This window comes from Drosophila teissieri, chromosome 2R (genome assembly GCF_016746235.2).
Source record: "Drosophila teissieri strain GT53w chromosome 2R, Prin_Dtei_1.1, whole genome shotgun sequence".
Classification (NCBI taxonomy): domain Eukaryota; kingdom Metazoa; phylum Arthropoda; class Insecta; order Diptera; family Drosophilidae; genus Drosophila; species Drosophila teissieri.
The window spans coordinates 18,496,156-18,568,244 of NC_053030.1; the positions used below are offsets into that span (position 1 = coordinate 18,496,156).

Sequence of the window (72,089 nt, forward strand, 5' to 3'; positions counted from 1 at the left end):
CCCCAAAACACGGTAATTACCTGAGTCCTTTGCACGCACACAACCATAACGTATATCCTGTGGGCGAGTCCGATGCAGAAGTTGAAGTTGAAGTTGAAGGTGAGGCATTCCCACTAGCGGCGCTGTCTGGCAAACTTTTCCTTTATCATTATTATCGGAGCAACATGCATATGAATATGGCTCTGCCCCGGAGTCATGTCTGCCTTGCCAGCCCATCCTGAGTCCTGTGTCCTCAGTCCTGAGTCCTGTGCGGAATCCTGTGCGGAGGTGTTATGGCCGGCTTCCGAGAGGACTTAACCGCTTTTGTAATGCATAATTTTGTGGCCTCGCAACCCCACACATATATATGCATAAATAATTTGAGTATTTTCGTCGTTGGGTTTTTTCCTTTCCATTTTTTTTTTTTTTGTTCGCTTTTCCCGCCAGGTTAGCATGCGGAAAAATTTGTCTGCTGGCTTATTTTAAGCAAATTATGTGTAATTATTCACAAATTAACGAGCGAACAAGCGAGAGAAGAGGTGGAAGTCATATTAATGTTTATTAAATGAACAGGCTGCTGTGGTGTCAGTTTATTGACTTCGCTTAGATCGCTTTTTTGTTAGCCAGCCGAGAGCATTTATAATAATTTCGTCATTTCCACAAACAATTTTGCAACAATTTAGTTAATTTATAGTCAGGCCTGCGTTTGCCTTAGCCTTCGAATAGCCGTTAAATGCACAAAGGACACGCAACACGACAGACAGACACAAAAAGCCCTTCTCCAGCAGCCACTCCTTTGGAGTCCCCCTCTAAAAATCCCCACGAAGTCGAAGCAATCCAAATCCGGTCCCATCCAGGTCGACGGACGACGGCAATCAGACGATAAACTTATAAATGTTGCAGACGCCGCAGAAGCCGGCGCAGCCATACATATAGTAATTATGGCCATGGGCCATATTTTCCAACCAAACTCGGTGAGTTTGAGCCGAGTTCCCTGGGTTCCCTGGCTTCCCCTGGTTCCCTGGCATAACAAAAACCAGAAAGTTTAAGCGCAGTTTGTCGTTGCCAAAGGACAACTAGAGCAGTTGATGAAGAAGTAAGCCGAAAGGGTTCAGTCTGCAACCGTTTATTAACCCAGACAATAAGCAGCTCTTCTCGTATCCACAAATTAACGGAAGCTTAATCAAGTTAGGAATCCTTTGGCGCGATTTGGTTTTAGAAAAAGTCGAAGGGAAGGTGGTATAGAAATATTCCGAGGAAAAAGATTTTGGCATAACAAATATCTTATTAAATGCTCAAACTTAAATTGGGATGATAACATATAATTACTCGTTAGATAAGATAGCATAATTGGTTAGCTGTTAAAAAGGAAAGAAATAAAAGGCTTTTACTCGTAAGAACATATAAGGTTTAGTGGCACTTTATATATCCTTAAAGATTTTTGAAATATTACCAAAGTCATGATGGCAATTCCAGCCAAAATAATCCATCTATTAATCTTCACGGTCGTATTAAATCATTATTTAATTGCCCACAACGAAGATTGGCCAATTTCAAGGGGCATTCCACTCGGTTGGCAACCGCATCTCATCAGAAAGTTCGATTTGGCAATATATCATCACCGAAGCCGCAAGTGACGAATACCGGAAAGCTCTTAAATAAATGACTATGCGGTCGAAATGGAAATGGAAATGAATTATGAAATATTTGCAGAGCCAACTAATGAGCCGCAGTCGAGTAAAAGTAGCTGTCACATTAGCACCTTGCGCGATGTAGACCCGAGATAAGCTAACGACGGGTCACCAGACCTCGATGACCCTAAAAACTGCCCAAGGGCCGCCCGGGCACACTTTTATTTTTCACAAATGGCATACAAAAAGCAAAAAACATTGACAGGTATCGGGGAAAATGATGTGATAACAAGAATATATACATTCGCATTCGCCATTCACGATGCGATTCCTAGCAAGCCAAAAAAAAGGTCAAAAGTGCCCGAGGACATCATAAACGAGAAGGTTCTGCGCCAACCCAAGACGGCAAAACAATAACTGTAGGCAATTTGGCCGTTCGCAACTGTTTATTTGTCAAACATTTTTCTCTTTTTGACATCTCGACTTCCAGCGGCGACGCCGTAGCCGAAGTCCAAGGAATCGAAACACGCGCCATCATCTTGCTGCGAGTCCACCCACTTTTTTTGGGGCTAAGTCCGGCTCGAAATGGGCAACCAACTGCGACAAGTTGGGATTCCCTTTTTCGGGACAGAGACGTCCGAAAATTGTTATCGATGTTTTTGTCATGTTTGCCTCAAATTAAAATCCCCAATAAACGGTCCAAACTGACAGTTGGACTCACTGATATATTATTGTCCTGCCGCTGCATGCTAAGCAGTTCGGTGTTCTCTGTTCTGTGTTCTGTGTCCTGTGGCCGCTTTTTAATTGGCTCTCGTGCTGCTGGCCTGGAAAATTGAAGATCAAACGTAAGCCAGCACAAATCCAAGGACTGTTTGTGTGTAATAAATATAAATGCAAAACAAAACCCATCAAATGTAGTTAAATTTGATGTAGCGACCATATTTGATATGTGTTAGGTATTGATACTCTATTCTACTTAACAAATAATGGTGAATAATATTATAAAGTGGAAAAAGAAAAATTAGCAATGGAATCCCAATAGAGTTTACAATTTAATTAAAATCCAGCAAAGCGACTTACCATTTCCATTAACCTTCCGATTGTATTTTCCGTTAATTTATTTTGTGTTCTGGAAAAAAACAAAGAGATTATCCCCTTTGCAATCCAATGAATGATTCATCTCGCTCGCTTGGCCGAACCCGAGATACGGCCACCAATTTGATTATGGCCATAAGTAGACAAGAAGGAAACTTTGGTAGCTCCAACTCCATAACACTGACAATCTTGACAGAGACAGACACAGAACCGAACAAGAAAAAACAAAAAAAATATATAAATGGCCTTTGAGATTGCAGCTTCATTTGCTAATTTCACTGGCTATCTGCTAATCGAGCGCAAAATAAGCAAAAACAAAACGGAGGACGTCTGGAAAATGGCAAGGGCCATATCGGGTTGCCAAGAGCTTTCCCTCGAAACTTGGGACGTTAATTATACGAGCCAAGTTCTGTCTACGCACTTGTAACAAAATCGGGCGGCGATGCACATTAATTAGTTTTTATGATTATTGGCGGGCATTGAAATACAATGCGCGGCGTCTTTTCGGGGTGAATTTACATAAGTCACATAAGTTACATAAGGAGGATGATGGGAGGATGCTAGTTGAATTTGTCAATTTCTAATGCCGGTTTATCGCACAAGGCTTATTTACGAGCTCCAAAGGATGTGGGCCGTGATGGCGACAGTTGGCTGTTTCCCACACATACATACACTTTCCAGATTAGGGGATCCAACTTCAGTGTGGAGCCATAAATATGCAGTAGCTTCTTGTTGTGCTGGCAAATCCATTTGGCTAAATAAATGCCATGGCTGACATAAATAAAAGACAATTAAATTAAGATAATCGTTCTGACTTTGTTGGCTCTGTTTTGCTTGATGATGCCAAAATGAATTGGTAGCATGCTCCCGGCATTCCGCCCCCTGAATAGTTGGGGATCCCACACTTAATGCGCTTTCACATAAACATCAAATCCAGCCAACGGCTTTAAATGCTCCACGAATTAATGGCAATCTTCCAGTCCGTCTCCCATCCCGGCCAAATCCCGCATCATCCATGTTTAAGCCCCATTCTGCGACAATTGCCATGCACTTTGATTTGGCTTTGATTTTTGCTTAATTGCTCTGCCAACTCTCGTTCGTTTCTGTTTATGGCCTCGCCGTTTGGCTTTGATAGAAAATTAAGCAGAACACGAGAATAAAACTCTCAATTGACGGCGACCGCAGAGAAAAAGTCTGAAATAACCGACATAAAATCTAATTACGTCAGACTCGAGATTAATGTTTTGCTTCCGCCAAGATTAAATTTGATTTACACTTTTCTCTGTGCTCGTTCAAGGAGCTCTTTGCCATTAGGGCAACTTTATCTTTTGTATTTCGAAGAGAATGCTAATAACTTGGGGGTCAGCTTTTACTGCAGTCATTTTCCCATGCTTGAAAACCCAACCAAAGAAATTTAATCGTAGAGTAAAAATAAAAACCAAATCAACATCACTATTTTCGATTTTAAAGTGAAATGTTATCATTCAGCTTCTTCGAATGTCGAGATTGGAAAGTGAAAAATATTCAAATAATTTTCACTTTATTTATTGGAAAACAAAACATCGACCAGCATCGAAAACGCTGTCGGTCGTCGATTGGGTGAAAAACTCAATCGGCATTTTGGGCTCACACAAAATGAAAACATAATTCAGCTAATAGATTTGCATAAAACATGTCGTTGCAGTCACATAAATTTTCTCTAACCCGCCGAAGCCGAGAAAAGATAACTCTGTTATTTATTTGCTTAACAAATGTAGATACAACGGCTGTTTATGTTTGAGGTAATTAATAAAATCCGTGTTTTGTGTCGCACTTTGTTCGATTTTACTGCTTTTCCACACTGCAACTGCAACTGCAACTGAGCTGCAATTGAACTGGCATTTGGCGAATCATGATTTGGCAATCCGTGTGTGGACTTTGGGTGCAACACCTCCGGATTCTGGTCGCTGAACTTTCGAATCTGACGTGCCGCATTGCCACAAAAATGTCCGACACCTAAACGATCTAGCAAACAAGCAATATACCAATACAAATTTATTCACAGAGAAAAAGAGCTGGTAATTAAATTTGAAATGTGTACTTTTTGTTTTCAAATCATATATATTATTAACGACTTTTCGCAATGGGAAGCATTTTATGTTTGTTGATACATATTTATTTTAAGACTTTGGTTTCTGCTAACATTTATTTCTGTGTAAGACTATGTGTGTTTGGGTCACCAGTTCTGCATATGATTTGGTTTGGGGGCAACTGGTTTGGTTTGGACTCGGATTTTGGATTTCTTTTGGGGCACCGTGCAGTCGCAGTCGCAGTCGCCAGTTATCTACATAATTAATGCATGTCTCGGGCCACACGAAACATGCAAACAACTGGCATATTGACCCAATATCTAGGCAAAGGGCTTGACATTTGTGGAAACCCAGCTGGAAAACGACTAAAAAAAAAAAACAGAAACAAACAAAAAAAACAGAAATATAGAAACCAAAAACGAAGTCGGCTAAAAGCCAGGCAACATCGCGTGCCAAAAAGCCACAGAGCTTTATTGGAATATTTATGCCTCTGCAAGTCAGGCAAATAATTAAAACGAAGCAATGCCGCAGAGGAGAAAAATCCAAATAATTATGAACGAAGACCTGGGAATGACACAAAACGCAGAGAGACAGCAAAATACTTTCGGGCTGTGATTGATGATGGGTCGTGCGGATTCGAACAGAAATATATTTGTTTTAAATTTGTTATTCATTTATGTCAGGGCGGGCGCGGAAAATGCTCGGCGCTGGACGTGGATGGCACCTATCGGGTTTCATCAGTCGAGTTTGCCCCAAAGGAAGGCTTCGTCGATCACGAGCGCCTCCCACTTGGGTACCCAATAGAATTACGAAAGCCAAACTTGAACCCAAATCCAAAGGTATTCGGGAATCAGCTAGCTAGGTATCATAAATAAAGTGGTTTATTATATTCAAGAATTTATGGCACTTGCTGAGGAACACAATTGATAATTGCTGTCGTCTGCTTTTCTTCCCGTTTCTTCGCTTTTCATTTCTTCACCCAACTGGAGAGCAATTAAAACTGTTCAGAACGCTGTTTTTTACAATTCTTTTATGCTGTTGATGACGATTTCGGCGCCTCATCGAACGACTCGCAGGGGGCAGAGTGCTCCATAAAAATAAACCATAACCATATTCCGAAGGGTCTGAAAACTCAATTCCAATCCGGATTCAATTTTTCAACAGAGTTGTTGGCCCTGCTTTGTGACACCTCAATAAAATCAAAAATGCTGCTCTCTGCCCACCGGGGAGGAAGCTCCAAACTCCAGGCCACCGAAACTGGCGCCATTTGGAGGTGGATGAGCCATATCCGCTGGCCAAGATGGTCATGCATAAGTTAGGATGGGTCACCAGTTCGAGGCGACTACAAAACACGACGAAAATTGAAACAAAATTGACCCCCTGTGGTAGAAAAATTAAAATTTGATTTGTTTAGCAGGCGGCGTGACAGCAAACATACAAACGACAGGTTCACCGCGACCCCGACAAATATTAATCAAATTCGTAATACAAACAGCACGACAAACAATATAACACTTTCGAAAATCCCAGAGCGCAAATCCAATTAATAAAATCAACATTGTTGTCGCCGTATCTGTATCTGTAGCTGTATCTGTATCTATTTCTGTTTTTTCTCCACTGGGGCTTGGGTTTCGTTCTCGGCGATTTAAATATCACAAGTGGAAATCAGTGGCCCACGCTGAGCGCAGAAATCACAGTTGAATACACATATTTTTTCCATTAATTTATTAAATTATGCTTTATATGTTCCGCATTTGAATAGAATATATTTTTTCTAGATCGCGACTGCGGCTTAGTGCAATTGCTAAATTAGATTTTGAAAGACTTTGTTGCAATATTAAGTTGCAAAACATTTTTTTGTATATTTTAGTATGTATTACCATGATTTTGAATATACTTTTTTTTTCTATTTTTTAGTGCCTCATTAAATTGACTTCTCTCCTTTTACGGCCGACTACCAAATTTGCCTCAAATTGCTATCGCTAATTTTTATATATTGTCAAATTATTTAAATCATTAAGCCAAGGCAATTTTTAAATGTCACAAGCGAAATTAACAAAATTGAGCCCCGGTATTTGATTAATTAAAGGAAGAGACATACGCACATATGGCCCAGACAGACGGGCTAACACACACACACACAAACACACACACACACCTGTGCGCAGAAGTTGGGAGTCGAGTTTGTTGGGCAAAGTTGAGCGTTGCGGGTTAATTACCATGTCAAATTCAAACAAAAACAACAAAAGCCAAGTACGCCAGCGAAAGGAGGTAGTTTATCATTATGAGCCAACGAAAAGAACAAAAAGAACACGAGCAACGGTAGTCAACGAAAATAATAGGCTGGCAAAAGGCAAAAGGTTCGAGGCGGCAGTGCGTACGGTCAAGGGGCGTGGCACCGTCGGCAGGGGCGGGGGTTGGCCTAAGTAAAACCTTTTCTTATCATAATTACGCACAAAACGCAGAGACAGGTAGAAGAACCAGGCCGTTCGGAATATAATTGAGCAATGCGTGGGCGTTGAATAGCGCTGGGAAATGCGGTAAGACAGGAATTAAGTTCCACTGAGAAAAAAAATATCACCAACGATAGAAGTTCTTAAGTTCTAAGAACTTAAGCCTAAGAACTTTACTGGTTCCTTGGGTGAATCTATGATTGCTGGTTAATTCCTAACTCATTCCTAACAGATTTACAGATTTAGTACAGAAAATACTACGTACTTCTTTTAGGGCTTCTGCAATAAATTGCTATTAAATTGTAATGTATTTCTCCCAGTGTATATATAGATATAAGCCTGGTTCGGTAGGAGACAAATGCAAATGCCCGAAACGATGGTCTTTGGGCGCGAACCTAAGCTTAATCGGAAGTCAAACACACGGGGAGGTTGGCAGAGACGGTGTGCTGGGGAGGGGAGGGGGATGCACCCGCATTGCAGCTGCCTCTGTTTGGCCCGTGGGCGTGGCACACGCCCAACTATCCAACATTCTGAGCCGCACTGAATTGAGCTGAGCTCGCCCACGCTTCGCTGGCGATTTGCGCACTTAACAGACATCCATTTATAATCGCCGGCCAGCCGTGCGGACAGCCACCATCCTCTGCACCCAAAATACATATAAATAACTATATATATGTATGTGCATATATGTGTGTGTCCAGTCATTTTGGGTTGGAATGGGAGCCACACACACCCAAGGCGGAGTGCGTAGTACATTATAATGAAATTATGCATACAAAACATCGCTCATATATCAAGCGAGAGAGCTCGACGACGGCGGCCAAGTGACGCCGCGTATTAAAATAATGACTTAATTTCGTTGAGAGGCCCTCAGCGGAGAGCTCTGTGTGCACACACACATTCCTGTCATTTCAAATAACTGCCCAACCGCCCCACCGATCCATCCACGGATCATAGGCATAAGCCAGATGTAGGCATATTCATCTCACTCCATTCCAGAAACCCAGGAACCCAGAACACAGTACCTTGGCTAACAGTTGCATTTGACTTGGCGCGTTAATTGCCATTTGGCTGTCCAACTAAGCGGCCAGTCATGGACACATGGACACATGGACACATGGACACATGGACACATGGACACATGGACACATGGACATGGATATGGAGCCGAGGGCTTATCAGCAAACATACATATTTCGATATTATGCACGACAATTGGGCGCAGAGAATGTCGCATAATCTAGCTGCAAATGCGTCATGAATGGCCCGGCTGATAGATGGATTGCCAGATTGGGGGACTTGAGCTGGCAGTTTGGAGAAAGGTCAGATTGCAGTGACCCAGATTCAGGTCTAATTATAAGCGATTGTAATTATATTAATGAGGAAATAATGCTGTATAAGCTATTTTGGGTTTATAAATCAAGGCTATCTTTTCTAGGCTTTATCACTAGTAAATAATTCATATGAAATCAAATTTATCACATTTTAAATGCCTTTAATCGCACGTTGCAGCTGATAAATGCAGGAAATATGATACATTCCAAATCAGTTTGATAAAATCCACCTGCAGGCAAAAAATGTATTGATGGATTCGTATTCAAAGTAATCAATTAAGGAGCTAAGAAAACCCTTCGGGCACTGAAATCAGAAACTTATAATAAATAGAATTCCGAATTCGTTAACCTTTCGATAGCGAGACTTCGACTCACTGCTTCTGAGGCCGGGGTTAACATTTCTTCCAGTCGACCAGTTGTCACTTTTGGTCTGCCTGACCCACTTCATCATCTCCATTCAGCGTGGTCATTGTCGCTCCCTTCAACGCTGGAATCCATCCATTTGGGCCTCGCCTGTACGCTTCATTTTCCACCACCTGCCATTGTGAACAGAGCTTTTGGTTTGCTATGGTTTGGTTTGGTTTGGTTTTGGTCTTGGTCTTCTGTCTTGGTCTTCGGTCTGGCACACTCAGCTGACAGCTGTCATAATTAATTTTGACTCTGTGCGGTAATTAAATATTTTCGTGCAGGTTCTTCAAGTGGCAGACAATGGAGGCAGTCGTCGTCGGGTGGTCGGCCAGCGTTTTGAATTTCAGGCCAGTGCCAGCTCTGATTAGCCCTTTGAAGTGTTGCATGATGAAGGAACAGAGCCGAGTTCAGGAACGGGGGGGGCTCATTACTCCTCAGCTTATCGGCAACAACTCAATAATCACCCAGAAGCCCCCAGAAACAGCAAGCCCCGAAAAACCCAAAACCCAACCATCAGTCAAAGGTGCTTAGAACCAAATTGAAATTGCCGACGTACGTCCGTTTGTGGCAACTTTTTCTTTGCGGCACGCTGGCCACAAAGTGGGTTTTACTTAAAGACCACTCGGCCAGGAGTGAGTTGGCCAACATCAGCTAACCGCATTGCATTGTTTCGAAGGGTACATAGTATATATGGTATGCTATGGCATGGTTGGTCTATATGGTAGGTATACGAGTATATGGTCATATGCACGCGGCCGGAAACGACCTTGGCACGTTATCGTCGAGTTTTCATCACTTTCATATTCATACAATTTTCGAACCTGCCCAGGACTTCAGTGCTCAGGCATGCATACCACTTCGAAGGTGGTGGGGTGGTGAGTCGTGAGTCCGGAATCATGACTCCTGGACATTGCGGGCCAGGCCAGCCAGCCAGTGGCCGGGCCAAAACCACGGGTATCTGTGTCGGAGAATCTCGACTGACCAAACCCACACACACACAAGTGCTCGTTCGTTTGTTCGTTCGTTATGAATTTTCTTTGTTACCGAGAACAATTTTAATGGGGGAGTAAAAGTAAAGTAAACCTGCTGCTCTGAAATCTGCTCGAATTTCATATGCGTTATGACAAGCCATTCGAGAAGGTGCCAAGCAATTGACAGCTAAGCGAGGCCAAGCGGTAAGAGGATACTTTCGAGCTGGCCACAAATGAATGCAGCATTTTAGAACTCTGTTGCCGGACAGGAAGTTGTCGTCGGACTGGTAAAAGTGGTATAAAGTGCAAAAAGGCAGACCTCACGAACAACACACAACTCAAATAAGTGGTTCAACTAGGCCACAATTAAAATGCCATTAATTTTTGGTACTCGCCAAGAGCGTGTGTTACCATTTTGGGGCTTCTGGTTGAGCAAACCCCTGTTTTCCTGTTGCCAGGCAGGTGGGGCGTTAGTTTCTATGGCACTCGTACCCCACCAGGATACCCATGATACCCAGGATACCCAGAATACCTGTAGCTCACGGCTGTTACTCCTAACTGCCGCACGTTAGGCAAACAGTTATTGTACTCGGTACGCAGTAGTTGGCCATTAGACGACTGACGACAACGAAGAGGAAAGTGTGAGAGCCCACTCTTCTCTCCCAACTTGTCATTAGACAAATTCAATTTTATGCCGGGACAACGACAACAGCCAACTGGCGACCACAACATTTTTCGGTTTTCGGTGGGTGCTGCCATACAATTTCTATTTAATTTTCCCAGTCCCCCGGCTGCTTGGTAACCCCTTCTCCGGGCAAAGGCAGAAGTAACTCCACATAATGTGCACATTGGCACGTTCGCATTGTTGACACAACTGTACCACGCATTTTCGAGGAGTAGACGGTGGGTGGGTGTTTATTTCGAGTGGAATCGCCGCTTTGCCATATCTCAAAGGACATTACAGTGCAGATAGACCTGGGCCACTGAGCGAGTGGAACGATGTGGGGCGTTCGGCACTTGCAAAGTACGAGTACTACCAAGATGAAGATAGAAATGCCGGTCAGAGCCATATGAGTGGGCGTGAATGCTTAACAAACGGTGGGTTAAACTATAAAGACTATATACCCAAGGCACATTTATACATCATTTATACAAAACATTGATGATTGATGATAGATACAAGAATTGTACAGATCTAATTTTAGTTCAAAGTATGAATATATTCGTAAAACACAGTTTGACTTATTATAACTTCTAAGATTGACCACAATTATGAACATTTTTTTTTACAAGATTGAACAACCCTCGGCCCACTGTGCCGCCTGTCAAGTCGCGAGTGTTGCTCCAGCTGACGGCTGCCTCTCTGTCTGAATGTCTGTGTGTCCGGATGGCTGACTGGCTGACTGGCTGCGGCAACGGGTGGCGTCCTCTTTGGTTCAGTTAGTGGCATTGTCACGACTTCTTAATGTCATTTTATCAAAGGAGAGTCGAGGGACTCGGGATCCAGGGCCTCGAGACCCAACAGCCAACACCCATCACCTACAACCCAGAACACAGGACACAACACACGTGTAAGGCAGCCGCACAACGCGGCGTATACGTGATGGGGTTATTATTGCTGCCGCTGTCATTGTGTGTAGTTGTTGCTGCTGCTGCTGCTGCTGTGTGTGTGTTCGATATGTTTATATTTGTTGCGCGGTTTTGCGTGTCCCTTTTACATGAGAACAACGTTTACATTACGAACACAAACACAGTATTACGACTTCATAATGTGCTTGTGTGCCATGCGTGTGTGATAAGCGTGTGTTCGTATCAAACGACATTTGGCGAAAATTTTATGGCGTATACCCAAAAAATTGCTGAAGCCCTCGAACCTCAACCACCTTTTTTGGCCCACACCATTTGGTGTATCTCCTTTTTATTATGCGATTTGTTCAACTTCATTTTATTGCAAACACACTCGCACAGACAGACAGACAGACAGGCAGACAAACACAGTGATGCTGATGTGAATTGGTATTGGTGTATTTAAAATTTTATAGCAAACATTTTTATGCGCAATCGATCGAAAGGTTTCATTACATTTTAATGAAACGACATAGCAACTCGGCTTGACTTTGCCAAATTGCCAGGTAAAATGCTAAAAGGTACAGATACAGCTGGCATAAAAGGAAAACCGAATCGTTTTCTGTGACCCGTTTGCCGTTTCCCGTTTGCCGCTCAATTTGCGTAAGTTTATTTCGACCCCCGCTTATTTGAAATTTAAATTCTCCGGTTGGTCCCACAGTTGGAATATATTTTGCTTTTGCACACCTCGCTGAGATGAAATGACACTTTAACATAGACGGAGAAAAGCGCCGGCGAAGCCTTGACATGCCATTCAGCCGAGATACTTTGCCATCTCCCAAATGCACTTAAACATTTAGTAAATGCGCCATAGAAAAATCACTTGGCATGGCACAAATTTTATATACCCCTGTAAATGTGCACATAACATATGCAACTGACACACATTTTATGTGCGGGCTTTCTGCTCCTCCGCCAGATATATGTACATATATATCTATATATGCGAAGCTATATGAATTTATGCTATTGCCAACGACTGCCAATTCGCATAAATGTCACGTACGTCAGTTTGTCATTTGCGTAAAGGAGGTCCTGTTCGGTTCGGCTTCGGTTTCGTCCTGCCCTCTTCAGGAACCCCGCTGCAATTTGACTGACTGCACACGAGAGCTGGGAAGCCCAACGGAAGGAAAAAAACCAAAAAAAAAAAGAGAAAAAAAGAATGACTGGCTGCTGAACGACAGTCGCAATTCCATGTCTCATATCTTATACATGTGAATAACGCATACGCACTGTGTGCCGGCAAAAGTTTTCAAAGAGTTCAAATTGCTGGCATGCGTCGTGTATGTGCACAGGCGACTAATTAAAATTTTATGACGCCCGTCGCCTGTGTGTGCGTGGGAAAATTCATAACAATTTTGCCAAAACGCTCTCGAGCTATTTAAATATTAAATGAGATAAGGTTTTTGGACAGCCCCCGACAATTTGGCTACTTACAAAATTTAAGGCGCCTGGGGCTTCATTGTGTCTCTCTAACCCAAGAAGAAGATTGCTCATGTCGGCTATTTTATTTTATTTTATTTTGCCAAATTTTCAAATTTCAAAGTTCATTACACTTTCGGCTTAGGCATGTCGATGGCAGGTATTAAGCCGCTGATAAACGGCGCTGTCTCCGCTTCAATTGTCAATTATGTTAAACAAAGTTATTAAATTACGCAAAAATAAGGCAGCCAAGCGGATTACACACTCGCTGTGTGGGCCAGGTGCTACTGGCTTCTGGCTTCAGTATCCTGGTTTCCAGCGACAAATCAATAAGCTCAGGTGTCGGGATTTCCAACAGTGGTGGCTTTTCCCAAATGGCAAGCTGAAAAAGCAGAACTTCCATTTAGCATATAGAACCAGCGCTATTAAACAAAACGGGAGAGACACAACACCGGGAATTACGCCACTCGGCACTACACACTAAAGTATGCAAGGAGTGGGAGGAAGTGGCAGGACCCCGTAGACGCTTTTTAATGTACCAGCACGCCGGTGGCGGCAAGAATGTCTGCCCATGCCGTAGACATCATAAAAATTCGTTAAAAATAAAGAACATAAAGCGGCCAAAAGCAGCAAAACCAGCAAAAGCAGCAAAAGCATCATCAACGACTTCCGCGAGCTTAAGGCCGATGGTCCCCGATTCCCGCCCACCATTTTGGCCGCGTTTACCGGCATTTCGCATTACGCATACGCCACCGTTTCGCTTCCGTCGTCCTGTAGTGAGCAGTAGCTACAGGAAGCTCACATTGTTTTGGCCATATTTACTTGAGGCAGCCCGGGGGCTGTGTTTGTGTGCCAGGCGCCATAAGTAACAAATTTTATAAATTATTTAAATTTTTATTCATGCAACGTTGTAAAGTTAAGCCCGCTGACAGTTAGCTAGTTTGGACTGGGCGCTTTTTATATTTTTTTGTAATTTTCCCACCCTGCTGTCTGCGTTTCGGTCGCTTGTGGGCCTTTTGTGACCTTGACGCGCTGGCTTTTAAATATTGATAACGTCCTTTGATCTCGGTAAAGCAGCCCTGACAAGCGGCATTTGAACCAAAAAACCGGATCCGACCTTCGTATTTATGCAAATGCAGGAAGAAGTTATGCCTAATAAAATTCTGAGGACGACCGGGCAATGTCTTTCGTATAACAATGCAATACTTGTGCTCTCATATATTCGCATGATTTATGAAAAGCAGCAAGTAGCGAAGTTGCGAGTGGGGCGGGGCAATAAAAAAGAATGTCGCAGTTTTATGAGCCCCGGCCAAAATGGCCATAAAATGTCGAGGCACATATGAGAAAATATAAATAAATCGAACGATTATTGACAATTATAATGATATATGGATGCGTACTCAAAAGTCATAAATTGGCAGACCGAAAGAAGGCTGCTCCAGACGGAAGAGCCGGAGGAGGAAGCAATAAAAGGATCCGGCTGTATTAGCCAACTGGGTAAGTGGGACTTGCAACTGCGGGGTCAGTGGGGCTAAGTGGGTACACAAGTCAGTTTGGGGCTAAGAAACGGGAAGTGGGACAAATCGAAATATATTTACAATATTTGTATGAACAGCCTAATGATACTGCTGTCTAGACAAATCAAGACACTTCAAACTTTATGTAAAATATAATAGTGTACTATTTAATGTAGCAATTGATAGTAGCTCTGACTGAAGCCAACTTTCAAGCCGCCTCAGATAAATCCGAAACTAGGCGAATTGCGAGTGAATTCCATAACCGCAGGGGCTCTGATTCACTGCAAAACATCTTACACAAAGTCCAACGAAGACGAATGCTCCTCGGGGTAATTGCCCTGCTCCACTTCCCACCCAACGGTTCCCATCTAATTATCAATTTAGTGCAATTTGCTTCCCTGGCCGGGGCGAAGACGTAATTTCCATATTTGTGATGCATTTTATCTTTGACTCAACAGTCTTAATTCGCTCTCTCGTAATTTCTGCCTTGCTCTGGGGCGGGCTTTTAAACTATTAAAAGTTGAGCTGCTCGTCTGCCGCCGATAAAGGCTGCCTCGTCAAACACAACTGGTTAATTCTTAATGCAAAGCCAACGACGGACTGTTCTTGCTGTTTGTTGCAGGCAGATAGCGAAAGCAGTTTGTTAATAAATTAAATTCTTAATTCACTGCCCATTATGGCAGCAGTCAACTGGCTGTTGTGTATGTGTTGTTAATGGCCCGACGCCGAGTTTCCCGGAAAGTTTTGGACACAGCGACTGCTTACAAAGAGTTTGCAGCTCGTTTATTACGTTTAACTTGCTGTGAGAAAATATTTGATTATTTAATTGGTATTGGTATAAATGGTCTTGGCTGCTCGTCATAAATTGTAGCTAGGTGGAACATTAATTTTAATTTATGTATATGTTTATGAAACTTTTATGCCGACAGTGACAACAATAAAACGTTGCCCATATGCTCATATGCCACTGACAGACTTTTTAATAAACTAGATTTTTTTATTCGACCCTTTTGCGATTTTTTGCATTTGTCTCAAATGCGATGCGATAATTTGTTGTTGTTTTTGTTTATAGCCAGCTTAATTGCAAAGTTTTTCAGCAGTGGTTAACCCAATGGTGACCGTAGATTTATGAAATATTTATATGCAAATAAATAAAAGAGAGCATGCACATGCACATGCACATTCGGTAGATAATTTAAATCAATTGCTGAGAACTGCAATTAGCAGCCAAAGATAAAAATAAATTAAAGGCCTCCACATAACAAATGGCCCATAATCGGGCCACAGCGAAATCCAACTGGAATCCATTATATATACATATATGTTATATACCGCTACGTACGGGTATTTATATAGCTACATATATTTTAATGGCCCAGTCCCCATAAATTATGCCGCATTTACTTTAGAGATAGAAAAAAAAAAACAGCCGCTCCACTCGATAAATGGGTTGCGGTCGAGCCTTGAATCCTTTAATTTGAACTCGGACCGCCTTCCACACTCCCCGGCAACTTTGCAGCAGCAGTCGCAAAGTCAAAGGCACATTTCAAATGTCGAAAGCAAATAGAAAAGAAGTGAAAAAAGTGAAAAAAGCGTCGAGCTGAGGGCATTAAAATGCATGTGTGTAGTCTGGAGAACTGGAAAAATATGGCCAAAGCAAATTGCTGACTGCGCCAGAGTTGAAAACTTAACAAGTAAGAGTGGCGAGTGGAAAAGGAAACGAATGCCGCTTACCCAGTAAGCTGAAATCATTAAATTTAACACTTAACGAGAATTATATGAGTGCTAACAGAGGAAGCTCATAAAGTAAAGATAACTTAATAATTCAAAGTAGTAACTATAATTTAATCAAGATTGGTTTCCAAAAGTATCTGTTTTATTTGTTCAGCCCTATTTTGTGGCAACTCTTAGTCCATCTTACCCACTGCTATGCAGCAAATCCTCACTGAATTTCAACTTGGGCCCTAGGCCAGCAGCGCCGCTTCTTTTTAAATAAAGAGCAGCAAAACGCAAATATCATCGAATGGAATATAATTTATGTGCTCCATTTGCAGTCGGCAGTCGGCAGTTCGCCACTCGCACACATATGCTGCTTTCCCTTCACAAAACCCCCAATTCGAAACCCTCCTTCCTGCTGAATTGAAAGACTGCCCGCATTCTGGGCACTTTTGCATATGGGATGCCCAAATGGAATGAAAATGGTTTGGGCCGGCAGTTAGCGATTCCCCAGTCGCATTTTGCGAATTTTTCTCGTTGCGTTTCATCTTTTGGCAAGGTTGCGCCTCCGATCCATAAATATCCGCTGGCCACTACAGTTGCCGGATCCCTTGGCTAGCAAAAGTTTGCCCCTACCATCGGCGTATTTGCCAAATTAAATCGTTAAATGCTTGTTAAAAAGTTCGACTTGCCTCTGCCTCGCCGTGTGTATCCGCATCCATAACCATATCCATATCCGATTCTGAATCCGAGTCCGAGTTCGAATCTCTATCTGCATCTGTATCTTTAAACCTGGTTTCGGGGCAACTCGCCGACGCTTATGATTTATGCCAGCGCATGTTTTGTAGTTTTTGGACACAGGTTGCCTTCGCCGTCGGAGAACGTAAATAAGCAGCGGCCAAAAGGCTAAATGGCTAAAACGGCAGACTGGCCAAAAGGGTTGCGGTTTTCTGCTTTTTAGCTCCTTTTTATATTTATTCTCATACGTTGCCTCGCTGGCTCGCTGGGGGCCATTAAACAATAAATTAAGCGAAAGAGAAATTAAACTAAAGTCGGATTAGTCATCGATGATTGTGGGTTCGCATGAGATGCGAAAAAAGGACTCCGAAGTTCTTGAGAACCGCTCAACACATCCTGGGGCTATAAATTTCAGGGGTTAGTCAGCGGATAGATGAGTTTTTACAAAATACGAAAGCGAAAGCAGATGGTCATAAATTTACAAACATTCAACCTAGAAGGACACGGACTTTATCGAGGCGCCACCCAGAATCACATACAAGAAATCATTTATATTCAAACAAATTCTAAAAATACAACTAATAGCTCGAATTATAGTGAAAATAAAATGTATAGACTGGAAAAGCAACCAATTATCGCAGTAAACGATCCGTTTATAATGAGCCTGCTCTAAAGACTTCCCAACGATCAATAGCTGAAGCTCAAACACGCCTCTGCAACTTTAACTAACGATGACTGATCGGCTATAACTAATAAGTTGTGCTCCTTGTCCCTACGAATTTTCATCCCCCGAAGAGCTAATTGCTCCACCTGCATATTTAATTGTTGGCCGAACATGGCATCTATCATCTGCAGATGATTAACGCTCTCCCTGTCCCCTCGATTAATACATCAAGATCGGAGCGGAACCTGCAGCAAAACAAGGCAACATCGCGACGGCGATGCAACACAAAAAGCGCTGTCACAATAAATTTAAATAAATTGTTGACAAACGCCAATAAACATAAATTTTTGGTGTGCAGCAAAGCAAAGCAGCGAGTTGTAGTGGTGAGCCATGCAGTGGAGAGGGCCGGAAACCGCACTGTCAATCAAAAAAAGTGGAATTACAGAGAAGCGGCGGCGATGCCAAGAGGGACTTGGTTACAAAACCTGAAAAAATTCACGCAATGTGGGTCATTTTATATCTATCTCTGATAATCTATCTGACGCTTAATATTTAAGTTTTAAGCACAAGCAATTAAGGCTTTGGGATATTTCGTTTTCATTTAAAGCTTTACTTGAAGCAAACAGGGTTTGAACTACCAGAAAAAAACAAGGGGTTTATGATAAAAGGATTATAAAAGCTTATTATAGTAACCGGATCTTCTAAGACACTAACAAGATATGTAATGTTTTAATCACTTTAGAACAATATGTTTAAAACAAATTTTGTTTGGATTGCTTATTTCAAAAAGTTTATGCAGACAGAACTTAAAACCTTGAGTAGCTGAAGATGAAATTTATATAATTTTTGCGGCGCTGGCGATAATTGCACGAGCTGCGTTAGCTTTATGCAAATTGGGGGATACTACGTAATGACTCAATTACATGTTGCAACTAGCCGCTTGCAGCTTGCCACCGAGGGTTTCCTTTCGGTTTCTGATTGCTCGAATGCGGGCAACTGGCACATTGACCGGGGCAAACCGAAGCGAACTGCTCACATGGGTTGGTTATTGAGTGCTGGCCTTTGTGGAGGAGGTCTTCAGCTTTATTGATGTCCCGTTGCTTTGTGGCGGACAATTGTCGTCATCGACAGCAACAGCAACGGCGACAGCAACAGCGACCTCGTCATTTAATTGTAAGTGAAACTACGCTTCGTTGTCGCATAATGGTGCACACGCTCTATGCTACATGCTCCATGTGTTGCCAGTATGTGGTGCCCGTTTCCCCCATTGTGCGAGGTCAACAACCAGAGATACGACCACCACCACTCGACGTTGTCGTACTCCGCCAATCCAAGTGCCGTCTCTAGTGCGCCACTGTCTTTCTGCCCCAAACACCCTATGTGGTATATATGTATAATGCGTACCAGTGCCGCCAGTGGCAGTACCATCGGAATCCCGGGCTGTTGACAAAATAAAACACACTTTAATTGATACATTTGCATTTTATTGTAAATGCAGCTCTGCGACGCGGCGCGGCGCCTAGCAATGAATATTTATGCAGCTTTTATGGGTCAGTGCAGCATGGTTGCATGCAGCTGATAAATATTTGCATCAGCATCTCGAAATCTGGCAATCGATGACAGGCAGCACGGGCTCGCATATCGATTATATGCGAACAGGTGCTGGGCCAGAAATTAATAAATCATGCACATGGCACTGCATTTCTAGGCTTCAATTGGCAGAGGAATATATGGCAAAACAAAATGACCACTGAGGTGTGGCAAAGTCAATACACGCATCGGGAGATTCGCCGAAAAATGACTTGGGAATTATAAGCGTTTCGTTTAGAAACATCACATGCAAGGTTGTACATTTTTAGCTTACAGGACATTTTCCAGCTTATTGATAGACAGACTAGCACCTTGCTAGTATAGTTCCAAAAGCAGTAGAGTTCCATAGGCTTTTCTTTGACTCTGATAAACCTGCAGCGAAATACCAATCAGTGATCCGTGTCCAAACACTCGTATATCTGCCACAAATCAGCGGCAAACACATTAGATCCCAGCTGGAGCCGGCGTTGAAGGTTGTGTTCTGTGCTCTGCGTTCTGTGTTCTCTGTTCTGAGTGATCTGATCTCATGGCCCCAGTCACATGACTAACCCCATAGAGTTCGTGGTCGGTCTGGGGCACGAAAGTGCCTTACATGTGTACGTACATAGGTGGGGCTGCAAGATCACCTGGCTGGAGGGAGAGCTTATCGTACTGCATTTTGCGTGTGAAATTCAATAAGTTAAAGCGACTCCGACTGCAGGCTGTTTAGCATAGAAGATAGAGAGACAGACGAACGAACGGGGCGGCGTTCGTTGCCAGTTGATGCATATCTGTGTATATTTTCCCCCGACTATATTGACTAAATTGTTTGCTGGGTGTGGCGCAAAATGCACGACAAAAGTGTTCGTGTTGTTGATTTTCATTTCTGTGGCATTGTTGTTCGGCATGTTGTAGTTCAATTTATGACTCTTGTAGCGCTTGACTTTTGCGCAGGCGTTGAAAGCCCAACAACAAGCCGGCCTTTTTTTTCCACTGACAACAACTCGAAAATCAAATTGAGCTGCTTCGAATAGGTTTTGGTTTTGGTTTTTGGGCCGTTCACTGCTCGGTTTGTTTGCTATTCGATTCGATTTCGTGTTAATTTCCATTGAACATTGAACATTCAGCACAATACGTCACAGTCGATGGCCAAGCGTCACAGTTATGTTTGCCGTGTTTACAATTTCATTTAGTGTCCAACATCCAGCGATTGGCTCCATTCGATCTGTTTTGGGACCTGACAAGTTGTGCGATCGATTTGATATGTTTACACGCTTCGGGAAATTGATATGTCAAGCAAACAGATGTCGGGCGAAATGTTTCCTCTATTATTGTGTGGCAAAGCACTCTGCTCAATTCACACTGCAGACGGTGCTTTATTGCTCTCCAGCTGGGGAAGTCGTTTCTTCGAATTGTATGTCTTAATTTGAGAACTTCCTACAGACACCGACCGGCAGACCCATTGACCTGGTTTGCTTGCATTTTTATTGGCCATTGATCTGTGGGTTTCCCACAGTAAAGCAGTTGAGCAATAGGTGGATGCTCCATTGCTAGAATCTAAGGTGGCCAATTTAATGTAGCTAAGCTTTTTCTATAGACTACAATCAAATTATATTTTGCCAAGGAAAATTAAAGCGGCAACAGCTGCAGCTACAGTTTTTGCCACTTTCTGCACTCGGATATGCAAGCAGATGCAATGCAAAAACAGATTTGCATCTGTATCTATCAATATCAATTTCGCTTAATCGTGCCACAAACCCCAATGCAGCCGTCGCTCTTCAATATCAAATCCATTAGCCACTGATTGTTCTCCAATCTCCATTCACACATTCGAGAACTGCAATTGAGCTAATTCCCATTCCATATTCCATTGGACGGCCGTCGAATTGGTCTCAATTGTCATAATTACACCCACTCAAATGTATTCAGCAGCTGGTATCTGGATTTTATTTTTTATATATATTTTTTTCTTCTTTGTTTTGTTATTATTTGGTATGTATTATTATTTGTGGTATTGCTGCCGGCTAATTCTTCTGACAAGGCGCTAAGCAGCCGCGACAGCTCGCCGATTATCTCCGACAATTATTTGTTGTCTTCCGTCGCGGCGCAACCTTGAAATTAAATATAATTATGAAAAGGCATTCCCATTCACGGGCCCATCGAATGATATTTCATATAGTTAGGGCCCGGCGACGTGCCTCAAATGAAAAATAATTTAGGATGCCGGCACACGCACACTTCAAAAATACAAATCCGAGCGCCGAATCAATAATAAAACCACCGACCACCGACCAGCCCCGCCCCCTTCCACCGAACCAGCCCACGGTTTTCGAGTCAACCAGGCAACGGCAACAACCTTTATTTATTTATTTTTTCCCCTCTTTGTATTTTTGCCCAGGCAATTATAATTAACTTCGCGGCGAGTTTTGATTTCGTCTGGTTTTCTTTTTTTTATATTCCCTTTTTTATTTGGCTCTTCGCTGTGCCCATGGGCTGATAATTTTGTTCGCACCTGATCGCGTTACTCAGAGATCAGGTTTGGTCTCCCTCGCGCTACACAGAGAAAAAATAGGTACTATATAAAAGGGGTATGCATGTAAGATGTAACTTAATAAACTTTTCATAAGCTGCAAATGTCGCACTTCTGGGACTGCAGCCAAACTGATGACTAAAGTCGCTTCCGTACTTATAACTATTACTTTAAACTAACAACATTCTGAAGATATTTGGCAGTGTAATGTGTTTCTTTGGAGATCTGCGTGTAGATCATTAACAGAGCCAGAATTCCAGACGCAGATCTAAAAATCAGTCAGCATCTGTGGTTACTCAGTTTCGGCCAGCTGAAGTTCTTTGGAGCCATTTTCCGAACAATGGGAACTTTCATTTGTCTTCGGGTTTTTACTTTTAAACCAGATCCAACGAAAGTACTTCAGGTTAACTTAATAGGCTGCACCTAATGGGTTAATGAGTGCCGGCCGAGGGTAATTGGAAAACCAGTTTCCAGCTCCTAACAACCGATGATCAATAATAAGTTTCGGGGCAAGGGATTTGCTTAAAGTGGCAGCCAAGCTGCAGAGAACCTAATCCCAGCGGACTTTGGGCTTCTGCCATAAAAGTGAAGCGAAAAGGGTTAACCTTTAAAATTTACAATGTCCCACGGTCGCCGTTTTTATGACAAGGGGCGGCCCACAAAAATGAAAGCTGTGAAATAAAACGAAAAGAAAAGCCGAGAACAGCGATTGCGATACAGAACAAAAACAAACGGACGGAAGGATGGCTCGAAATGAAAATAAAACACAAACAGAATCTGGCAGCGAGCGAGGAAAATGGAAATGGCAGGAAAATTCAAATCACAAACTCGGTATTTATTTGCGAAGCGTAAATGATTACCACTTAAAATGTGCTCGACTGCCACCTAAAAACCAATTGTTGGAAAAAGCACAACCAACCAAACAACCGAGTGGGTGGTGCTCGAAGGACACGGCAGCAGAAGGAGTAAAAGGACCAAAGGCAACATATGTTTTTTATGCCTGAGCTGTCTAAGTGGATACGGGCGGAACGGAACGAGTGCTCAGATGGAAAAGCCATGGGGATGGCGGAGGGGAGGATGGAGCTCCTTGCTGGGCGAGAAAACTGCGGGACAGCTGCCAGAGCTTGTTAGAGTCTCCCAAAGGGGGGAATTCCCTGGCAAGGCGAAATATGGAATTCATTAAACGATTCGTTATATATAGAATAAATTGGATTGGAAAAGCAAATACCCTAAACAAAAGCGGAGCACCACTTGTTAAGCCGAGAAAGTGGTGCATTTAATGTGGGATTTATTGGGTTTAAGAACTAGCGTGTAATAATCAACTACTGTGAGTTTAAGAAAAAGTATTTATCTATAAACAATCTACACTTTTTAAAGAGTGGGCTTGGAACTCTCTAAAATGTAAAATTTAAATGTTATTACATGGCTTACAAAGTGCTTTGAAATTCGATCATTTAACCATAGATATAAGCACCCATTTTATATTTATCCATTGTCGCCATAACTTCTAGTACACTTAAACGAAAGAGAGAGTGGATATGTTTTAGACAAATTGAAGAAGGAGAACCAACTCACAGCACAGACAAAACAAATATGTTAATGTATCTTACACCCAGCGACACGTATTGGTTTCAGTCTGCAATCGTCGTTAGGTGGCATATATGAGTGAGTTATTCCAAAGGGGTGGCAGCTTTTCCGAGCTTTTCCGGCGGGAGTGGTGAGGAGTGGGTGAGCTACAACAAATGGGCGGCCTGTGCCGGCGTCGCCTTTTTCCTGCCTTTTTATGGTCGTCACGGACCGCCCGCAGGACGCAGAAAGGATTCGCATTCCACCCACTTTGCTGCACGCCCTGCTCGCACATTATTTTGCCACTTCTTCAGCTGAATTTGAATTAGATTTGTGCAGCAGCGTCTGGCGCGCGTCTTGGCCTCGTGTAAAATACAATATATTTATTTTTATTTGCCACACGCACACACCCACCAACACACACACCCACACACAAACACCCACACACACACTTACACACTCAGAAGAAGACAGACAGAGAAAGTCCCGAAACGCCGGGTCACAGCAAAAGTGTTTTGTTTTCCTTTCAATTTGTATTTTTATTATTTTCATTTGTATTATTTTTGTGTGCTCATGAATAAAAAAGGAGTAGGAAGCGACAGCGATAGATGGCCCCCAAATTGTATGGCTTAGCCCTTTTGTGTGTTTGCCGCCCTGGCCCCAAGAAAAAGTTAACAAATTTTCGCATGAATATTTCGCCTTTCGCCTTCATCTCCTCACCAAGGGGTGACCATTCTAACTCGCAGCCAGGACGAGAAGCGACCCTCGGACTTGGCTTGAAACCATCATCCTACCCGGAATACCCATACCCATGTTCTGGGCAATGTTGACATTGTTTGCTGCTGACAGCAGCCATGTTTTGAGGAATTTGCTTTTAATGGACAGGCGAGACAACGGCGCATACAGAAACGAGTGGAGAACTTGGGCGTGAACTTAGCATTTAAATAAAGCGGCGACGGCGGCGGCGGCAGCGGAAGTCTATTGATTTTCTGATGTCCACTGACTACACTTGGCTTAAAGCCACCGAGCGGCTTTAATCAAAATATTTTTAGTTAAATGCCCGGCTGGACCAAATTACTGAATTACTGAATAACTTCATCAGCGCTAACAACGCAGGTCGCTGGAGTTGGCGGCGGTCATCAAAGGCGGTCTTTGGATCAGTGGCACAGATCCGGAGCAGATCGGCGGCGGTTCAAAGTTCTCGAAGGCGGCAACTTTCCAATTTTCACCGTGTTACCTAATTTTAATTGTCATGCCACCTGATGGCCATGATGAGGCATCAAACTCATTCTCAGCCTCCTACGGCGGCTACCTGCTTCATCTTTTGAGCCTGCCTCATTGTTTATTTTGCCGTTTTTTTCTCCTTATTTCATTTCATTTCATTTCGGTGACCTTTGTTGCATTGATTCAAACTACTTACGAGCAGCGATTTCCTTCTGCCGCTGCGCTTTTGTGGTTTGTCGCTTGTTTAGTTCCGATAATTCCCGGAATTTAATTGCCCATCTCTTGTGTGAATTGTTTGGCTGCCCAAAAGGAAGGTGCCCAGCCTGCTGAGTTTTTATTTTGGTTTTACGGCCGATCAGCCAAAACAATGGCTCGGAAATTGCACGAAATTATGGGTATATTGCATCTGTGGAAGCAATTCGGTTGCACTTTTTTTCTTTTTCTTTTGTGGTCGGGGAGTGATTCATGAGTTGGGCAACAATAGACGGAGGAATGCCATTTGTGTAAATCCGGTAGGTAAACAAATTTCTTATACAGATGCAGAACAGATTCCAAATAGCATTGCAGAATGTTAGGCTTCATTGGCTTATTTTTCAAATCACTAAAACTAGTAATAGTGGAAATATGTATTACATTATAATACCACCTATAAACACCTCTTTTATATAGATATTTAGAGAAAACTCCGGAAGGGGTAATTTTAATGCTGGCCTTAGACCCTTTAAGGGCCATATGTGCTTTCAAATCTGTTGGCTAATAGAGTTCCTGGGCCAGGGCCATAAACTGTCAAACATTTACTTTCGCTTCCTCCATCGAAGTGGCAGTCTTAACCCCTAGATGCCGATGCATGTTGGCACTGCGAGTCGTAAAACCTGGGCTAAGTTCAGTACCTTTTTTAGTTGTTTGCACCTTGCGTTCTGTATGGCAATGACTGACTGGATGGAGGGCCTACATATCAGGACCCTGGAGACGAGGTCGGTTGCTATTAGCAGTACATTTCATACATTTTGTAGTGCACATAAAATGCTCCCTTTGCTGGCTGTTTGGTGTAAACTGTTGACAGACTGCGCCACAGACGCCAGGGGTTAAGGGAAAGTGGGCGGGGTGTGCTAAGCAAATGAGCTGCAGTCGTAAAAAAGACAATTGAGCTCATATATTCTACACGTTCGCCTGCGTTGACAGATCGTAAAAAGCCGTCAACTGAAAACTCCGCACCGCACCGCATCGCACCGCCTCGATGCCAAAGACTCCCACATAAATATCAAGATCCGAGACCGAAAGGCATCGTAAAAAACGCCATCAGATACCAGATACACTCGACACTAGAGGAGAACCTAAACAAAAAAAAAGAACAGAACAGAAAAAGGGCGAAATGGGGCACTCAGAACTGCGCCAACAAGCATGGCAATAATGAAGAAAACCGAAATTGATTAATCTCATTAATAAAATGCCAACCTGCATGGTGCGTGCAATCAACGGCTCTACTTTGAGTATCCCTCAAAGTTGAGACAATAAAACGCGCAATCGTAAAATATGGAAAAATTCTATGCAGTCCGCTGCATTCAGAGTTAATGCATTTTATGGCCAAGCTTTTGGTTAATTTCCCCCAATGAAAGGGGGTTCAACTGTCACCGGGCATAAATTTTAATAAAAAACCCAAAAACTGAACTGAAATTTTCATAATTTCTTGTTTTCCTTTGCAGGCCATTCCTTTTTTATTTTTATTGCGCAATAGCTAATTAAAATTTCAATACTAAAATGTTTGCTCATTACGAGCGCTCTTATCAGTGCCTCCCCATCACCATCATCAACATCAAAATCATCCAGCGGGCCATTTTCCCAACTTTGACTCACAAATGAGGCTGCCAAGTTCGATGATGTAGGGGAGGGGTTGTTTTAAAGCAGGGCAGGTGTATTTTGTCCCAGTGTATGAGCAAACAAATGTCTTGTATTTCGATGTGTTTAACTAAACTAAGCGAATATAATGCACATTATACTAAATTAGATATGTGCGTAGATAGCAGCACAAGAAAACCGCTTCATTTGCTGATCAAGGTGAAGTGATTTAATTAATTGCAGCTGCTCCGTAAGCCAAATCAGTCGAAATAGTCTGGTATTATGCGGGTCTTAGATATCATTGCTGATATACGAAATTCCATGGCGGAGAGTTGGGGAATATTAATTGTTCCACATTGTTGAAGTCTGCATTCAAGGTTCACGGAAAACGAAAGACAGTTTGATAGAAAGTGAAGGGAATTTATGCACGAGATGATGATTAATATACGGAATTAACATATATAATGTGCAGAATGGGGGAATATTCAATTGGAATTTATAGACTTCCACACTAACTATTTCAAATACTTTAACCGCATTTAAATGTAGTACTTTTGCACCTAAAGGGGTTTGGCTTGCATTTGTTTTAAGGTAGATTTAAGGCACTTTTACAAAGGTCTAGTCCCAAATTTTTAAAGACACAGCCATCAAAATCGATTGAAGCTGAAGTAAAATTCTTAGATAAGAACGCGTCATTCCCTGGTCGTAAAAACTTCAGTCGTTTCCGCTTCGCTCCACGAAGAAGACAATAAAATTTCCCAGTTAACTGCGTTCATATTTAGTATTTAAACTTTCGAAAGCCATTTTCATTAGCTTAGTTAACCTCTATTATTAGTCCGGGCAAAATCAATGACCCGGACCGCAGACGTGTAAGTCCAGCTTTGCCATTAAGAGCCCATAACCAATCGCCTGTATGTGAATATCTGTATGTTTATATATCTACCATATCAATCAATGGTCAAGTCGGTTCGCTTGTTTGGCCCCTAGATGCTAGATGCTTATCGGCCACTTAATAAATTTCTCTGTGGGGGAGTCTCCATCCTCCAGTCTTCATCTTCAACCGAATTCGTATACGAATGCGATGATGGAGCTGCTGGAGATGGCATTTGATTTTAAACGTTTTGGCTACGCGTGCTGATTTTATAACTTTGTTGGACATATCATTTTTTATGAAATCAGAAACCGAGGGCCAGTGATTTTGGGCAAGTTAATTTGTTGCTTGAGTTGGGTCCCCGACATCAGATAAGATCTCCTCACATAACAGAAAACTAGTTTCGCTGGCGGATTTGTCATATCACTCATTCGATTTGATGCTGGCCATAGTTTTCTTCGATGGCTTTGACGGCTCACAATAGCAAGTTCTTGAATGGTAAACACGGTGTTATGCCATCGGCAATCCATGCTCCACTTTTTATGAGGCCCATAAAGTTTAGTTCAGACGCATAAGCATTTATGGCCTTTATTTAAATAAAAATAAGCATAGTTAAACATTTTGGGGCTAGAAAATGGGATTTGTGGCACGTCACATGCAAAATTAGCTCGGTGCGGAGCTCTTCGCTTATGAAAACTAATTATGTGGTTATGGGTTTATGCATTTTTAATACAAACAAATATAGAGTCAGGTGGGGCGGCGTTCAAGAGTGGCGCATAAAATGTTTGATTAGACGGGACACGTTTTGTTTCCACCATAAACTGCTTTATCGCCTAATAAAATGTATTAATAAATACTTGGGATGCACATAACGGGGCATTAGGCGGCCTGAACGGATATCGAATCAAAGTTTTATATGGCCAAAGCACGCCTCCCCATCCAATGGTTCAGAAAAAAGCAGAAAAAGGGTTCAGGTTCGGCAAGTTAACACTTTATAAAGTGCAGCCCCAGGGCTGGGATAAACAACATCAAAAAACGAAGAAAAAATACGAAAAACGAAATATACAACAAAAAATAACCCAAAAGAAAAGTTTTTGTCCATGTAAATAGGCTGCTCCGAAATTTGAGTAAGCAAAGTAAATGAAGTAGAAACGAGCTGGGTAACAGGAGGAGGCAAAAAACACTGAGGAACTGCCCCGAAAATGTTAATTACTTCCTTGTTTATTTAAACTGTGCGACTGAAAGGGAGAGGTATATAGTGCGAGTGAGACGGCGCGACTGCACGTGTGTACCCAAGAACTGAACTCGTATTTGTGTACTTCAGAACGCCTGCGGCAGAAAAACTAGGATAATGAGCTGCATCTGGGGTCAGGGGACTATCTTTCAAGATCACAACACCCTTCATGCTGAGCTAGATTTTAAAAAATGTATATACCTTTTTAATCTTTAGAACAAACATAGTTGGAAATTCACAATAATATTTAATAGAGAAACAAATGGTGTTGCTGAATTCCAGCTTACCTATGGCGATTAGGCAAATTAAATACAAAACGATATAAAATTCCCCAAGCGGATGTGGGCTCCCAACTCCCTTTTTGCATGCATGGCTTTAGTAGTGATTAAATAATACTCCCTTAGCGAGTGCCTCGTAATCCCATCATTATTATCCTTTCCACGAACTAAGCCTCTTGCTGCTCGTGTTGATTGCAGTCGATTACAGAGCACTTGAATGTAACTCTCCAGAGTCCTGACTCCACTTCCTTCCTTCCTTCCACTCACTTCACCCTTTGTCAGACGGCAAGAGGGAAGGGGGGAACATGAGTCTATCATTAAACTTTAGCTAAAGTCAAACAAAATTAAGAAAGCTGTGCTATCTTCGAGTGCTCTGGGCCACTTGGAACTAAGTAAAGCGAATTAAAAAGCACACGCTCAAGTTGCCAACGCACTGTGGAAGTGGAAATGTTGGAAATGTAGGAAAAGCAACTCCTGCGATGAACATGTAAATGGAATGGATGGAATATCCAGGGCAAGGATGTGCCACTGAAACTGGGGCAGATGGGGCAGGGTCCTTTAAGGAACACGGACATGGACATGGCTGGCCAGTGGTGAGTGGTCAGTGGCCATCGAGCGTGTGTGTGCGGTCAGTGGTAAAGATTATCGATCGGTGATTCTTTTCAATTGAATTGTCTTCAATCTTATTGGTCGTGACCAAGTCATTGCTTTTTATGCCTTCTTCTCGGCCAGAGTCCTTCGTATCCTGCCGGCTTTGCTTTGTTTGCGTTTTTCCTCGCTGCAGCGCCACTGCCACGTCCACTTCCACTTCTACTGGCCAAGTCCTTTGGCCATTGCTCACGAAATTTAATAAGCACAGGACATGTTTGGTGTCGTTGCGTGCAAGGCGTCCATCAGCCAGAAAGCAGCCTGGCTCATTAAACCGGTTTTTCCAGCTCGACTTCCCATTTCCCCCCGGCCAGCGAAGCTCGCACTTTAAAGCTTTTCAGCCCCACAGCGAGATATTGATTTTCTAGTTTCCCAAGAAAAATAGTTACGACACGAGTATCTCTCTCAAAAAGAGGCATCTCTGGGACACCAATCCTCGACAGAATCAGCTGGAATAGGTGACCCTTAATGTGTAATTGGTTTGAACCCACGGCAGGGCTGAGTTGTAAATTTAACCCAGAAACAACAAGAAGAGGACACAAGTGTTACCGTTTTTTTTTTTTGTGTTTTTATTGTTGTATTGTGGAAAGACAACAAACAGAAATTAAAACGCATGTGCACAGGACGCAGGCAAACAAACACACAGCAACCAGAAACACATGCAAATACATACACCGCACCGAGTGTGACTCCTTTGGGGTATTTTCTTTTCGGTGGAGTAAATGAACCCAGCAAGCCAAAACAAATAATTACGCCCCAGAAAAGCAACAACAATGGAGGGAGGACACCAGCCAGGATAAAGCATAAATGTCGTCTGCCGTCCTTTCAGTCCTTTCCGTCCTGGTTTTCCCCCACTTTTTCTGACTTTCCCGCCGTGTTGAATAAATGCTGACAATGGACGTGAAATTATGACAAACTCACATGTACGAGCCAGCAAGTATACGAGTATGTATGTATGTATATTTAAGGACATATCTGTGGGGCTATATGTATGTATGTAAGGTCGTTCAGTTGCTGGAGCAATTCATTTGTTGGCACTTGCGACATTTGCGTTCTGGCCGCATTATATGGCTTATTATAAACACAGGCGAAAAGTTTTAGAAAAAGGTTAATTACGTGGACTAGAGCCAGAACTCAAAGTGTGTGGCAGCACTTTTCCACAACTCTGTTGCCATGGCGCATCATGTATTAAAATCAATTGGGCTTGTAATTTTTCACAATTTTTCAACAATTTTGCCCCTCGTGTGTTCGAAAACATTGCTCAATCTGGCTGGGCATGTATAATTAAAAGTGACTTACGTTGTTTTTTATGCCAAAAAATAAAACAGTGAATTATGTGAGCCAAGTCCCACGCAAAAACTTCAATCATTGTCTGGCCTAAATTGATTTTCCCCGAAGTAAAAGATATAAAAGCGGAATAAAGGCCCAGAGACACTTTGATTTGCAAGCTGTCAGAATGAACTTATCACCTTGGCGTCGTTGTTTATCAGCTAGAAATTGAAAATTGCCGCCTATATAGTAGATATATATGTATATATATATATAGGTGTAAATATATAGAAAAGCCTGACCAAGCATTTCGTTTCAATTTTCCCGTTGCGCGCACAGATTTATTTGCCTATTTCTGTGCGCTCTACCGACGAAAACGTGACGAAAAGCGTTTTCCCAGTTTTGCCCCCGCACACAAAAAGATATATATATGTATATACGAATATATATGTATATATCTGACTGAAAGCTGACATTGAGAGGAAATCTGAATGACTGGCCCACATTTGACATTGCCAACTTTTGCCAGGCCAAGGCAAATATTTAGCCGGACCTTTTTTATTACATTTAAATAATTTGATTGCAAGTGTAGGGTCCTGGGCATTTAAACTTGCCCCTGAGAACTGGGCCCTTTATCGGGGAAACAGTTTTCAATTCAATTTAATTCACTTTGGCCCTTCTCTGTGTGTGTGTGTGTGTGTCTGATACTTTTTTATTTAATTTTTTTTCTGCACTCTCTTTTATTTCTTGCAGCATAAAAATTTATTATCATAATAAGCGAGCAAAGGCCGATGTATCCTATACATTTTTTCACCGCCCCCTATGCCACACGTATGTAGTATGTGAGTCGGCAGCAACCCTCGATGTTTTTTACGACTGTTTTGTTTTTGTTTCTGTTTCTGTTTTGATGGAAATCCGATATTTGCAACACGTATTGAATTTTGATCAGGCAATATGAAATATCTTTTTGCCAGGCTTCTGCTTCTACTTCTGCTTATGCGTTAACTTCCTTGGAAAAACTAGAGCATTGATTTAAAGAGCTGGCTATTGATTTTACTGGGAATTTGGAAGAAAAGCGCTGGGGAAAAACCCTCCCCGGGGAAAATGCCACTCGACAGCAGATGCGTAACTGCAAACAATTAGGAAATTGTTAAATGAAATTTTCCAAAAATTCCTTAACTAGGGCTTCCGATTTTAGCCACCACCCCCCCAAAAAATTCTCTTTCCACAGTTTCTACTTTCTAGGTACACAAGTGTTGCATTGTATCTTTGCCCGGTTTTGTAATTCTATTAGTTACAAGTTGTGTGCAGTGCGAAACGCTTCTTCTGTTCGAGAAAATTAAAAACTTTGCAATTGCAGATGCAGTTGAATGGGGGTCCCCCCTCCGCCCCCCTCAATAAAAGCGTTTCCCCCTTTTCTTTTGATTTCCCCAACTGTATGGCAATAGAAATCGAGTGTAGTCGATATGAGAAATTGAGAAATACCGATGCGGATACGGATACGGAAAACGAAGTTCCTCGATTTGTTTCACCAGTATTTACAACTCTGTGGCCCTTGAGCTCGAGTTGGCCTGGCATAAATGCCAAAAGCGTCATAGAAATCCACTCCAGCCCAGGTACGAGTGTGTTTCTGTTACCCTTCAAATGGAAACAGCCATCATTTAACCGCCAGACAGATAGACATGGAGACTGAGAGACTGGGAGACAGGGAAGTTGGGTTTTCGAGGCGCTATAGATGATGATGGACCATCTGAATTGGATGGAAAAAGGGGGCTGATTTGTATGGTACTTGCGTAGCTGCGCATTTGTGTGTCGGTTTATATACATACATGCATATACTCGTACATATAGAAAAAAAAAATGATTTATCACTCTGGCGGCTTGTAGCTGAGCTACGTTTGTCCGTTGACTTTGACGGGCCGCCGACCGAAAACCCCTCCTCCGCGGACGCCCCTGCAAATGCGTGAGGATTACAAAACAGCAACTCATGTGCATGATGAATTAAATTAGCAAAAGCAGCAAAAAGCCAGCTGGAAATGGTAGAGCAATACCACAATCCCACAAACCATTTATCGACACAGTTTTCGGGTTTTTGTTTTAAAAAAGTTGTTCATTTCATTTGCATTGTTCGCTGGCGAAACAGAAAAATATCTTTGTTGTTTGTCGTAATCGTACATAGATTTTTAGATGTATATATAGAGTATATAAATAGTTGTATTCACAAAATTGAATTATCCATAGGTTATACAATTATATTAGAGCTGCACTAGAACTAAACTTAGGGCCGATCGACGTACATATGTATATTATATTACAAAATGATAAAATTAAATAACAGTTTTGGGTTTTTCATATACTGGTACAAGTGTCTTGTGTGTGAGGGGTGCCTTGCTTTTCATTTTCACACCCCTTTTTCTAAATCTCAATAGTTTCAAACTGATTTGCTTAATTAATGACGAGTAGGCGAGTGTGTGTATGTGTGCTGAAATAAATGCTCTTCTGTTTCGTACTTTCTATAGGCAGTTGTTAAACATTTACTCGTATAATATATGCGTAGATATATGCGTACTTGCGAGCATACATATGTATATAAAGTATTCCTCATACATAGTAGTTCTTTAATATCAGTAGTTTGCTTTACTTTACACAGTCACGTACATGCAGACACGCACATTGATATATCCATGAATATATGTATGTATGTACTATATATAATTAGCTATGCATATTGTGTATGCGACGCGCCAGTTTGCTAAACTTTTATTACAATTATCGTTAGTTTTGGTAAGCGTAAGTGTTTAAAATGAGCTTTTCTGTTTCGGATTCTGTTCACTTCACCGCCCATCTACCATCTGCATAGTATCATTATTACGATGTAGTTAACCACGGGAAATCTTCCCGGTTTGCTCGGTTTGCTAGCTAATTATTTATGCTTTTTACATACAGATTACTTGACAAATGCATTTATCGATTTTACGGCTGCGTCATGCAATTTACATGTGTACTCGAATGTGATTATTGAATTATCCCCATATGGTTATGAATTCCTATCTGTAACTGTTTAAAGGTGTATCTGTAGCTGTAACTGTATCTGTATCTGTATCTGTGTGTGTGAATGTATCTGCATTTCTGTATGTGTGTATATCTATGTTTGGGCAGTAAATACGGTACTGAGAGCTATTTACAAATGGATGCAGGATGCTGGAGATGCGCGGATACATAGCTATTTCGGGTTAATGGCCATTACCAAGTCAATTATTGAACAATCAATTTGGGAATGCAAATGCAGCTCGCCCATGGAAACTCCATCTCGACGCGGGAATCTTTATACTCGAGATACTGGAGAGTCCAACTGATTAAAACCATATTAAAAAGTTATCACAAATTCCCCCCTCGGGCAATTCTCGGCTAAGCAAATGCCAGATGAAGACCAAAAGTTCGTGCTCATGCGAGGGAGAAAACTAAGTTTGGTGTGGTAAAGTTTTGAAACTTTGAAATGGCATTGTAGTAAGTAACATCCCTGCTCTCACTTCTCCTACCCGCTCTTGGATGCACACACTTGACATGGCCGAGGCCCTCGGCCCACTGCATATGTATATGGTATCTTGCAGCTTGTATCTTGTATCTCGTTCCTTGGGGCTGTGTGCGCTGTGTTTGTTTAGTGCATCTAAAATGACTTTACACTGGATAAACAAAATAATATACGTTAAAATCTGGCTGGCTAGTTTCAACTTCAACTTGCGCATTTCTATTTTGTTTTCCCTCCCCCTGCTTAGCTTAACTCGCACATATATTTTAGTAATTAAAATTATGCACAGGAACCAGTCCCTAAAGAAATCACTGTCACTCTCCCAGAAAGCGGTCGCTTTCGCCCCACGCCTCCTTACACCAGATACGCCTGAACATGGGGTCCCTGCTGTTGTCCGGACACGGCTGTCGGATTTTGTTGCTGCTGCTGCTGTTGTTGCTGCTGCTGCTGCTGATGTGCGGACTGACTCGCCTTGGAGCCCAGTGTTCCGGCCTGGACCTGCTGCAGATGCAGCTGCTCCCGCTTGGGTCGCCAGGTCTGTGCCCTCTGGGCTGCCTCCATGGCAAGTGCACCCGGTGCGCCCGGCATCATCAGCATGTGCTGCTCGTTATCCAGGGTCGAGTAGTCCGAGTCGATGCTGGAGTATATGTGCTCGGATGGCGGTCGCATCCCGTGATGCTGGTAGTACTGGGCGTGCAGGTGATGGTTTCCACCCGATCCAGATCCCGACTGCTCTCCTCTTCGCTGCGGCCTGGGACTGGGTGTGGCCGTGGTGGCCGTGGAGTAGTTCTGCTCCGCGGGCACAGAGGCATTCACGGGTACAGCTTGTGGCACAGCACCGATACCAACTCCATCCGCTGGGCCACAGTAGGCGGGTGGCGGAGCCTGGCGATAGAGTAGACCTGGACTGGCCGGCTGTTTCACCCGCTCGTGGTTGTGGTGGTCCAGCTCCAGCGTGTAGTTGTTGCCCCGGAATGTGGGATAGTCCACGGGCAGGGCGTAGCGCAGCTTCTCCCAGAAGTGGCGATCCGAGCGACGGATGCGATGAACAGCTGATGTCTTCAGATAGGGCAGCAGCTCAATATCGCTCTCCGCCTCGAAGGCGACCTCGGGCTCCTCGATGATCACCAGCTTCTGGGGCCTTCCACGCAGGGCATCATGTACGGAGCGTCGTAGCTCACAGCGGGCCCACTCCGTTTGAAGGAAGTTGCGGGTGAGCAGGATGACCACGCGGCGGGAGACCCTGGTCGCCTCCAAGAGCTGATAGTGGGTGGCATCATGGGCCAGGTCGCGGTGCTGTAGACAGACCCTCAGTGGTGGTCGTCCGGTTTCCAGCTGGGCGGCCAAGTGCTGGCACACGAACTCGGAGTCCTTGGCGGAGTGCAGGAGCACGGCATCGTAGAGCTTCTCCGACTCCTCGCAACGTGGTCCGAACACGCGAACGCCGTAATGGGCAAACAGCCAGATCCTCAAGGACTCGCGGAAGGCAAAGACCATGGCGATGACCACGAGCAGGAAGAGAAGAGCCAGTGCAGCGGCCAGCAGGGGAATATACGATTCCGGGATGCCATGCTGCAGCATTGAGCCGCCAGAGTAGTAATCAGTGCAAGCAGCACCTGTGGCATTAAAGTCCAGCTCTCTCTTCTCAAGGGATCCCGAGCTCGAGCTGCTATCTTCCAGTGCAGCACTGCCAGTTCCCGAACTGGCGGCCATGCAGTAGATGTCCTGGGCATCCTGGACAATCAGGGCATTATCCGCCACATACGAGGTGAGGGCCTGCAAGAACTGACATCTGCAGCTCCATTGGTTCCTGCCCAAGCTGATGGATTTTAATCTTGTGCCAAAGTGGGTGGCGTGCATCTGCCAAATGGGAAGTGTAACCAGACGGTTGCCATCAATGCGGATTAGCTCCAAGGCGGCCAACGGTGCCAGAGTAGCGTTTTCAATGGTCGTCAGTTGGTTATTCTGCAGATACAGCTCCCTCAATGCGGAAAGCTGCTCGAACTCGTAGCCATGCAGGGTGCGCAGCTTATTATCGGCCAGATGGAGCAACTGCAGCGAGGCCAGGCTGGCAAAGGTGCGATTTTGTATGGCCGCCACCTGGCTGCCATTCACATAGAGGGCTCGCAGGTTCTTGCGCCCGATGAATGCGTGATTCTTCAGCACAGGGAAGTTGTTGCCATCGAGGTACACCACACTGGAGTCCATGGGAACGCGCCGTGGCAGCTCCGTGGTCTGTTGGCCGCCACAGTCGACCACGTTGGTGGACCAGATTTGGTCGTGGTAGCAGGTGCAATTACTCGGACACGTCATCTCGCAGTCGCAGGCATCAAAGTCACAGCAGTGACATAGGGCGAAACAATGCGACTCGTAGCGGCAGAGGAAGTCCTGCGGACGCAGGCCACTCAAAGGACGCACTGCAGCACCACGGGCGTGGGGCATCACGCACTCAATGTTGGCCATATCCATCACCCTCGGATGCTGACGGGTGGTCAGGTTGTTAATCCTCTGCAGCCAGTCCATGGTGCAGTCGCACTCGAACGGATTACCGCCCAGGTAAAACTCTGGCAATGGCTTGGGCGGCACCACTGGAGCCACTCGCAGCTGTTGCAACTGCAGTTTACTCAGCTGATTGGCATACAGATCCACTCGGGCCAGATTTGCCTTATCCACAAAGGCATTGGGCTGCACATTTCCAATGAGATTGTTGTTGATGAACAGCAGCTCTATTGTGTTTGGAATCGACATGGGTCCAATTTCCGTGATGCGATTGTGAGAGGCATCCAGCGTTTTTACTCGAATCTCCTCCTGCAGCTTGTAGTAATTACCGAGGGCCTCGATATAGTTTCCATGGATATCCAGCCATTTCAGGTTCGACGGGATGAATGCGTAATCGAACCACACCAAATGGTTCTCGGAAAGATTTAGCCACAGCAGTGAAACCAGTGTGGCGAAAACTCCATTTATGTCCGCAAGGAAGTTCCTGTCCAGGCGAATGGCCTCCAACTCGAAGTTCTTGTCGAAGGATCCCCGCTCGATGCTCTGGATGCGGTTCTTGGCCAGGTTCAGAACACTCAGCCTGGGCAGATCCTGGAACATGCCCACTGTGATGTTGCCAATCTGGTTGTCTATCAGCCGCAAACCCGTCAGCTGGTGCAGATTCTTAAAGCTCTGGTTGTCGAACGTACGGATTTGATTCTCGCCCAGGTCGAGAGTGCGCAACATGGCCAAATCCTGCAGGGCACGAGGTACCTCATTCAGTTGGTTAGAACTCAGGTCCAGCTCCTTCAAATCCGAGCAGTTTTTGAACACAGCCGGCTCGACCACGCTGATGAGATTATTGTTGAGCGTCAACTTGGACAGTACGTACAGCCCATTGAATAGCTTATCATCCAGGGTGTGCAGGCGATTCTCGGCCAGGTTGAGGGTGTGCAGGTTGTACAACGGCAGGAAGGCATTATCCTCGATGTGGCCAATGGAGTTGTTTCGCAAGTTCAGGATCTGCAGGAAGTACAGCTCCTTGAAAGTGCGGTAATCAATGCGAGTCAGCGCATTATGGGCCAGATTCAGCACAATGAGTCGAATAAGTCCGGCAAAGGTGGTGTTATCCACGTGATTGGAGGTCAGCTGGTTACCGGATAAATCCACAACCAAAAGTTGCTCCAGGCGATGGAACAGGCCCTTGGGCAGCTCGTAGAGCTCGTTCTGCTGCAGATGGATCTCCCTCAGTTCCTTGGAACCAGCAAAAAGTCCCTCCGGCAGTGTCTCCAGGTGGTTATTACTCAGATTGACTATCCTCAGAGAAGCTAAACCAGCTAGCGCCTCCCCAGAAAGTTCCGATAGATTATTGTAGGCCAGATTCAGGTGCTGCAATCTGCGTAGTCGGGAGATTCCCCAGCTTTCGCTGATGGATCTCAACTCGTTGTGACTGGCGTCCAGGATCTGCAGTTCACTGCCAGCACTGCCAGAGCCCGCGCCGCAGTTCATGTCCGCGAATCCCAGCTGCTCGGCAGTGCGAATGCGATTGCGGGTGAGATTCAGCACCTGGAGATTGCCCACCGGACAGAGGAAGCCGGAGGGCAGCTGACGCAGATTGTTGTCGCCCAGATCCAGATCGGTAAGCTGTTTCAAACCACCGAGGGAGTCGGGGAATAGCTCCAGGGTCCTCGTTGGACCCCACTCACTGTTGTGGGTGCTCAGGCGCAGGGATTTCAGAGTGGCCAATCCCTCGAAGGCATTGTTGGGCAACTGGAGCAGCTTGCACGAGTCCAGACGCAGCGCCTCCAGGGTCTGCAATCTGGCGAACACTGCCACCGGCAGTGACGATTCAAAGAGGTAGAGCTCGCTGCACTGTATTGTCAACTGGCTACTGCCATCGGCGCCCTGGAGATCCAGACCAGGCTGCCGCTCGATGAGACGCAGGGCGCAGTGCACCGCACTAGTGCCGTTGTACGACCAGGAGCACTGGTTGGCCGGACCGCTGTGCTGCGACGGATTGGCCGGAACCGGCGAGGCTGCCGGCACATTGGACAGCAGCGAGGAGTAGTCGCCGGATAGCGATACCGTGGCAGCGGCTCCTGTTCCGGCGCCCAACATCGCGCTGGCACTCGATTCGCTCTCCTTGGGCGCCAGGGCGGACTCGACCGCTAGGCACCAGGAGCACCCGAGCAGGAGCAGCAGGATTGCCGCCATGGTTGTGGGTTTTGTGCTTGGGGGGGGCCTGGGTATCTGTATCTTGCAGATACCTCAAAGGGGTGTAGTTCGCGTGGTTTTCGTGTGGTTTTTTCACTCTCGGTCAATTGACATTTTTCCTGGCCACTGTTTCACTAAGCGCACATTTAAACTGGGTGTATTATTTTCCTTTTTTTTTTTGAATTTTTCACATTCAGCGCATTCGTTTAATTTCTCTTTCACTTGTTCTGATGGCTGTTTCTCTTATTTTCTCCAATATTCTTATTTGGCTAACTCTGCGTTTTGCGAATTGAATTGTGCGTGGCCCACACGTCCGAACCGTACGGCACTCGCACTCGAACTGTTTTCAGGTTTGCCACAAACTGACGGCTGAGTCTCGAGTTGCCGCTTCCACGGACGGCAAAGTATCTCGCAGATACGAACGGTTCCGCCGAGCAATGGCGCATGAGCGCTGAAGAAGAGAGCAATTTTAGTAGCATTTACCGCCGCTGCTTGGCGGAATGGAGCCACTGTTCGTGAGAGAAGGTTCGCAATGAGAGTGAAAGAAATGAGTGAAAGAGACTTTGAGTGAAGTTGCTGTTTGAATTTGTGAATCAAACGTAAACATTGACCAAGAGCAAATAGCAACTTGAAATTCAATAGGGAATAAAATTGCTATTGTCAATAGGTAGTAATCACATAAGTCAACAATTATAGCGATATTAATTAATATTTTTTAAGGGATTTATTGACAGGGCATGCCGATGTGGCGCAAAGATTAAAAAACTATCACTTAATTTGCTGAAATAATTATTTGTAGGACTGAACTGGATTTTAATTTAATTTATGAAGCCTAGTCTGTCCTACAGCTATAAAATCGCCTGGTTTAAGTTTCATATCTTATATGCTCCTTTATTCTCATATTCGCATTCATTTATATTAGTCTATACTTAAGATTTTTTTATTTAATACATTTTTTTGTTTCAACCAGTCATGAAGAATTTAAAACTATTAACAAAACAAGCCATCAAAACTTCAGACTTCTCGCTCTCTGAAACTCATCCATTCATCTCAGTATCCGTATCTCCGCATCTCTGCATCTGAAAACTCTCCCTGCGCTCTTTTACTCAATAGTTTAAGCAGAGATTCCCGTCGAACCAGCGCCCCTCCCCTCGGATACCCCCTCAATCCGGGGAGATTGTTATTGTTACCATTAACTCACACGCGCCGCATGCATATCCGTCGGATACTTTTCTGCTTCCCAGAGTTCTGCATCTCGGCATCTTGTAATTGCCGCAGCTGCAGCTGATAATCAAGCGGCATGCCATTTTGTCAACGCCAAAAGATGTTTAACACATTGCCCCGAACTCTGCACTAGATGAATATCCACCATCCGAAAGATACAAGGAACGCACTACGATGCGTATCTATTTATAGTCTCCGATTGTTTTGAAGAAGAACTGCAGTTTTTGTTTAGACAATTCGGAATACTTACGAGCTACATACGTAGATGGCCAAGGCCGCCTGGCGAAGAGAAGTTCTCGAGTGGCGAGTGAATCATTTGCCACCTCTGGAGTTGCGTACGCAAAATGTAATATTTATGAATACTGCTGTTGCTGCTTCTGCTGCTGCCCCACGCCAACCATAAAACATTCTTTTCGGGGGCCATCGCTCTAACCGTAGATGGAACTTTTGTTTGTTGTATGTGAAAGGAAGTTTCTCTAATGCATTTATTATTCATAAGAACTTTTTCATTAGGAGGCTGGGGCGAAGCAAATGTCCAGTCGGAAAATCCACCCAGTTCGACCAAAATACCACCCCCAATATCTGAAGGTCCAACCTCAGTGACAAAGAGAGCGCATGTAACTAAGATAGTACCTTTGACTTGAGCTTGAGAACTTGACTCCCTGCTAAGATACAGCACACAGCATTGGCATTGTTTTTTCGAGGTGTCGAAAACTTGTTCAACTTGTTTCCATTTTACTATTTTTCCACATCTCCTGCAGCTGAGTGTGAAAATGCTGGCAAGCTAATATATAAGCACATTTGTGTGTGTGAGTGGCTTCCTGAAATGCTGCAGGACACTTATTTATCGACCAAGGAGTGAGTTCTGTACTTACAGGGATATTAACTCGAAAAGTAACTCGGGAAGGGATAAGAATTGCCGAGAGTTAGGCAAACAATGATTCTCAATATATGTTTACATTGCATTTGAATCACAAATGTTGCTCAGGGGGATAAATATACAAAATATATAAAATGGCAAGCAGTGCAACTTCTTAAACTGCATTTACATATATTTAATTGTAGTGGCAGGTAAATTTATAATCAATTTTGGTTTTTAATGTAATAAAGATTTTCAGAACATGAATAAGATACTTTCTATGCGCAACTGCGCTGTTAATTTGTTCTTCTCTTCAAAATGCGATAGTGTGGCACAACGAAACAAAGACATTTCTTTTATTTCTTCTTATTGCGGGTTATCATGGAGCTGTGTAGTTCAAACTGCAGCTTATCTCCGGCGATGCCACCATGAAGTCATGTATCTCCCCAGATGTCTTCATGTTTGGGGCAATGTTCGGAATGTGTTTATAATATTTATGCCTGCACCCGGGACAGGGGTTATCTGGCTGATATCTCTGCATTTCGAATATTTCGATTTATAGTGCGCAGTTATGACATTTAAATATGCATTAAATTGCGTGATAAATTGTCAGCCTGCTGGATAGCTGGACGGCTGCAAGTGCAGTCGCTGATGTATGCATAAATAATTAGAGAGCGGCAATAAAATGAGTTGGCAAAGTTTAATTACTAAAGTGCGACGAGCAGGGCACAACTTTTCGATTAGTAGTGGCTCCGGCAGCCCGGACAAAGTCGATTTCCATGGACCAGTTCTATTATCAGACGCCGGGCTTCAATGCACGGTCAGTCAATGGGGAAATTCGTAGTTTTTGGCATGGGGAATGGGAGATGAGAGATGGCGATCCCGAACAAATTGTGAAATGGCAAATGCCGCACAGACCGATATAAAATATGCCGGCTGGACACAGGATTGCTGGCCAAAAGCTGAACTAAAAACAAATTTTCTGGTGCCGCAGCAGCAGCTGAAATTGACAGACAGGGTGAGGAGGATTCCGATTCCGATTCAGATTCCGATTTTTGGGGGGTATGGCATCGAAGCGGTTACCGCACAGTGGAACAGCTTTGGCATTTTATTTTTGTATTTCCTATTTTCTATTTATTTTTTTTTTAAGCCTGTGAACAGCTAGCCATCATAGGATGGCTATCTGCAGCGAATTGATGGACCTTTTGACAAAGGAAACTCCCCTTTGTCTCCTTTTTGTTCATTAACGGGCTCGTTTTGCAGGGCAAAAATGCAGCATGAAATGCAATCGCTCTGATTGATGAAATTCTCCAAATTGCATCTACTCGCCTTTATTGATGGCTTTGCCGTGACCAACGCAACATGACAACAAACTTTGTCCCAGCAAGTTAATCGGATCAATGTTGGCCAAATGCAGGTCGTTATTCGGCTCGTTTGCTGCCAAATTGGAATTAGAATCCGGCAGGACTTTAAAGTGGTGGCATGTTGCCGGTTTAATCTGGGCATATTTAAGTCTCTTGGATTCACTTGCTCAAATGTAAAAACCGACTTGCATTGAAGACCATTTAGGTAAATAATTTATATTGATAATATGGTGTGAGTGTACAAAGAAAACAATCTATGAATCGCTGATTCTGGTATGAGATACTTGTACATCAATCCAGTTTTTGAAAATTACTAAAATTTTGAGCGTAAACTTAGAACCACGTCAACAAGCTGATAAACAGTGTAATATACTTTAGTTCCTCATACAAAGTATGAGTGTCGTGCTACACAACCCCGTTTTGTTTGGCTGATAGCAGGATGCCTGCATCTTGTTGTTGGCAGTTTTCAAGTGTGAAGATTGGGCAGCAGGGAGGGGTGCTACCCAGTGTGGAGTCCGCTGCTCCCATGATATAAATTGCACAGCTGAGCGGGCAGCATAATCGCATGCAATTATGCCGCACACAATCACAACAGGCCAACCAACCAACCAACCAGCCAGCAAGAAGTTTGCAAAACTCGCCGGGCAACTCGGGCAGCTCAACTCACGTTAAGTCAACTGGGCTGGAAGTGGCAGTGGCAGTGCCAACAAGCTGGCACTAACAGGTGAGTGGGACGGGCAGAAGATTCTGCATTGGCAGCACAAGATTGGGAAGATGGGAGGAGGAGAAGGTGCTCCTCTTCCTTCTTTTCGACTTTCCCCTGCAAACAATGCAGGCGAGCGAGCTGCAGTTTTTGCTGCCTCTGTTTTGTGTGTTGCACAATCTTGTCTAACTTTGTTTAGTCATCGCCTGGCTCTCTCTTCACTGTGGCTCCTCCGGTTCAGCTTCAGGTTCTCAACCGAGCCAGTTTTCTGCCTTCTGTTGACTTTCGTCCTCATCCTCATCCTCATCCACATCGCCATCGCCATCGTGGTGTTGCCTGATTTTTGAGACCGCGTTTGCTTGGCCATATTTTGTTTCTTGTGCCGCTTCCCTTTTGCTCTCGATGATTGCAATTGGATGCACAAGCGCAGCGCCTCGTGTGCAGTTTTGATCCATTGATTGTTTCCACCCATACAGCCCATACAGTCCATACAGCCCCTACAGCCCACTCTGGCCTGGCTTTCCGATTTCCGCCTCCGAATCATGGCTACTCGAATCCCAGGATTCGAGCGTAAGCAAATATTGCATTTTGCGTTTTCCAATTAAACTTGAACAAGTGCCGGGCAATCGAAGCCGTATTCAAAGCCTTTTGTCTCCGGGGATTCCGTGCGATGACTGTGCGAATGTGAGTGGCAACAGTGCTTCCAAGTGTTAGGCGACTCTTCGCAAGGAGAATGCAGAAAGGCAGCTGGAAAAGTAGCAGCACAAGGCTGCAACAACTATAATGGGTTTTTCAAATAGGCTTTAACTTCTTTCGGCAAATAACTTTTTAATTTACTACAAATACTTTCAATTCTTGTAAGAACTTAACTCATGGCTGTATATAGCTCATAGTCTTCTAAATGCTTTCTTTCCATATTACCTACTTTTGCACCTCTGATAACGGCTTTAGAAACATTTTATAGCACCTCTTCTTTCTGTGGTCTAATTTTCTAACCGTACTGCACAAAGTAGGCGGTAAAAAGTAATTCGAGTTTAAAACTTAAGCTGCAGTTAAGCGAGCTCATTTGGAAAAGTGTTCCAGAGATACGAATTCATTGCAGCTGCCCAGTTACAGTGTGATATAGCGATGGGCATAAACAACCAGAAGAACCGCCATTAAATTGTGTTCAATGAATAAAACCCCTTAAGCCAAGTAACTATTAAGGCAAAGCCAGGCAGCCAAGTTTTCCCGGGAAAGCGGCAAGTATGAGCCATAATTCCAAGAAGACCGTCGACGAAACAAACTGTTTGGCCGTTGAAAATAATAGCAATTACACACGAGTGGGCCAATAAAACCAGCAACTAGCTAGCAGGGATATGGGACATGGCCAGGCGCACTCGAATCGCATTTATGGCACCACTTTAAGAACCCTCCGAAATGGTTCTTCAATCGCTTTGAAGGGATCTGAATGAAGGAGGTGAGGTAGGGGATTCTGGGAGATGGAGTGTGTCTGCAATTTGGACACGTGCAAGTCTGTAGTGTTGGATGGGCTTTGGGGTTTTTCATTTAGCGACTTTCTGAATGGCTGGCTGGTTGACCGCTTTCCTGAGAACTGTTACAAGGCGTCACTAAACTAGTTTGCCGCAAAACACTGCCCAGCACCAAGCCAAACGTATAATAAATTACTCAGAATTTTCATGCGCAGATACATATAGACTTTTCCAGTGGAATGCCGCGCACGTCCATAGCTCGTTAATTCGAAGAACTCAAAAATCATATGTGCGAGTATTTTACTCCCCTCGAGCAACAAAAAAGCATTCACTCGAACAAATGCCCAAAAACCGAGACAATTAAAACATAGATGTATATACTTTTTTGTGTTATTTCTTTCGCTGTATATTTTTTTCGATGGACGCCACACGTAACCTTGGCTGCATTTTAATCGTCATCCCGGTCCTGCGGGTTTGAGTTTTTGACGAATCTCAACGAGTCGGTTGCACGTGCTCGGTCTCTTCGAGCCACATCAATCAGAAATAATTTATTTGAGAGCGGGCCCAGAAGCTTGGCCATCTGAGATATGGCCAAGCCACGTAGTACCGCAGGTAACTTGAAGCCAAATGCGTTTTGCTTATTCATTCAAAACTTGTGTGCGCCTTTTCACATTTCTAATTTACGAGCTCGATTTCAACGTGGAAAACTGTCCACAACTAATTGATTTATACCAGCAGAGTGTGCACGGCAAATCACAACGAAAGCATCAAATATTTCTTCTGAAGAATATAAATTTGTACCCATGGTAATGTGGTAAAGCATTTATGGAATTCAAATATCAACCATGAATAGTACGTGCAATGGGTATGTCACGATTCTGAGCGCCTTAACACTTGTCAGCTTTTCGGCTCAAAAAGGGTTAATACCTTTATCTTGCGGCTGGAATGCTGCCATCTGAGTTCTGTTCCACTTTTGGGCTGGTATTTACAAAATATTTATGCCAAATGTCTGGAATATAGAACAGTAATTAGACATCCCAACAATTGACTGGCTGAAACAGCACCCTCAATCGAACAAAAGAACTTGGTGCGCGTCCATTAAATTTGTCACCCGCGGCTAAGCTAAATGTCAAATAGTACTCACGGCCATTCCAGGATATATACTACACACACTCGCACACACACACACACCCACATACACAGACACAGACACAGAACACACACACACACCGTTTTGCTGGGGGAGAACAATAACAGCATCAATTTGACACGTACAGGCGCTAATGATGGGAATGGCCAGCCAACTGAACGATCGAATCCTGAAGCCTGAATCCGGCGTCCTAAGTCCTGAATCCTGAATCCTGTGCGCTGCGGACAGACCGCTCAACATGCCCACAATTGAACCACCCGGACTTGGTCCCTTTAGGAACTTTGACATCCTGCCGTTTCGAGCATTTGAAATCCTACTCCCAATCCCACTCCCCATTCCACTCCCCATTCCACTCCCAATCACAATCCCACTTCCATTCCACCGCCAAAATTTCTCTGCTGTCACTTCCTTCTCGGTGGTGTCGGTGGAGTGAGTTGACGTTCTGAGAGTCGACGACTGCCAATTTAATTCCCATTGACAAAATGCACAATTGCCGGACACCATGCCGATTTCTACCCCCTACCTACCCCTCCTGCCATCCCACCATCCCACCATCCTACCAATTTGAAATGGCCCATTGTGCGCAATGTAACTGTTCTTGTAATTGTAATTTCTGCTGGTGACAGCCACAGAAACCTCGCACACTTGCTATTAATTATTTTAGAAAATCGCCTGTAATAACAATAAATTTATGCAACCCACTTTTGCAGACGTATACCTCATCGCATCGCACACATCATTTTCCACCCACAACTGTTCCATTTTTCACGACATTCAAATATTTGCTTTTCGGCATTGCCAAGGCCAATGGAGACTCGTTGGATGGCGCATATCGAGTGCAATCAAGGCAAATGTTTGCACTGGGCTTTCAACTGTCTGACATCGCTGGGATTTTCCAGCTAACCAATCCCATTTCACAATTCACATTTCACATTTCCCCGACCTGCCATACCCAACCACTTTCAATTTTGACGGCATATCGATTTAATAAATTTGCGTGCGGCCCTTGCGACAATTTGATTGACAACAAAGTTCGGCCCCCTCAGTCAATTGCTTGATTTGAGTTGGTTAGGCGTGTTTTTTTTCTTATATTTTTTCTGGCATTCTACGAGGCATCAGATGGCAAAGAGATATGTACACACGATTGCCATTGAGGTAGTTTGGGGAATTGGTTGGGCTTTAAGCCACTTGAGAGTAGAAAAAAGTGAAAAAGAAATCTTTCGACGGCCAAAAGCCACTTCTTTGATTACTTAGATCAAAATTTACACAATTGAGTTGAAGTTTGCAGTGGAATTTGGTTAACTGCAAAATATTGCAGCAATGTTTTACAAAATTCCGAATAATTTATGTAACGTAGCTAAAGTTAGTTAACTATTTCTACTATATTTTCAATAATTTCCCATGGCCTCTGCCAAGCCGTTACTTTTGATCAGTTGCTGGTGCAACCTTAAATTATATTCATAAATCAAATGCTACTGTGCGATCAAGGCCCATGGACAGAAAATTGTTAACATCCGGGTAATTTAAATAAAATTTCAGTTACCGTGTATCTGCATTTCTATTCAGCAGACGTGGGTTTCCATGGCGGCTTGGAGATTCGAATTGGAACCGAAATAGACGGTGGCGGCAATTAAATTTAGAATTCACCAAAAATGTATATATTTAGGCGCGCTTAATTATGACCCTGCGCCGCGACCCAGGAGCATAATGAAGGTATTGAAAAGGCGTTGACATGCAACCGATAATTAAATTCCGACAATGAGATACACTGCGCCAGTTCCCACATAATAAGGATTTAGCAATAAAACTCTTGCATATGTTAATTCGGGTCTACAGCGCCCTCCCGGGACTTTTTTCGGTGTGAACCAGGGGGTTAGAGATCTGGAAGCTATATACGAGTATCTAAGTATCTGATCGCCGTGCCCGTGCATCTTGAGCGGGACTGTGCCGTTAGTTTTCCCCGAGCGGCAAACGTGCACCCGCACATAATGTGCAAGAACAGCAACTAAAGTGTCAACTTTTCGGGCTGTAAATATTGAACCCGAACCCGAACCCCTCCTCCCTGCCATTTGCTTTCTAATTTGGGCGCACGCTCCTCGCCCGAAAAGAGGAAACACAAAAGGGGGAAGGGGGAAGGGGAAGTAACGCAGCATTTCCGTTTTTCACACACTCATTTCAAAGCAATTTTTCAAAATTGAAATTCACTTCATATGACCCTGTCTATGGCATATCTATTATTTTCCTATCGCACACCCGTTATCGCTGACAGCGGATCAGCAAATGAGATCGCTACACTGCGATAAAACCGAGCGGCAGGAAAACGCAGCAAGTGTTGGAATAAAACCGAGCATTCGGGGTGACAATTGTGCGGTGCGAGGGCGGGAGTATGAACTTATCTGCAGAATTAGTTTTAGCGTTTCGGAAGTCTCTATCAAAGCTCTGGGATCAAATTAATCCAAAAGCCACCCGGCTGAAACATAGGCAGCATTGTGTCTGCAGATTGACTTGACAATAAACTACACAGCCGCCACAATATTTTCCGAGCCACCGCAATCGCCTTAGTCATCCCGTCACCACCACCCAGCAATCCTTTCTGACCAGACCAAACCAAACCAGACCAGACCAGGCCAATTCAACTATGTATATCCAGCGACTGCCCAACAATATCCCATTGAAAAGCAGCCTGCTCCATCATCATCCGTATCCAACTCTATCTTCATCCCCACTCGGCTGGCCGGTGTCTTGGTAACTCCAAACAATGAACTCATAACTCAAGTGACACTTTTTAACTTGACTGCATTTCATCATGTGGTATGTATGTACGTCTTGGAGCAGCCCGTCTTGGTCGTTCGGCTCTCTTTTCTTGTTTCGTCGTAGTCCAACAATATTCAAATTGAGTTTTCCAGTGCAACTCCAAGGCCCCCCAACCCCCATCTTCGCCTGCCTGCCCGTCTGCAACTGTAGTCATCCATCGTTGGAAAGTTTTTTGTTGCCTGGTATTTGTTAGTTGATAAAAGGCCAAGCCATTATATGCATGGCCGGGCTGCACAATTTGAAGTGGGTAAAATTTGTATGCATGTGGCTGTCATGACAACGCCCCAAAGTCCAGGTCCCAACTACGACCCCAAACTCCCTTTTTTTGAGTTCTAAACTCCATCGCCATCTCCAACTGCGACCTTTCAATTCAAACAAGAAGCAGGGATTCTTTTTCAAATTGTCATTGCTGGGCTGGGTCCTTCAAAGAATTCTTGGCTTTCTTTCTCAGTTTCTGTTGTCTCATGTCGCTGCCGACTTGTCAACCTGCCGGTCCCGTGGTTCCTCACTCTCACACTCTACTATATAGCCAAGTATACCCCCAAGTATCCCCATCTCTGCCTAGAATGATGCCCGGGAATCGAATCCACTCCGCTCCTCCGGCGGACAAGTGCAACGAACCGCGTTTGTCTTCCTCCATTGCAGGCTGCTGCGGCGTTGATTTATGTAACATCTTCTATGGTTACATTGGCTCTCGATCCCCATACAATCCCCGTTCGCCCCGATTTTCGCCATTAAGCGCAGCTCATATGTTACCCGAAAGGTACGTATATATATATATGGGTATGGATGGTGGGCAGAGGCGGGAGAGTCTCACACGTGAAATGATTTATTAGCGGTAATTGGTGTCACAGTGTTCCAAAGAAAAGGAAAGGATACTCATCCCCACATCCCGCATTCCATCCGCCACCATTCTCGGTTGCCAGGCAGCAGCCCCCCTTTGTTTCGAAGTTCTCTTTTAATTATCTTGATTTTAAACTTATTAAAATTGACAAATGATTTTCGTAGACAACACACAATGCTGCGTTGGCTCGAAGGAAACAGGTTGTCAATGACGGCTTCCCAGAATCTCGAGAGTTGATAAATCACGGAATGTGGCAGCCAAGTCAACTCTTTAACTCCGGCTTTTCCTTATTTCTGGTAGTTCTTGTTGGCTTATCATTCTGTCTCGACCTGAGTTTTTGGGCTAGGTCGCAATCGTTCAATGTGACGCACCTAGTTAATTATCGATTAGATTATGATAGGCAATGATCTGGAAATGAAGAAAACTCTTGTTTGATTGCATTATATACGCAGTTGTATTTAGCTAAATTCCAATTGATTGTCTTTTGGGATTTTAAGATTTTTACATCGACTTCGAAGGTTAAAAGACATGAAAGGTAGTTCTTTCTGGTCTTATTTCTACAAATAAACTTTGCTTAAACTTGAACTTGAAGTTTATTTAACAAAATGCAACTAAGCAACGTTTTGGAACCGAAAAACATTGCGAACGGGCATTAGTGATGTCCGGGAATGGCCTTGTGCTCCTTCAGGCACATGGTCACCTTGAAGGCGGTGTCGCAATCGTTGCTGCCCTTGATGTCCTTGCAGGCATTCACTCCCGAGGCAATCTCGTCCATTTTGTCCTTGATCTGGGGCACATTCTTGAGGGTGTCGAGCATCGCCTGGGCATTGAACTGGCCGTTGATGAGGTGGCCCTGCTTCTCCATCAGGCACTTGGTGTAGCACTTGAGGTTCTCCTTGGCATTGCTCTGCATCCCGCTGGCCATGAACTCCTTGAGATCGGCCTCCGTCACTTGGTTCGTCTCCATGCACTGCTGCATTATTTGGCGAAAGTCCGGATTACACTACGAAAAAATTGCCATCAGTAACACATCCAATTTAGCGTAAAGTAGCAGTACCTGTCCCATGGACATAAGAGCAGCCAGAGCAACACAGAAAAGAGTGAACTTCATTTTGGGTGATATATTTGTTAAAGCTGTTCCGGATTCACTAGAAAACCTCGACTGTTGGTTATTTGCGTGAAACTGACTGCTTTTATACCAGATCAGTGTGAATCAGAGTCAGGGGGAATGCAATTAAGACAATTACACTTTTTGCGAGATGAATCAAAATTTGATTACGCACAATACGGACAATTACTCCACAAACAAATTTCCCTTTTTCGATTGTAATTATATTCCATTATCAGTCCATTTGCCATTTTCGATGTGTGTATGTGGGAGTTGGGAGTTGGGCCAGAAACTTGCTACACAAATCAGCAAAGTTAGTCGCAATTAGTTGCCTGCACCCCCACAACAAATCAATTATTCATTTATTGTATTTAGATGCGGTCAGAGTTTGACAATTTTTGGGCTTTGTTTGAGCCATTCACACTCGCCCAATTGATTTGCATGCCATTTGTTCTGGCCTCTCTGTCCATTGCCGAATCCCCAATTGATATTTCAGAAGGCTTTTAATCTCACATAATCACCGCAATATATTAGAGGATGCTGACATCGAACGAAGGTCGGCGCTGAATAATTTACCAAATTAGCACAGTTCTAGCAACGAATTTGTAGTAATGTGGTAATCATGAACTTCAGCATTTGTGAATCATTAAATTTATTAAAAATTCAGCTATATTAGTAATGTGCTCAACATGTTTCATTAGCAGATAAGGTGGCCATTGTGAAACGCATTTAACTTTCTTGCTCTACTTCCATCGATAAATTTTACAATTATCTAAAGTGCTTGCTTGTCATTCATTGCCTAATGACATTTTACGCGCAACAGATCTGTAATTATAAAGACTCATTAGCTGAAAACGTGAATTTAATTATACCATAATAAAAAAAAAGTAACCTTTTTAGTGAGTAGAGTTTATCACATAGTGTAATACTACCTATAGTATCCTTTTATAGTACCAAAAGCAATTTATTTCAATCGGACAGCAATCAATACTTCAAAAGGCGATCCCATATATCTACCCATTCATCTGCAGACGTTTTTAATCGAAGTTACAGATTGCTTAAGTCTACAGTGCATATCCATAACAATTAAACATCCATCAGTTCCCCCCTCACTACAAACATTTGTTGGTATATATACAGATATAAAATAACTTGCATAATTCCAGGGCAAATTCAAATCAATAGACAAACAATAAGCTCGAGTTCGCAGGCCAACTGCCATTTACAGGAGGGCTGTGGAAGCCATGTTGACAGCACAAATAATTTATGCCTTTGTTATAGAGAGAAGAGCACCTGCCCAAGTCGAAAAAGGAGCCTGCCCTATTCCGTTCTGTTCTATAACCCAGCCACGCCCACTTGGGTCCTATGCCCCTGCATGTAAGTTGGATTTTCGTTTCTCGCCAAGAAAACAAAAAGAAGAGGAGTCCCTGGCCGAAAGGGACGACGTTACCAAGTCGAAGCAAAGTGGTTGACAAAAGGCCGAGAGGTTGGAAAGGCGGAGAGGATTCGGCTACCACTGCTTGTCATTAGTCAGGCAGGATATGCAAAAGGACATGGCCATAAAAAGGGCAATGCGATGGCGCCCGAACACAAGGTGTGTCGCTGTCGCTGTGTTCTCTGAATGAATTGCTGAGTAACCAGTAATGAAGTAAAACTGTTCAAGTCCTGAATGTGTCATTGTGGCACGGGCCAAACGGGGGGAGGAGGAAGGGGGAAGTGGGGGACGAGGACAACCGAGCACAATTCACTGTCAGTTGCATTGTTTTGACCTGATTTACATGCTCCAGCCATCCAGTCAGCCAGCTCAACTGATATTAGGAATAGCCGAAGACCGTTCGCTGGACTTTTATAAATTACAAAGGCCACCGCACAAAGGCGATAGATGCAGAATGCCAGGATGGCTCAGCTCCAGCTGTCTGTCTCCTTTATATCCTTTCCCACTTTTACCAGCTTTCCTCCTGCTTTTCCTGGCAGCAGCAACAGCAGCAACAGCAGCAACAGCAGCAGCAGCAGCGACAGACGACAACGATGACAGGACGAAACAAAGGCCAACGTTAATGAGCCAAGAGAATGGCGCTAGCCGTAGCAAACGTGGCTAAATAAAGAGCGGGGCAAATTGTAAGAAAGCAGAACTGTGTCACAATGTTTTGACTGGAGTTGGGCGAGGAAGAAGAGGTCCACCAGAGGAGGTCCTGGCCGAGCAACTAGAGAAATGGAACAGGACAACACAGGACAACTCAGCTAGTTAAGCAGCCAAAGACAAAGTTGATAAAATTAGATTTGTATGGTAAATAGTTTGTGGGATGCCAGCCGACTGCCGACTGCCGACCGGCGACTGGCGGGGCAAAGTTTAATAAATGTATAAAATTAATTAGCCAGTTGAATGCTCATTAACAGACTTCGAGCTCTGACAACTCTGTTTCTGGTTCTGGACTCCCCCCGCTGGTTTTGCTGGCCTTTAAGGCCAGACTTTAAGCCAGGTTGGGTGGAATTGTAGGAGTCTATTTTTGGGCCCGGTTAGCTGGAAGAGGCCAGCTGTCAAGCTGCCTCAATTAATTCCCAGCAGCAGTCAGTGAATGAAATGTGCCGCTTCTATGTCCATCTGTTTTGGCATTTTCACACCTCCCGCCCGGCAATTTCCCCTGCAGCCTCGAATTCGATCTCCCACTGTGCCGAATAATGGGGGAAAAAGGAAAAGTGAAATTTTACCCCAAAAATGAATGAATGTTGACCCTTCACAATTGCAAGCCGCATGAGTTCTTTGTTTGTTGCAACTTGCGTTTTACGGTTTTCGGCTTTTTGGGTTTTCGAATGCTGCACCATCGGTTGGTTGTGCGTTGACCACAAAAGCCAAGGGCCCGAAACTGGAATGGGAATGGGCATACGAAATCAAAATATATTTCGGACATTGTGGTAAAGTAATTGGATTTCGAGGCATTTATTATAATATTGGAAATTCATATAGGGGGGATTATTCGAGGCATGGGCATGGGTGAATGCATATAACCATATAACCAGAGAGAAACCAAAGGAAATTTGAAAATAAATCCAGTAATGTGTCTGTATGCGATAACTGCAGCAACAAGATCGACATCAAAATCGTAATGCAATTGTAAGCGGGGCTATGAGCTCTCCAAAATCCGGATTTATTTGAGGAAAAACCAATTATATTATAAAAACAGTAATTCATGCTATTAAAAGTAGTAGGATTTAATAACTAGATTTACAATTAAAAATACTGGCATTTCACTTGTTATTTCCTTTAACCTTTCATATGCCAGAAACATTTTGAAGCATTTTGGATACGAAGACTTTCGGTGTGACTGCTCTATTGGACGTAGAATTTTGTGTAATTTGCACTCGTCCTTATTTTGGACAGCTATAATTGGAATCCGGGACTCATGGCCCTTCACTTCCATGGCCAATCAACTCCCCACACACACACACAGACACACACTCGCATTCCAAAAGGCAGATGAAGGGAAAAAATGCAAAATGCGAGAGCACTGAGTTATTGAAATTAAACATCAAATGTCACAGGCAGGCACCAATTCGCAGGCCAATTCGCTGTCTTCGTGAAAAGAGAACGGCGACGCGACGCACAAAAGCACAAAGGACCTTCCACATGCAGCAGTATACCATCGACAGGATTTTTTTTCTTTTTCATTTTTTCGAAAATTTCACTGCCTGACAAGTTGCCAGAGAATTTGTGTGGAAGTTTTAGGCAAAAATAAAGTCGAGGCTGACGCCGGCGAAGACAATTGCCCGAGCAAATGAAATCAAGCACAAGCAGCTCAAGGATGTAAGGCAAACAGGACGCGTGCGGGCGGGCCAAAGGAGCTTCTAAATACGAGTGCACACACACACACACATAAATACAATTTACATGCGTACGTGAGCCAGAGGCGTTGCGAGGAGGGGGAGGTTGTGCCGAGGGACAGCGGACTGCACAGTGCGTCTCTGTGACATGTCCTTAGGATATTTGTATGCAAACAGGGGCACAATGCGCTGAAATCGATATGCGGGCGCGCGGCTCCTTTGCCTCACCAGCCTCATCCTCATTTCGAAGGACTCGGTCGTGGAAGGAGGCTGCAGCTGAACTGGCGGGCGGCTTAGACTCCGCTTCCATCTCCATCTCCAGCTTCAGCTCCATCTCCATCTCCATCTGCGTCTTGGCCTGGCAGTTGACAGCCATGTGCAGCGGCGCAATGAAATGAAAAATGGTGAGAAGGAGACGTCGGTGGCAACAACGCCTGCAGCTTCGTACTCGAACTCGCAAAGGGACACTGAGAAAAAAATGCCAAGATAAACTCAAAAATCATTTAATACATTCGAACAGCGACCAAACAGGACTTTTCTTAAAACTTATATCCTCCTACATACAGCATAGATACAACATACAGCGATACAACATATACTGAGTAACACCTTATTTTTTCTCAGTGCCGTCCTGTGTCTGAGCCCGCGGCGACGGCGATGGCCCGCTGACAAGCCCTTCGTCGTACTTGTGTGCGTGTGCCCGTCTGAATATGGACTCGGGATGGGTGAGACTGATATGTGATATTAGTTTGATCTATTGTGATTTCATGCAGGGATGCAAGGTTCTCTGGAAAATGTCTAAGCCCGCAAAAGGCAGCAGAAAAGTGCTAAATTGAAGATTACTTAATGCAGTTTAGACCACCGAGCTCGCGAACTCGAATTCGAATACGAGAACTCGAGAGCACACTTGAGTGCTTGTGCAGCAGCACATATTCAAACAGTGATTGCCAGTGTCAAATGACCAGCTATATCAATCATTTTTCCAATAAGTGAGTTAATAACAGCTGTGCAGGCTGAACCACCTAATAATGGATTTTCACCCCGATTTTTCCAGACGCCGCCTGCTGCCATCAATTCCAATAAGGAACATGAATTTGCCATTTTGCGTTGCAACACTTGGGAATTGCCGCGTAGAGTTGCTTGCGTCATTTTGCGAAAGAGTTCTTGACGCATCCCTGGCTGATTCGGTGCCTGATTTCATCACAAGTCCTGTTGGCTTGATTTGTTTTGCACACATTACCGTCTGATTGTCTACGCCACGTACTGCTGTTCTTTTTTTTTCCCCCAGAACCCAGAACCCAGTACCAGAAACCTCCCGCATTTGTGTGCCCCATCGCCCAACTTGGTTATACTGCGAGTATCTCGTTATGCTGGTGCGTCACAGGCTTCTTTCTCGATTGTGCAACATTGATAAGCAACGTTGGCCCCGGGAATTTTGGTGCGTGTGTCGCCAACACGCAGATGCCAATGCCATTGCCAATTGCGTTGCCTTCCTCCCCAGCGATAGCCATCAAATTAAGGCCGCCCAAATCAATGCAGATTCGGCAACAGATACCAGATGCCAGCTACCAGCTACAGCAGATACCAGCTACAGCAGATACTGGTTCCCAAAAGGGAGATTCTGCCGGTACCATCTCATTGTTTTAAGAGCCTAATTGCCAGGCTGTTGTTTCGGGCCTGCTGCTGCTTTTCTTCTGCTTCATCTTGCTTCACCCCGGACAGGTGCAAATGGTTATGAAAGGTGGAATGTATTTAACCCTTGCTACGAGTACGAAATGCAAATGAAAACTTTAAAATATGCCCAACCTGTGTGCCGTAGTTGGAGTTCAGTTACATGCCTGTAAAATATGTTTTCTTTTCGACCTGGTTCTGGTTCTGGGTCTGGCTGCTTGTTTTATTGTATTTTTGGCTGTACAGTAGCAAATTGGTTACAAACACAGCTGTCGACCCTTACGTGGCCATAAAGTACAAGACAAAGGGTTTTTTCATTCGGGGCTCCACAAGGAAAATCGTTAGAAAGGGGCGGGGCCAGCACACGTGACCACCGACGAACACAGCCAGGTCAATAATGCGGCAGCCAAACGTAAGGAATTTCGGGGCTCCGCATATGTGTGGTCAAATTATAAGGGTCCAAGGAATATCTCCCCTCATTTATCTGCATATGTGAGCGGAGTCAATGGGAACATTTAGATTCCTGGCCTGGGTAGTTGGGTAAGCCAAACTATTCCAACGATGCCTAAACTTTTCTGCGCTACAAGCAGCCATTCCATTTTCACCTGGATTATTTGTTTTCATTAGAGGCGGCTATCGATTGGCGGCACAGTGCCGCATATAAATATGCAACAACAGTTGTTGAAATGCAACAGACAACTCTATTGGGACTTGCTTCAAAGGGGATACCCCGAACATCTGTTTTTGCGGCATACATATGCACATATGTATATATGGATTTGTACATTCATCAACATTTCCTGGGCTCCCAGTCTCTTCTCCAGGTCTCTGGAGCTGATTGCGATTGCGATGGCGATGGCGAATTGCAAATCGATATGGGTACGAGAATGGGTCTGGCAAAACGTAAAAACCGCACGGTAGGAAATTTGAATAAAATGCAATAAGACAAACACATGTATGATAATTCAAGCCGGGCCAGCATCAACAACAATGCATTCCCCTACATCTCGACTGTCGGCACTTTGGGCATCCGTGTGTATATATACCCACCTAGATATGTTAATTTATAGGTGTGTGTACATATGGAGTGTATGCAAAAATAACCAACGCAGCTCGTGCGTGTGATGCTCGTGATGATGATACACTAAAAACTACGCTGCTAAACAACTAAACCACAAAATACATCAAAATGATGCGGTTGCAAACTGACGCAAAACAAGTTCTCAAGTGGGGAGGTGGGCCCTTCCCCCCCTTAACCCCTTCGCAACCAGGTGAATCAGGACAAAGGGAAGGCTCAGTGCGGGGAGGGGGGGGACTGAAAAAGAGAAGGACTCATGCACGGTACAATGAACCACTGCCGAAGTGGTTGACTGTTCAAGTGGCGCGCAGTGCGCTGCAAAAAGTTAGACAAATGTATCTGGGAATAGTTTGCGATAACAGGCTAAGTTGGCCCATCTATTAGGCGGAATCATCTGACCAGAAGAGGGCTTTAATAAATTTATAAAAATCTATAGAAATATTAAGGCTTGTGCTTACAATTAACAACCGCTGTGAAACGGGCTTAAAACCTTCACAAATCCCTGCAATATAATCCTTAATCCTCACAGCTAAAAATCCCTTTTATACTTTGATACTTACTTACAAAATCCTGAGCACCTTGAGCTGCATAGGGCTTAGATCCCCTTTGAGAAATGTTTTCCGGCCACTTACGCAATTCTGGGAGTTCGAATACCTTGGGGAGGGCGGGGGCTGGCACTGAACTGGCAAATGCAACTGTCTGACCTTACTGGCTGTAAATTATGCATAGATGCATAATTTATAACTTATGCGTGGCCCTCGGCCAACCCCCGAAACATTTCGCCGGGGCAAAGGAGATGCAGACGGAGACATAGACAGATGCGCAGACAATGATTAGGGCCACACACAAACCTATTATTAACGTTGCTGGCCCTGTTCGCAGTCCACAGTCCACTGTCCACTCGGGTGGACAATTGCAATTGCTTGGCAGTAATTTTCAATTTAATTATAGTAATACACCCTCACACACTCACACTCGCACACTCACACTCGCACACTCACACTCGACTTCGAGGAGGGTTGGCTAAGTGCAGATTTGAGCGCATTTGCACTTGAGCCAAGTTTTATGGCCTGACTTTGCCGAGAGTCGAGAGCCGAGAGCCATGGAGTTGTGAGGGATCTGCTCGCCGGCGCGTAAATCAAATGCAAATGTGCAGGGCCATGGTGCAGTGACAGTATTGTCCTGTCCACTTGTCTGCGGCTTGTATTTCACCGAATTAATTATGAGAGGGGCGCGCGGAGCGGAGCACTTAAGCCAATGCCTCCAGAAACCCATTCCACTCCCCATTTGCACTGAACACCAGAAATGCCCCCATGACTTTGGCACCAGTTTCGGAGGCAGCCCAACTTTTAGTGCTCGTTCTCGCACGTAGAGAGCCCGATGGACGAACATATCGAAATCTGCGATCAAGGTGAGCTGGGTGCAAAATTATGCTCACGTAGGGAGTACGTGCTGTTGATTTGATGGTCAGTTAATTATTATTTTTTGTGCTCATAGAGTTGTGCTCACAACAGAAATGGTTACTACATTTTGGGATACTGTCCGATCTGCTGTACATGCTGGGTTACCAGGCATCTCAGGCTCATAAATGTAACTGAATAAAACGTATATATATTTTGATCCACATTGGAATGTGAAATAGGTAGTAGTAGGATCTACATAAGATCCATAGCCCACCTAGATATGCCAAAACTAGCGTCCTAAATTACTGAGCTGAAACAATTTCCGCATATGATGAAGAAAGTTTTTACCACGCCGTTTCCAATGTTAATTATCGCTGGGCAGGACCTAATCCATTCCAGAGCCTGCGCCAATGCTATTCCCATTGAGCCGTAGATTGATGCCGCCAAATTAGTTTGATGGTTCGGGAGGCGGCCAATATACATATACATCCTGCTCCAATGTCGTGTCGTAATCAGAGAGCAATGAAGTCGGCCAAATCGCTGGCGAAATATCCGATGGCCACGGCCAATATTAATCAATTCTATGTGGAGCGCAATGGTCCGCCAGCCACTGGAGCCAGCTCAATTCCTAACTGGTTATCCTCTGCGGCAACAGCAAGTCGAAACTCATTTCGTGTTGCGACTTTTGATTATGATGATTATTACGCGTAATCGCCGCTACATGTGCTACATGCAGCGCCAATGCCCCGCCCTCCCCTCATTCCACCATCCACCATATACCATCTTCCATCCACATCCACATCCATATCCACATCCACGTTCGCGGAGCTTATTGATGAGGTACGAAGCTGGCATAGCCCCCTGGCCGAAAGTGCCCGGGACACCTGTGTGTATATTATTATTACACATTGGCCCATGGACGGCGGAGGGGGGCCAAAGGAGGGAGAAAAAAATGGGGGAAAGGGGAAAGGGCACGGGCAAAGGCAATGGGAATTGGACTGGGAATGGGTACAAGTTCGAGCCAAAGTAGGGGAATGGCCAGACTAAATTTAAGCGAGATACACACGATGACGCTGTAAGTGAACACTAATGTGGGTCCAGTGCATTCTACAGTCGCGGTCAGGTGAATACAATACTTAAGTGTATGTAGAAACTTACCTAAGTTTATAGAAAGTTAAGGAGAAAAGAAGATTTATTAACTGAGCTTACAAGTAAGCTAGAACTCATCTCAAATTATCCCAATCAATGTAAGTCTCAACATAATAAAATTTCGATATATATCATAATATATTTGAATAATGTGCGCTTTTGAAATGTATAAAATGAGTAAAGCGCATTATTTAAAAAGAAAGAGTTCTGTAAATAGCGCACCCTAAGTTGCATTACATCTAAATAATGTTATTTCACCATTTTTAGTAAGATTCCATCCGATGAATCGCTACTGTCCTTCCCAGCTGCGACTGCTTACATGCAAGCTCGCGGGCCGGCTGACGTAACAACAAGTTAACAAGATAATGACAGTAGCGGCGAATCCACGGGCCTGGTCCCAGTCATCGTGGAACGAAGTCATCGTCTTCGTGGTCGTGGTTTTGGTCTTGGTCTTGGCCCCCGTCGTCCCCATTTTCTGGCCACGGAACGGACGTCCCGCTCTGTTATTTAGTGTAGGTAGGTGTGGACCAACTCGGCGCGAGTGTGTGTGTGTGTGTGTGTGAGCCAGCTTTGAGTGACGGGCCGTGAGCATAAGTGACTGATGGCCGGCGACGTCCAGGGACCAGCCCCCTTCTTTCTTTCATTCTTTCTTTCTGCCGGCCAAAGACCATAATCAAGTATGCTAAAAAGACGCGCTAACCAAAAAGGAAATTGAAATGGAATATCTGCGTACAAACCAGTACACAGTGCCAAATACTTTGTACCTTAAATTCAATTAAAAAGGATATCAAAAGTATTTGGACTTTTTGTTTTAAAAACGTAGTAAAGAGTTGTTTCAAAGGCAAGAGATCTTTTTTTACTTGTTATAGATTAAATTAAATAAAAACAAATATTCCCTGTATGCGTGGATTTATAGACCTAAACATATCGAAATTTCTCCCTGTGCACCTGTATGTGTGTGTTTAATTGTATGGGTGACCGCGTTGAATGCTTCGCGCTCACTCTTTTGTGGTATTTCGCACCTGGAGCGGCGCTCGGCTTGTTGAGCACACCGCCGTTAACACTTGAAACATTTTCCCCCACCTCCCCTGCTCCACCTTGCTGCCCCAACTCCCCTGCCCACCTGCCGCCTCACCCCCTCACTCCCTCCAGCCAACCCTTTGAGTTGGCCAAGTTGAACGGCTGCTGGCTGTTTCGTGCTTCTTGTTCTTGTTGCCGACGCTGTTGCATTGCCAACAAGCTCATTAGTTTCATAATTAGCTTTCGTTATGCTCTTCGTGTATTAATTAGAAGTTATTGCTGCGGCCAGGCGCCGGACACGGAACCCACTCGGCGCACTCAGCCCCCGGAATTGTGGGGATTGGAAAGTAAGCAGTGGGGAATGGGATTTTAACTGCGAAAAAAAAGAACCCTTTCCATCAAACGCTGCAGCACAACGCCTCATTTTCCAGCTGCTTCGTTGCATTTTAAAACGCTTATCAGCGGGGTTTTCCCTCTTCCGCATGCTTTTGACGCTTTTTTTCGCGCGTCTTTGTTCTTCGGGCACTATTTCCTTTTTTTCTGCTACTTCTGCAGCTAATGCAGAGATAATGATGCTGTGGCTTTGATCGATTTGATAACAATTTAATTTCGAGTGCACGCTCAAGGTTTTTCCCCCATTATTAAATCTTTTTTTTTTATTTCGCTGCGGGCATTAAGCGGCATTGCGATGTGGTGTGCAAGGCACGTAGGCAGATTAGTCGATTTACGATGCGGGCAGAGGGGGTGATTGCACTCGCGAATGCATTACATATTTGGTTAGATAATGGATAATGGCTCACTGCGATGACACTCTGCACAATAGGAAACTGTCCGTACAAGGCTGGCATAAATAAGCCCAAGAATTATAAGGTGCCTGCCTGGCCGGGAAAGCGTGAGTGTGAATCAACTGAACTCGTTCGGGCCAAATATGGACTTTGTTCATCGGAACGCTTATCACACTCTTGATTTATCTGTAGGTGTTGTGCAGAAATAATAATGGAGTTATTTAATGGTCAATCAATGGAGTCAATCACCTTTTCACGCCCGATATTCCTTGCTTTATGTGCTAAAAATATGTTTTAAGTTTAAACTGAAATTACAAAATGTGGAAAACGTGTTCTCCTAACAAGCAACAGTACACAGCAATTAGCTACAAAGTTGCCTGAGCCTCACCATTATTAATCTTACGTTGATTGATGCTTGAGACCAGGGTCGTGGCCCGTTCAATTTCTCGCAAATCTCGCATAATAAACACAACATATCTGCAATGAAAGCGGAGTGAGAGGCTGACAAACAAACAATGAAAAACGAAGCAAAAGCGGCAAAAAATGCTGAGTAAACCTTATTAAAAAGGGATAACGGCGCACGAGCAGCGCTAATGACAACGCTCATGGACACCAAAAGGAGGTTGGGTATTCGGATGGGGTTGGGTTGAATAAACGGATGGATGGATGGATGGTTGGCTGGATGGCTGGATGGAATGAGATGGGATGGAATGGTTTGGGATGGGTGTGTGGGCTGTGCATGGTTGGTGCAAACACACACGTCACTCAGCCACGACATCCTTCCGGCGCGGTCTGGTCCTGAGCTTAACGCTGTTAATGACCAAGGGCAACAACTGGGGTATAGCCCTCAACCTCAACCTCGGCCGAGAAATATTGCCACCTTCCCCATCCATCCACCCAATCTCCATCCTCAAGCGTTTTCATTACGTGTGCTCATGAGCAATTGATGCTGCAATGTCATACGTCAGCAGAAGGTGAGCCAAATCAGTATTGCGACTGCGAAAGGGTTGTCCTGATAAAAACACTGCAAGAAATTGAAGTTCTGGGGTAGAAATAATAAAAAGCGAAAGCCTAAACAGTATGTTAATTTTACTTTAGGCAATTCCAACATTGTAGATTCTGTAAGGATGATTCAAAACTTCAGATACAAAACATTTTATATGCTTCTTAAATATTCCTTTTCTCTTTGATATCATAATTAATTTTTTTCCTGTATACCCATCAGAGGGGATTAATATGTGAAAAAATATTTTGCCGAACGGCAAATCATGTAATCGGGATGGATTTCCACCGTTTGACCTCTGTAAAACAGCTCATGGCCCTGTGGAAAGGGATGCTTTTCAATAACGTGTAAAAACTGCTGCATAATGTTTATTTGCCATTGGCCCGAGCCGAAAAAATTTATGTGTTCCTGGACGTCGGCTGTCGGGGGTATTAAAAACTTTTACTCAAGAAAATTGCGCCCAAAGGGTTGGAACCTGGACATGGGACAAGGAACTCAGTACTCGGGACAGCATCCCTGCTGCGGATAAATCTGCGTGGCCAATGCAACTTAATTAAATTCCGAAATACTTTTGCTTTCCGGGAATTATGATGCAAAATGTTTTGCCGTTAATTACAAAATTGTAAAGCGCAAAGTTCAAACTGCAATTTGTATTCATTTGTAAAGCTGGGTCGCCGTTCCCGTTGCCACTGCCACTGCCATTGCCATTAAAATGGGTAAGCCCCCCTGGCGAAATTATAAATTAATGCGGGCAGGCGGCTGGCAGCTGTCTGTTGTCCCTCCATCACGGCGGACACCTCGCCGGAGAGCCACGCCCACACTGCCTACTCCCACTCCCATGCCCATTACCGCAGAGCAGTCAGTCACCCACATAATTTAAATGCATTTCCTTCTGCGCATTAATTTCCTAAGCTTTTTGCATTCGAAAATCCCACACAAAACTGCGTTCAATGTAATCCCATGAGCTTTAAAGTCACGTGTATGCCCACCGCCTCTGCCTTTGGCAATTCTCTCCCCTTTTCCTGTGCGAGGAGGGGGCGTGGCACGCACAATAAAAGCTGGCTGGGATTTGATGCTGTATTCGCATGTAATAAATGTATTTGTTTATCCCACTCTAATTTTTACTGCAAGCTGAAAATATTTCATGGTACATGCGAATAAAATTAAAGAAAGGGTGCTGGGAGTGGAGCTTCTCTATTTGCTTTTCAGCCCGCTTTGTGTGAAGTTTTTGTTAAATTCATAAATTGTCCTGCGGCTGGTTGAAAAGCTCGCGCCAGATGCGAAAGGGTCCTCCATTTTGGGGCACTTTTTGAATTTTTCATACGCGTTTCAATGGCTGCGGATTTATGCATAGCCGCTTTTGTGCTACTTCAACAATGGCTTTCACTTGCAAGCATCCTACAAATATTTGTCAGCCAAATTCATTTAATACAAACTACAAAATTGAACAAACATTACATTTCATAAACGCCTGAAGCTTGCTCTGAAGTAAAAAAACCAATTGTGGAAATGGTTTTTTTTATTGAAAGGTTTACTTTGATTTATAAGGAAAAAAATAATTAACAAAAAAGTTGTTTCGCCCAACGTGGGGCTCGAACCCACGACCCTGAGATTAAGAGTCTCATGCTCTACCGACTGAGCTAGCCGGGCACATGATGGGTTGCCGCAAACAACGCACAAGAACGCACAGGCTCCGCGGTAGGGACGATGTGGAAACGCTCGGCCACATGTTTACATTTTTAGCCCCTACATATGTATCTATGATTGAAATGGAACATTACCCATAACTTTTTATGTATTGCCAATAACTATAGAAACTCTGTATTTTTGTTCATTTGGGTTGGAATGTGTAAAATCTTGTGCTAACAAAAAAATGATATAATTCGAGTGCTTTTTTTCTGTGCTTTTGCCAGCAAACACACATATCTACATATATGTATGTTTAATAGATATCTGATTACAGAATAAACACGTAAAATTTTAAATAGGCACGAAAACACATGTTTCAAAACACGTTCTTAAAATAAATATCCACGAGGTAAATTTAATTTAAACAAATGTTTTGCCCGACTAGCACAGTTTGTATAGTTTGAGATTTTTATTCGTGGGGTCGTGTGTTCGAGCCCCACTTAGGATGAACTCATTTTTGTTTTCTTTTTTAAATCGGAAACACAACCTTTTTTTATTCGAACTTTCGTTTATTTCCAAAAATAATAGTTACTAGGATTTTAATTTATCATGGCATAATTAATTGTATTAATTGTAATTGTATAATTAATTCCGTACTAAAGTTGAGCCTAAAAAAAGGTTTCAGTTGCAAAGTCTAACAATATTGTATTTCCTCATCCAGACATTCTGTCTACTCATTTACAAAGCAATAGTATTTTGAAATTCCTCAGTTTCATTCATCAGCACATCTCGCCGGCAAAGCCCTCCGTCAAAAGTATCATTAGATTTTGGTTCCGTTTCTCACAGAAGAAGAACATATGTATACTAGTATACACGGCATTCTGGGCGTAGAAAAAGGTTATTCATAATCATTTGTTACGCTTAATTGTTGTCTTTGCGGTTTACCTCATGGCTGCTTTTGTGTGCTGACCGCAAATTGATTTTAAATTCATTTCTCAGTCTCGGCCTGTGGGGCGGCAAATAACAAAAGCCGGAACGGGTACTCTGGGTCTGAGAATTTTTGATTATTGTCATTATTGAGGCACAACTAGAAATGGAAACATTTAAAAATGGATTGTGTGGAAACAAGAATATTTTTCCCACCATGCGGCTCAACTGTGGCCTACAGCTTCCCTTCCCCCCGTTTATGACTATTTGCTGTTTATTTTTGTGAAATTTAAATCCGCACGCGTTCTCTCCTTCGGCCTGGCTGGTTTATTATTCTTTTGCCGGCACTTTTTTATGAGTTAAGCCAGACGCGGCTTATCTATGTGACAATGCGGTAGGCACCACGAGCGGAATGGTAATGGTTTTTCGGGGAGAGTGTGTGGCAACGCCTTTATTGCCAGGCCTACCAACCCAACCCCACCCAGGATATACCGTCGCCCTTCGCTTCATTCATAAATAAATTAAATAAAAATATTTTTTCAAGCCCGCAAGCCATGCAACAATAACAAATAAGCGGAGCGGGGATAAAGAACTCGACGAAACTCAACCGGCGGCAAGAAATCTGCATAATGAAGCGTAATACGCAAATGGTGTGGAGTTGTGATTGGACCGGATTCAGCAAATTGAGGTAGGCGGAAGGTGAAGGAGCGCAGAGTTTAATATCGCTGATGAGCCCCTTATGTAGTGCAAATCCGCGAATCTGAGGCAGCTGATGTGAGGGAACTTAAAGCCCCTGTAAGCCAATACTTAAGTTTTTCAAGGAATCATGTGAGTTTTCCAATCGAAACCTAAGTTATAAATGGATTTCAAATAAATGGATACTCCTGTTGTAATAATCCAAAAGGCCTATTTTATTATTTTTTTATTTTAGCTTCAGCTGCATCATGTTGCTTTTCGTTAAACATAACTCTTTTAATAACCGGACTCTCGAATGCCTTTTATAGATCCGCAACTAGCGCATGTTTCCATAATGGCCACTCAAAATCACGTGCTTAGCATCGAGCACCCCTGAAGTTATTAAAAGATTTGTGGCGCTCAGGGTAGAGGTCGTGGGGAACCACCCTATATGAATGAATCAACTCCGGAACTCCCGGCATTTCAAATCCATTGGCGATATTGGCCAGTCGGATTCGGCACGCCTCTTTGGCAGCATTTTGTTTGGGCGTGTTAAAAGTTAAAATAAATCAAACAGCCATAAATTTGCCGCTTTTGGCAATATGTGGGGAATTCGATACGTTCATCAAATGTAAAAGGGTTCAAGCGATGCGTTTGCTATCTATCAATAAATGTCTCTATATATGTGCGGACCAGACGCCCCCTCACATATTTTATCGTCGACAGGACAGCGCCAGGACCCAAACGATACGCATCCTTTTACCATCCTATAGATTCCAAACTCTGTCCGTCTGTCTGTCTGCCTGCTTTTCTGTCTGGGCCGGAAAAGAAGGGGTATCACCCAAAGTGGAGCAGCAGCTTATGAAAAATATGGCGCAAAGGGGTTAAATGACGTATGCATTGCAGCCATTTCTCTTATACTCCGAGCCACTGACTCTTCATTTGCCTGCCGATGTCTTAGTTACCCAAAGCGGAAGCTCCAAATTTATCATTGCCCCGACACTCCGACAGGAGTGTGTTTGCATTTTATGAGTGGCCAAAAGGTTTCGAAAATATGTATTTTTGGGCACACAAAAAATGTGATCAATAACGCTTGAGGTGGAATAGGACTCTCTGTGGGAAAACAAATGTGCAGTCATTTTCGGTTCTTGGGTGAGGGAAAGTTTGATCTGGACCAAAGTGAAATAGAATGATGGCTTAAGTGGAAAGGGAAAGGATAGTAAACACTGCCTGCAAAAGCTCTGATTAAGTCTGGTTTTGCACTGGAACGGCAGAATGCCGAGTCTCTGGACTAAACGAACGTAATTTGCTTCACCTCTCAACTGTGAGTTATTTTTGGTCTGATTAATGCCGGCAATTGGCAGAGATATTTCATTTAAATTATACATGAGCAGTAAATAGAAATACTCCCTTCATGTGAACCATGTTCCCCAGAGTCCCCAGAGCACTAGGAAGCCACTCCAATAAAATGTATTGTACGATTGTCTGATTATCAGCACAACCGCAAAACAATTTAATACTAAAACCCAAGTCACATGACCAGGCACGCGTTCCAGTTCCCATTTCCCAGTACCATTGGTGGTTGGAGCACCACACTCATATGATAAATGCAGAAAATCTGCAACAAACTGTTGAAAACACGCGCTACATCAGATCAGAGATCGAGGTCAGGGGTAGGAACATGGTTTTATGCGGCATATAGAATTACAATCTGAATGCACAATGTGCACTCTTCCCTTTGACAAATCGCCGGGAAGAGTCGAGTTACCCGCTCCGAAGATCTATATTCCCTGATTCCGATTAGCATTGTTGTAGGGCCCTGCCCACAAATTTGTGCATTTGCCTGGCCAGGTGAAAGTCAAGCAACCCCCAACCAGTCACAAACCTCAATAACAATAACTGACAATGGAAAGGCAAGGACATAAATCTCCCTGGCCAACAATGCGGGAAAAGGATAATTTCGAAAAACCATTAATGGCCCGCGCACATTAACATTCTGTTTTGACAGGCGGCAGTCAAATGAGCGCAGGACACATGGACATGGGATCCCTGCAGGAAGTGCAAGCTGCAGGCCAAAAACCTCAGACAGAACCTACTGCAACTGACATTTACATGAAATAAATAACCGAGATCGATGCCGTGTTCCAAGAAATCGCTGTCACCAACCAGGAAGCATTTATCATTGTTCGGAACTAATAGCGGTTTGTTATTCACAGTTAGTGAAGTGTGGACGGTTTGGTGGTTGAAGGTCAAGAGGGTAGTAAACCTTAGTTATAAAAAAAAAAAATTTTATTAAATATGCTGCTTGCCACTATCATTGAGATGTATTATTTTATGATACCTTTATGACTTATTTTAAAACTCTATAAACTCTGAGATACCCTTTTATTCAGCTCCCCTTTTGCAAATGTCAAATACAAGTGGTTGCGTTTCCAATATTTATTTGCAGGACAGCAGCTTAGCAACCTTAAACAAAACGTCTAATCAAATCAGACTTTACCAGCATCCGGGAAAACTTAATCGCTTGATGGGCTTAGGGTTGCCAGCGGGCAAAATGCGCAACGCGCCTCCATGAAAATCGTCAACATCAAAGGCATTTCCCAGTTAATAAATGGGCAATAGGAAATGTTATTTATGGCATTATGCCAATAAGACGCCGCCTAATTTAGGAAGCGCGTGGCCAGAAAAAAACCAAATGGAATACAACCAAATACAACGAAATACAGACACAGATACGCGATTGTAAAATGCGATTCATTTTTAATCCAATTTGCATATGAAATGACACAAAGCCCGCTAAATGCAACCCTTAATAAGTCACCAAGGGACCTTTTGGGCGGTGGTCGCTTTGCGAGCACTTGAAAATATTGTGTAAATCCCCTCGCAACCCACCAACTCACCAATCCACCAACTACCACTACCGCCACCCCTCGCATTCACAATTGTCAAGGTTGGGCTTTATTTTATTTCCGGGCATTTCCTACTCAACTATAAATATGTCAAAGTTTCTGGTTACCATGGGCCATTGGTTCAACTTCCACCCCGCTTTGGCTGACCGAAAATTTTTAAGTATTGTCAATATTAGTAAATATTAAAATGTGTAAGGGTTGCTCTGGGCAACCACCATGCTCAAATGCCAAAATTTCTGTAAGCCGCAAGTATTACAGGCACTGCCAATTTTTTACTTGCCTATGCAATTTGTGTAATTTTTTATTAAAGACATTAGTCAAATAAGTGCATACACACGGGGCCGATCGCTTCTCATATGACGCCGCCGGGCATTAATCTGAAATGGCAAACGCCCATTCGCCAGGGAAACCGGAGCAGGAGCAGCAGCAGCAGGAGGAGGAGGAGGAGGAGCAGGAGCACATCCAGCATCCATTCGAGGACAACCCAAACCACCCACCCAAAAGCCATTCATTTTCGGGCGACCCACCGTGTGCGTCATTTGTTACATTTATTATACATTTTATATTTTCTCTTTTTCGTTTTTTTTTACGTACTGTTGTTGCTCTCAGTGTTTTCGATCTAAACGGATTTGGTTACCCGGCACTCACACTTTGGCCATCGCCTGGGAGAAAATTAAACTTTTCGCTTCGCTTTTGTGCGGGGCACAAAAACATTTCATGCACTTATGACACCCACCCACCCAGCCAGCCAACCAACCACCCCCTGAAAAAACCAGCCAAACTTCCCCCTTTTTGGGCAATGACTTTTCCGCACTCGGACCGAGCCCAGTTTTTATTGCGGCCCTGCTTTATATTGGCTTCATTTTTAGTTACTCAGCTGTTTCGGTTTCCTTTCTTTTTCCGATTCAATATACGCGTATATATGTGTTTTTGTGGTGAGGGGAGGGAAGAGGGACGGAAGAGTTGCAACAGAATGTTGCAGGGGTTAATCTTGCCATTGGGCTCGGTGTTATTGTTGTCACGATTTTCACATATTTCATAAATCCGACCAGATTGCTAATTTGTGCTCTAAATTTGCACAAATGCGGAAATATTTGGTTAGGGCTTTTGGTTTTGCAGTTTTACCCATCCGACCAACTCTGTCATTATGAAATTTATTGGTTTCTATTTATCAAATTGGATTTTCGATTTTTCGGATTTTTTGCTGCGGCTTAAAAGATTGAAAGTTGGTCAAACAAACGGCGAAATGACAATTATTTGGCAGCTGCTGAAGCTTAATTCGATTTATGCTCTATTTATTTATGTGATTACTCTGTGCCAAGTTACTGCCTCTAACTTATTAGGCTAATTTCAACTCATTCTTGTCACTTTTTCGTAGTCGACTTTGATTGAGGGTCTCCGTGACTCGTACCTTATGTGATTAACTCAATTTAACAGTTGCACGTATCACATTTATTGGTTCTGTGGACGCTCACTCATGTGTGTACAGAAATAAAATAACGCCATAAGTATATCAACAAATGCTGTCCCTACGAGTATGCGAGTATTTACCTTTGCCTTCGACATCAAGTTGGACTATTAAACTAATTTCCAGTTGTCATTGGCGAGCACGCACAAGGCAACTTACTACTCCTCTTTTCCCAGCATATAAGTATGTTTTTCAGATCCAACTGAGGCACACGCATGGCAAATGGGTAAACTTAAATTTCCCCCCAAGGCTCGAGTTGTCGAGGAGTTCCGATTTCTGCACTAGGCTACTGCATCCTGTTTCCCCTTTCGACTTTTATGCAAATCAAGTTGACTGGTTGCAGAATGTGCCAGGTAGCTGGCTCTACCTCTGCAACTGCCTCGTAGGCATTTCTGTGCAAATTCCATATTTACTGCCAATGTTAATTGCTCCGAATTGCACTAAAGTGTTGACTTTTGTGACGCACAGGAAACTGCAAGCTCGCCCTGAAAAGCCAGAAGTTGTGATTCCATCGGACACTCGACTGGACCAAGGAGTAATTGGGCTGCACATTCAATTATGCATTGGCAGGCCAGAGCTGCTGGCTGAGAAGAGTTTAAAAATTGAACTTTTTGTGAAAACTGTGCCTTCAGGGGCTTAAAAACTCGGTTTTTCACTCTCACTCACTCTCAATCAACGCATAAAATAAGAAGAAAATAAATAGGTTTCTGTTCCTACAAGCGTTCTACGCTCACTTACAATTTTTCCAGGGAATCATTTGCTGCTCCAGGCAGCAACATATGCCGGATTAAGGATATCCTTCGAACTCGTCTTGAGACACATGGCACACATCTCCCTCCTTTCCCTTTCCCTTTACCATTGCATAGTCATTGTCATTGTCATTGTCAAATGCCGCCTCAGTCTCGTCTTACGTGCTGTGTTAATTATACTAATTGCACTAAATCACTTGAAAATTTCGAAAAGAGCTGGCAAAGAGCTCCGTAAAAAATGGAAACTGAAATTAGGGCGTAGCACATTTCACATTACACCTATCTTCCATCTTCCATATGGGGACTTAACGAATGTCAACGCAGCCTGTGGGAAAATGCCTTTTGGAAGTGCTGGTGTGTAATCCTAGCCATCCTGGCATGTGGTATTCGAGAATAAATTGGAGAATCACCGCCTATGGGCGGGTTAATACTGGCAAAATACCATAATATAATAAGCCCAGTCCTTTTCATGTAAACGTAATTAATGGGCAAAGACGCTTCAAGTTGGGAGTGAAGTTACAAAGATGTATGTATACCAGATGAAAATCACGACGTGAGGGACTTTAAAAAGAAGACCTTTACTTCAGAAGGTCACAACCTACCAGCCATCATTTTACCCCTTGGTGATGCATATGTACAGCATAAAATATCCTAGAGATACTTCATCTCAAGATGCAAAGGCAACTGTAGCTTTCAGTGAACTTTGATCTAAACTCATTAAAAGCTTTTAAAATTGAACTACTCACTTAAATCGTTAGTAATCGATAAACTAAAACACAACCATTAATCAACGAATTACACCAAATTTAATTACAGTTTAATTGCACTGTAAAATTGCAATTACTTTTTTACATCGGTGCATTTTATTCTCTGTGTGCAGCGGCCATTGCAACGGCCATCCTGTCGCATTTTTGCACCATTCAAATCTCGAACCAATTTGTGCCCAACGTTAATAACAGCGCATGGACTATAACAATAACCCACATCAATACGGCGGCACGTAGCCGCTGCACGTGGTAAAGGACACGGGTGCGGAGTTGGATGCTCGGCAGGATGAGGAGTCCTCAGGATGGTGGGGGTGGAGTGGCAGCATTTCCATGGGCAGGAGCGCATGCTGTGCGACAAACAAGGTAAGTGGGCAAGGCCGAGCAGCGGGGAATGCAATCAGCAAAGATGTGCATGCCACAGAAACGCACTCCACCCACCTCCAAGCACCTTCACCTCCATCTCCACCTTCATCATGCCATGCCAACCCCACTCGGCGCCGTACATCACTCACCCAGATCGCACAACCCCTTTCGCCGTTGTGCTCCCACCAAGGACGCCACCCCCTTTTTGTTGCACGCGTGTCCAAAACACACGCGCGGCATCTTTGAGCGCTGTGGAAACTGTGCCTG

The 72,089-nt window shown here is 43.8% G+C and overlaps 3 protein-coding genes and 1 non-coding gene across 4 annotated transcripts; 1 reads left to right on the forward strand and 3 right to left on the reverse strand.

Moving 5' to 3' along the window:
• The first annotated feature begins 22,465 nt into the window (after positions 1 to 22,465).
• Positions 22,466 to 22,726, forward strand: LOC122614502. Its single transcript, XM_043789067.1, has one exon. It carries the CDS (start codon positions 22,466 to 22,468, stop codon positions 22,724 to 22,726), a length of 261 nt encoding a protein of 86 aa, XP_043645002.1.
• Positions 22,727 to 32,787: 10,061 nt separating this feature from the next.
• On the reverse strand, positions 32,788 to 39,186 carry LOC122612480 (toll-like receptor 7). Its single transcript, XM_043786135.1, has one exon. It carries the CDS (start codon positions 38,867 to 38,869, stop codon positions 34,532 to 34,534), a length of 4,338 nt encoding a protein of 1,445 aa, XP_043642070.1. The 5' UTR covers positions 38,870 to 39,186; the 3' UTR covers positions 32,788 to 34,531.
• A 10,603-nt stretch (positions 39,187 to 49,789) lies between these two features.
• On the reverse strand, positions 49,790 to 50,425 carry LOC122612698 (general odorant-binding protein 56h). Its single transcript, XM_043786477.1, has 2 exons — positions 50,357 to 50,425; positions 49,790 to 50,302 (listed from the first exon to the last, which is right to left on the reverse strand). The coding sequence occupies exons 1-2, from the start codon at positions 50,408 to 50,410 to the stop codon at positions 49,952 to 49,954; spliced, it is 405 nt and encodes a 134-aa protein (XP_043642412.1). The 5' UTR covers positions 50,411 to 50,425; the 3' UTR covers positions 49,790 to 49,951.
• A 13,487-nt stretch (positions 50,426 to 63,912) lies between these two features.
• Trnak-cuu lies at positions 63,913 to 63,985 on the reverse strand. Its single transcript has one exon. It is a non-coding gene; the product is annotated as a tRNA-Lys (tRNA).
• Positions 63,986 to 72,089: the final 8,104 nt, after the last annotated feature.

Excerpts from the sequence above, each read along its gene's own strand:
- LOC122614502 (XM_043789067.1), top strand. The coding sequence starts at position 22,466 with ATGGCTCGAAATGAAAATAAAACACAAACAGAATCTGGCAGCGAGCGA.
- LOC122612480 (XM_043786135.1), bottom strand. The coding sequence starts at position 38,869 with ATGGCGGCAATCCTGCTGCTCCTGCTCGGGTGCTCCTGGTGCCTAGCG.
- LOC122612698 (XM_043786477.1), bottom strand. The coding sequence starts at position 50,410 with ATGAAGTTCACTCTTTTCTGTGTTGCTCTGGCTGCTCTTATGTCCATG. Across the intron at positions 50,303-50,356 it reads CTCTTATGTCCATGGGACAG|TGTAATCCGGACTTTCGCCA; the intron begins GTACTGCTACTT and ends ATTTTTTCGTAG.